The following is a 72,089-nucleotide window of genomic DNA, read 5'->3' as shown; positions in this document are numbered from 1 at the left end:
TCTTTGTACCACTTTGCCTCTTAGCTATTGGAGAACGTGAGAAGAACCCTAGAGGTTCCTCTTCAAGCCAAGGTTGATCCCAAGCATCCGTGAGAGATTCCTCTATTGAATCTTTTTCTACAAGGTTAGTATTCACTTCTATTCTCTCTAGATCTACTCTCTCTACTGTTTTAACCCATTCTTGTGATTATGAGGAAGGTCCCACTTTAATGACCTAATCTCTGATCCTCATAGTCTTACACTGAATTCCCACTCACTCTATTCTTTTTGTGGACAACACGGGGTGATTTTGGTATTAAACCTAGTATAGTCTTCATGATCTTAATTCTACTTGTGTTGTTTGACCCCTAACCTATGCTAGATCTATTCTTAAGTGAATTTTTGACCATAATCTACTGTTTTCTTATCTTTAGAATGAATCCCCATTCATTCTAGTCTATCAGTGAAATCTACGGATTGATTCCAGATTAAGCCTATTATGTGATCCGATAGATACCTACTCCAATGACCATGTTAGATGCTTAGATAATGTTAGATAGTCTTAATATACTATTGTAGAAAATTTCTATTAATTTCGGAGTGTTCCGAACTCGAAGTTTTTGACCAAAATTGGAGTTTGTTGTCTGTACACAGCATGCTTAGGCACCTGCTTTGGTCGCGCCAAGCGACCAAGGAGGTCTGTGACAACAACTTTTCCTTGTTTTGCCTCCGTTTCGTCTGCTATCATTAGGGTTTGATCATTATGTTCTATACTTGTTTGTTTAGGGTTATTTTGGAGATTTTGGACTTACCCTTTGACCTCTTTCTTCAGAGATTACGAATCAAATATAAGGTGAGTATGTTCACTCACAATTAACACGATTACATACTTGATATGTTAGAATTTGTACACAAGTGTTAGCTATTGTAATTATAGTTTCTCTATAATGTTATACTTCTGTAATTCTATAATATGTTTCATTATGTAAATTGCGTACTTGTATGAATGTGATTGATTCAATTGTGAGTTGGACTTTGTTATGATATTTATGGAATCATGATGTGATTGTGATTGCAGTGGTTGTGGATTGAGGAATGCCCTCTTGGCATTTTTGTCTTGGGATATCAGTGAAGGTGGTATGGGACGATTTCTTATGTTGCCCCTTGGCGCTTTTTGCAACTACTGGATGTCATACTTAGGACTTGTCTAGATGAATACAGCTAGGAAACCCTATCATATCTTACCCCATTGGCAAGGGTATTGAAGCCGAGTGACATGTGACAACAATGGGGATTGTGGGCGCTCAAGACAAGTAACCAACCTGTGAGAGGACACAATCACATTGTGAGGGCTATTCATTGGTAGGGTTGTGCATAATAAGCTTGGGCTCATGGGCGCTCAAGACCAACAACCTCTTTGCGATTTTGAACTTCTCTCACTCCCCTGTCACCACGGGACGACCCAACTCGACTTGTCAGTGACCAAAGTGGCCAAAGTAAAGCTCCTAAGCCTTAGGTGATCTGAAGTAGTCTAGATGTACTGGATCATGGGAGTCACCACAACCACGTCCATGACCTCGGCCGCAAATGGGAACTCTCCTACCTCCGTGGGCAGCCATCTATGTGAAAATCTGGTTTTTGTGAGAGAAAAGAGAAAATGAGAGTTAGATTTTGTCTATGAGATGTCCATGAATGTCAAAATGCATAGTGAATAGTAGATCTAGGCCTAGACATCTTTTCTAAAAGAAAAAAAAAAAAGGTGCTTTTGCACCAAAGAAAACCTAGAAAAGTGAAGCATTGGTGAATCTTTCATCTAAACCATGAAAAAGAGGGTTTTGGCGAGATGATTACTTGTCGGGTGCAAATGGAAGGCATAGAGGGCGGATTTGTAGCCAACGGAAGTCCCCAGAAATTCTCTTTTGACCTAAGACCGAAGTTCCCCAGTGCCCAAACTATTTTGTGAACTGTAGAATGAAAATGAGAGGCCGAACCCCAATTTATTCACATTTTTCGTCCTGGATGCTTGGGCGGTCGCTTATATCGGTGGATTGACCACTCGACCTCCATAAGCGACTGGCCAGCTTGTTGTTGCCTAGTTTTGTGGATTTTGGCCTTATTTTGGAAATTTTGAGTTTTATGCTAAATATAACCTTTGTATGCTGATGTTTGTAATAAATTGTAGTATGTTTAGCATAAAGAATCTTTTACTGGACATAACATTGTAGTATTTGTCAATTTTGGAAATTTGTAGAATGGTTCAGTTAAGGAATTGCAGTGTACTAAATGGCCAAAATGAAGAAAGAAATGGTGTGAATGACCATGCCAATGTTGATAACACTGCTGAGAATGTGAATGCCGGGAATTCAGGAACTAGAGAGCCTCCTGCTGGTGGAAACCCTAATCCATTGAACCCACCTATTGTAGTCTCTATTCAGGATGTGATGAACATTCTGGGAAACATGATGCATCAGCAATAGAATCAGTTCAACAACATGATGTAGGGTTTTACGACTATGCAACAGGTCAAGCAAGCAACTCGTAATCCTCTTGGGACTGGTACTGCTGTAGCTGCTGCCAATGTTGATGGTTTTTCTCCTGGACCACATTCGAAGTTGATGGAGCATTTCATGAAGCTTCAAGTCCATGCTTTCTCTAGAATTACCAAGGATGTTATTTTTCTAAACAAGTGGATTAGAGAGAGGGAGAAATCTTTTCGTAACCTTCATTGTAATGAAACTTAGAAGATCCTGTGTGCTGAACATAAACTGCAACATAAGGTGGATGCTGCTGCCAATGTAGGTTTTATGACTATGCAACAGGTCGGGCAAGCAACTTGTAATCCTCTTGGGACTGGTACTGCTGTAGCTGCTGCCAATGTTGATGGTTTTTCTCCTGGACCACATTCGAAGTTGATGGAGCATTTCATGAAGCTTCAAGTCCATGCTTTCTCTAGAATTACCAAGGATGTTATTTTTCTAAACAAGTGGATTAGAGAGAGGGAGAAATCTTTTCGTAACCTTCACTGTAATGAAACTTAGAAGATCCTGTGTGCTGAACATAAACTGCAGCATAAGGCGGATGCTTGGTGGAATTCTACTTGGCCGATTTTGGAAGCTTTGCATCAGAACATTACTTGGGAGATTTTCAAAGAGGCCTTCTGCAAGAACTACTTTACTGAATCTGTGAGAGATGCTAAGGAGTCCGACTTTATGGTTGTTATTCAGGGATCTAGTACAATCTTGGAGTATCAGCAGAAATTTGAAGAGCTTTTCTTCTTTGCCCCCAAAGCTATAAGGATTGATTGAGAGAAGGCAAAGAAATTCTTCAAGACCTCTTGCTATTCAGCCAGTGGAAGGTTATGCTTAGATGGTGCAGAATGCCAAGAAGGTGAAAGAGAATGAGAGAGAGCACTATTAGTTATAGAGATCTTATTCGAACAGGAATAATCTGGTGGATCGTAATAGGAGATTCTCTAGGCTTGCTACTGCATTTTAGCCTAGAGGTGCTAGCTCTAGTTTGAGTTATGGATCTAGCAGTGGACTGGTACATCTAGCTGTGGGAAGTCAAGCTACTAGAACAGTGTATGTCAATCCTCGTCCAGTGGCGCAGGTTCCTACCTCAGCAGCTCTTGCTAGCGCTAGAGATGTTACTTGCTTCAACTGTGGAAAGACTGGCACTTTCTTGCGATTGTACTCAGAGACCTAATCCTCAGGTGTAAGCTATGACAAAGCCAACACAGAATCTTCTAGTAGGGAAAGTTTTTAAAAACATAGATTTTTCTCCTTTTTCTCACTTTGAAACCCTACCGATGCATTCTGTCCGTCATCTCACGATCACTTCCCTCTTCCTTCATCCCTTGGGATCGAACTACAACTCATGCTCTTGTTTCTCTCTCTGCATTCCCTCGTCCATGGCTAATGGTAACTCACAGATACGTCTCTCCCCCTGCTTTTCCTCTTCTATGGCTCGCTAGTGGCAAAGATGATGTTGATCTAGAATAAATCAAACACAAAGATCAACCAGAGTAGACTGTATTTTCAAAAGACTTTGTTGGGAACTACCAAGAGTTTGCTCCTCTGTGGAAGTTGCTAATGAAGATAAGAGGAAAAGGAGCAGCAACCACCGTTGATGATTCACCCCAAACAACATGTGACCATGGGGATGATAGATTCCTTCGATGGATTTGTTGAGAAATATTTTGGCATTTCCTAGATAAGAAGATGAACGAGGTGAGTGATTACGCAAAGCAACATAATCTGCAGTTGTAGTCATCAAAAACCATTAATTGACTATTTCTCCATTTTAATCACCCAAGTTATTATACAAGTTGCAGTTGTAACTTATTAATTATTCCATAATTTATTCTCTACAGTAGTTGTCACATCCACCCAGCCAGTACCCCATCGGGCATATCCAAGTATGTGATCCACAGTCCCGAAGATCAAGTATCGAGCAACCATGCCTCCCACATACGCGATAACACAATCATGAATGATAATAATCATGGTTTAAGCATATAATAAAGAATCATGAATAAGATAAAATAGAAAATCAGAGTGCAAAATAAAGATGATACCAATATATATAGAATCCAAAAAGGTAAGAAAGAGAGTGATCAAAAGTCACTCCTCACACGGCAGTGGAAAGTAGCAAATTTAAGTTAAATTTACAAAACCAAAATCTAAGGAGTATATCAAGAAAGTTAAGTTACAGATCTGGTCTTAATAAGAATTCCAAATACAACATTAAATAAATGTTTCATCAGTCACATAAAATACATCCTCAAAAGTATAGATATCCGAAGTCCAGTATAGCTGCTCCAACACCAGTGTCGGGCTAATCCTAGTGTGCAACATAGTCCTCTTCAGTACCCTCACAATAATCTTCATAGTAGCCACTACCCTGAGGGTAGTGTGGCTCATCATAGGGTGCTTGTGTGGCTCATCATAGGGTGCTTGGAAGGACGTGCCATCGGACTCTTCAAAACCTGTAGAATAGGCTAACAAAGCAAATGCACAGAAAGGAATGAGTTCAAAGGAACTCAGCAAGGTAGTTAATCCATAATACATAAACAATACGAGACAGATGATGCAAATATGATTCTAACTCTACATATGCTAGTCTCTATGGTAGACATGCTTTAAGTCATAACACCATACTCCTTTGGGTAGGTCTCAAATCACTCTTCCCTCAACCATCCAAGTATCTTGGGTTCTCCGGTATGAATTGGTTCCTGCATCCATCTCGGATAATTCCATGGCTGGGGTTTAGGTCACCACTCTCTCAAATCACCATTGGTATAAGTATTGGTGCATGTCACGGTAAAGCATAGCCCAATGCAAGTCATCTACTTAGTCATACCATGTCAGATCCAGATACGTCCATTCCTCGCCCCTGGCGATCCTTTCCGATATCCTTCACACTAGAGTCACGAATATTACTCACCGGACTCATCAACCCCATTGGTTATCCACAAATAGTAGACAAGAAACTCTCACGTCCCCTCACGGATATGACTCACCGATCTTCGAGCGCCCGTGAGCCCAAGTTTGACTATTTGCAACCCTACCAACAATGGCCCCTTTTGGGTATCTATAATATGATCTATGTCCTCTCAGGGTTGGTTACCAGTCTTGAGCGCCCATCGAACCATACTACTACCACGGGTCATTCGGTCTCAATACCCTTCCGATTCAGGTCTGATATGACAAGGACATCCTAGCCATACACCTAGACAAGTCCTATATATGTCATCCAATAATCCGGTAAAGCATCGATGGACACCTTCAGAGAACATCCCATACTATTCCCTTCGATGTCCAAGGACAGAAATGTCAATAGGACATTCCTCAATCCCAAATTATACTTATCTCACATTCTCAATTCATCATATCACACATACATGATACATCATCCTATTGAAAGTCATATCATAACATCGCATAATTCAAGTGTAATGTAAATAAGAATAATTAAGTAGACATGATATACAAGAGTAATTAAACATGTTACTACTGTTAAAAGACAACTACAGTAGTCATATGATGTCTAAATAGAATTGATAAGCAAAACATATCAAGTTGCCAATCATCATTGAATAAACACATAGTCCATGTCATATGGGTATAACTGTCCTTACCTTAATCGAATCAGGAATAATAGCAAATACCACTTAAAATAGTCCCCAACTTAGTGCTTGAACCCTAGACAACATATATGCAACATTAGAGAAGGAAACAATCAAATCGAAGATCAAACGAGCAAGAGTTGAGTTGTTGTTTCCTTTGGTCAACTGACAAGTCGACCAAGAGGATCAGTAACGGGCAGCATAGGGAAATTGGGCTCGAAACCGATCTTCCGGGTTTCGGATCGATCTGAAACTTGGAGGGAATGATTATAGCAATATAAGGACATTATACAATGAAAATTATCATAATCCAATGGTCCAATTAAGAATACCCAAATTGAAACCCTATGTTCTATATGCTAAACAACAAGAATTGGAATGGAATTTGTTGCAATGACAAGGAATGATGGGGAATTAGCTAAGGAAGTGATAAGAACTATACTAGAATCATAAACCAATAGTAAATCAGACCTAGCATGCATCTAAAACATCAGTTTAGATCAATAAGACAGTTCGAATGACAATAATCATAGAAATGCAATGCTATTGATTGTATTGAATGCATAGCATAGCAAGAATGAAGAGAAATTAATGGAGATGAAAGGAGAAACACATGGCTAAGTGTTTGCAAAGTTGCAGCACTTCAGCCATAGTCTCAATAGTGAGAAAGAGTGGAGGAAAGTGTAGATTAGAGAATAAGAGAGAGAAATCATACCTTGAGGATGTTAATGAAGAGGGAATGCAATGATTGAGACCAAGAATCTTCACCAACTTCAAGACTGGGCTTTGGGAAGCTCACTCCTTGAGCTCTGGAGTGCCAATGATTAGATTAGGCTTCTATTCACGAGTTCCCATAAAGTAGGGTTAAAATAATAGAGAATTTTGTGATTTTCGGATTTATTAATCTGCTGGTCGACTGGTCACTCAACCAAGCCTAGATAGCAACTTCAGTCAGGGAAATGGAAGGCCAAACTAATCCAAATTGAGTTGGGTTTTCTCCTACAAGTCAATCAACAAGTCTAGAATAGATAAATACTTTCGGAACGAGATCGGAAGTGCATCACGTACTTCAACTACGCTCCCCCCTTCTAAGTGCAGTTTCTCACTGAACACTGACAGTGTATCCAAGTAAGGGGCATCACTGTCAATATCCATAGGCTCTGAGTCATACACCGAATCTTCGACTATGAGGGCCCACAAGTCTCTTCTTCCACTACTCTGGGTCTTCAAACCTACAAACACCAATGGATCCAGGTCATGGTCAGGGTCAGGGTTTGGAAAGGGCTGGATTTCACAATAGTCACCAAACTATTTTTTATTTTTTATGAAAATAATTTATTGCACTTATTTCTTTTAAATTGGTATAATAAAGAATAAGAATTCATACCAAAAAGAGCCTAAAGTATCTTGTTTTTTCTTAATTTCCATTTTTATTCTTGGGACTTGTACTTATTGTCTATTATTGAAGACATGCTATCAACCCTGAGGTGGAAAATCTATAGTAAGCTTATTGTATTTCCATCAAAGATGTTTTTTTTCTTGGTGAATTTCTTTCAGTTTTTGTAATTATTTATGTTCTAAGATGTAAAATTAAACTGAAGTGAAAAATTGTTATTGGTAAAATCATTTTACAAGCTTGAGGAATTGAACTTTGCTGACTCTTAAACTTTTTAGCTTGCATGTGTGTGGAATGAACCAACCCCTTAGCAATTATATGGATGTCTCAAAAGCTGTTGTAACAATTGGAGGACATCCATTGGCTCTTCAAGTTATAGGTTCATCTTTAGCCTCAAGGAAATTTTCACCAGGAATGTGGAAAGGTGTATTAATAAAGTTGGAGAATATTCTCATTAATAAAGTTGTGAAAAGATTGAAAATAAGTTATGATGGAATAGAGCACGAGGAACAAAAAATGTTCCTTTTACTACTTGTTTTGTCATCAGAATGTGTTGGAATTTATTAATATAATTAATAAATTAAATGCCCAAGGGAAAATTTTGAAACTCACTATTAGAGCGGTTACAAAATAGGGTTATATATTTTGGTAACCACCACATAAGTGAGTGTGTTTACATTATGTAAAGTTTTCTAGAAACAGCGGCTCCCATCTCTCTCTCCCTCTCTCCAAGAAACGTAGGAAGGAGAAATCTAGTGGAGGTTTCCTTCCTTTGCCTAAAGTCATTCTTCCATCTTCTTTCCACACAACATTTGGGTTGTGGAAATACTTCACTTTCCTTGTGATTGTGGAATCATCCCGATAAAGATTTGGTGGTGAAACGAGAACCTGGATCCAAATTTACTTCCGCTGCGAATACTTCATAAAAGGGAAAGCGAATCCAGGTAAGGAATCTTTCCCCCATCAATTAATTGAATTGAAATATTTGGAGTATAACCAACATTGGCATCAGAGCCATTGGTTCCCACGGTTCTTTGTTCCTCCCCATTGTTTAATTTCATTGTATGGATCCAATGGGAGGATTAAGAGTTTATGGAAACCCACGGAGAATCAAGGGTTTAATATGAAACCCATGGGAGAATTGATAGGGTTTTTAGAAACCCTTATATTTTGGGTTCGGATCCGAGTGGGAGGATCCTTGTATTTTTCTCTTGTGAATTTTTGCATGAATTGAAAATTCCAAAAAAAAAAAAAAAAAAAAGAAGCCATTTTTGGTCACTATGGACCAAACGAACGTCCGTTTATTGTCAAGGTGATCACAATGACCCAGATGGAATTTCCGTTTGGGCAGACAGTCATTCGTCTGGGCAGATGACAGTCCATCTGGGCATAAAAGGCAGACGGACGACCGTCTGGGCAGACGACAGTCCGTCTGGGAGATGGATTTTTTTGGATATTGGTTTGTCTGGTTCAAAATGTGTTTCTAACTTACTGGACACCAATGGCTCGACAATCTGTGTGATGTTTGGGCATTGAGGGCCTAATTGGGCCTAGTGGGAGCTAATGAGGTAGAAGTGTTCTGTGTGAATCACCTCATAGCATTAGCATGATTGCATGTTTTATTTTAATAAAAATGTTGTTTTTAATTATGGGTCTATCAATCTTGTTTCCTGCATAGAATGAAACTAGTATATAAGTCTATGTGGGTTTGCATGAGAATTTGATTGAATGTTTGTTAGCATCTCTTTTGGTTTAAATGCTTATCCCATAGGTTGACTATGCTAGTATGATTGTTGTTGCATGAGTTGTGTTTTATGCTAGATTAATTGAACTCATTCTTGTATGTAATATCTCTAGAATAAATGGCTGCTACAAAGAGTATTGTTGCTGACCTAACTAAAGTAGATAAGCTGAATGAGAGGAATTATGACCTCTGGCACCAAAAGGTGCAATATCTCCTGGAAGAGCAGGATATGCTGGAGACCATAAACCAGACCATGAACCCACCTGAGGAAGGTATCACTGCACAGCATCGCAGGGGACCTGGAGACATACAATACTTGGAAGAGGAAAGACCGGGTAGCCAGGATTACAATTCTGAGCTCCATGAGGGATGACCTGATGCTTCGTTTCGAGAAGCATAGGACTGCAAAGTCTTTGTGGGAGGCTGTGAAGTTCAAGTATGGAGGGACTTCCACCACAAGAGGCCGCTAGCTCGGACTCACCTTTGACGGTTATAAGATGCGCCAGGGTCACACCATGAGGCAGCATATAACTATCATGTCTAACATGATTAGTGAGTTGAGCGCATGTGGGCGCCAAAAGACTGATGAGGAGCAAGTATCCGCAGTCATTAGGTCATTGCCAAAGACTTGGGAGCATATGGAGATCTTCTTGACTCATGCTGATGAGGTCAAGACTTTTGATCAAGCTGCCAAGCACCTTGAGCTTGATGAGGATCGGATGTTGGCTGATGCCCCTCAAACTGAAGTATTTGCAGCTGAAGCTAGCACTAGTAAGCGTGCAGGCTTCAAGCGCAAGAGAGAGAAAGCTCAACCTCAGCGGTCCAAGCAAAGTAACCAAGGTGGGAACAAAAACAAGAGTGGCCCCAAGTGTTAAAGGGGGACTAGTGCTGGCAAGAAGAAATCAACTTTGATTTGCTTCAAGTGCCGAAAGCCTGGTCATTTTGCTCGTGATTGCACTGAGTAAGAGGTATGTACTGTGAGTTATACCTCATCTTGTTATGTAACAAGTTCTACTATGCTTGCTGAACTAAATCCTTTGTGGATTGTTGATTCAAGTGCGACAGAACACATAACAAGGGAATGCTCGAGCTTCGTGGAATACTGTCGTATTCCAAGAGGAAGCAGAAGAATAACGATGGGGAACAACTCAAGCGTGGAGGTTCATGGCATAGGCACATGCAAGTTAGTTTTGCGAGGTGGCCAGACGTTGTTACTCCATGATGTGTTGTATGCTCCAGACATTCGGCGAAATCTTATTTCTATTATTTATCTTTTGAGACATGGTTTTAGAGTTGTATTTGAAAACAATTCTTTGGTTTTGTATCTAGGTGATACAGTTTATGGTTATGGTTTTCTTAATAATGGTTTTATTGTATTGGATACAATTGATAATTTATCTAATCCTAGTAATGCTTTTATTTGCCAAAATACTGTGTGTATTGATTCTAATTTGTGGCATAGACTAGGACATATTGGCTTAGATAGGATGAGCAGGTTGGCAAGAGGTCTCTTAGGCCAAGGTTCACTATCTAATTTGCCAACCTGTGAGTCATGTCTAGCAGGAAAAGCAACTAGAAAATCATTTAAAAAGGCTTTGAGAGCCTCTCTTCCTTTAGAACTTATCCATTCAGATGTGTGTGGACCCATAAATGTGCATTCTAGAAAAGGATAGGCTTATTTCATCACATTCATAGATGACTATACACGGTATGGTCACATTTATCTAATTTCTCATAAGTCAGAAGCTCTAGAATGCTTTAAGAAATTCATTAGTTTAGTTGAGAATTAGTTAGATAAAAGGATTAAAACTCTTGGAACGGATAGAGGTAGAGAATATCTCTCCGATATGTTCAAAGGGTTGTGTGATGAAAAGGGGATATCTAGACAACTTACTATTCCAGGGACTCCACAAAAAAATGGGGTTGCTGAGAGGAGGAATAGAACCTTGCTAGACATGGTGAGATCCATGACGGCGTAGGCAAATCTACCCATCTCTTATTAGGGAGATGCTTTGCTGACTGCTGCCTATATCCTCAACAGAGTTCCAACCAAATCGGTTCCTTCCACACCATATGAGTTGTGGACCTGAAGGAAGCCATATTTGAGTTACTTGTGCACATGGGGATGTGCAGCATATGTTCACTCTACTTCTCACCAATATGGAAAGCTTGGACCCAGAGGAAGAAAGTGTATCTTTGTGAGATATTTTGAACCCTCAAAGGGCCATGACTTCATTGGACTAGATGAGAGTGAGAGGAGAATGTAACTTGAGTCTAGGGATGCAACATTCTTGGAGAATGATTTTCCATCTCTTTCAAGAGTTAACAAAGAATCATCGGAATTCTTTGAGATATAAGATAGAGGTCTTGTCACTCCAGGGATTCAGATTCTGGATAATGAACCTGGGGTTCATCCAAAAGATCCTAGTTGGAGTGGGAGTGCAGATATGATAGCTACCTCAGATAGTGAGCAATTTGACATGCACTTGCGCCGTAGTGGGCGCGGGCAAGTTCCTCGTCGACATTTTGACATAGAGGATGAAGCCTACATGGTAACTCCTGAAGAGATTGACTGTGAGATGACTTCAGTCGATGAGCATGAACCGAAGAGCGTGCAGGAAGCTCTTGCGAGGTCAAGCTCAAAGGAATGGTTGAAAGCAATAAAGGAAGAGTTGGAGTTGACGGAAGTTAATCATGTCTGGGACTTGGTTGACTTGCCGCCGGGCCGAAAGGCAATTGGGAACAAGTGGGTTCTCAAGATCAAGAGAAAGGTGGATGGATCTATTGAGAGATTCAAGGCTCGTTTAGTGGCTAAGGGCTACACCCAACGACAGGGCGTTGATTATGAGGAAATTCTTTTCCCCTATGGTTAGGTTTGCTTCAGTTCGCCTCATTCTAGTCATTGTTGCTCAGTTGGACTTGGAGCTTTATCAGATGGATGTAAAAACTACTTTTCTCAATGGAGAACTTGAGGAAGAGATCTATATGGATCAACCTCAAGGCTTTGAAGCTAATGGACTTGAGCGCAAAGTGTGCAAGCTAAAGAAGTCTATATATGGCTTAAAGCAAGAATCTAGACAGTGGAATGTGCGCTTCCACCAAGCTATGATGGAAAATGGTTTTTCCATGCTTGAGGAAGACCATTGTGTTTACACTAAGAGATCTGATGGTAAATATGTCATTTTGACACTGTAAGTAGATGACATACTTATGGCTAGCAATAGCAAGGAGCTATTGGAAACCATTAAGAAATGGTTGTCCTCCATATTTGATATGAAGGACATGGGTGAAGCAAGCTATGTGCTTGGTGTCAAGATTGTCAGAAATAGGCAAAAGAGATTAATGGGTTTATCTCAAGAGACCTATATTGACAATGTCTTGACAAGATACCAGATGTGCAACTGCAAACCAATTGATACTCCAGTGGAGAAGGGTTTGCATTTGAGCCTTGATATGGGTCCTAAGACTCCAGAGGAGAAAACCAAGATGGAAAGAGTTTCATATTCCAGTGTAGTGGGTAGCCTTATGTACGCTATGATGTGTACTAGGCCGGATATTTGTTATGCAGTGGGTTTGGTTAGTCGGTACCAATCAAACCCAGACATAGAGCACTAGAAAGCAGTCAAGAGGATATTGAGATATCTCAGAGGAACGAGTAACTACATGTTGTGTTACCAAAGATCAGATTTGCGCTTAGTTGGTTATAGCGATGCTGACTGGGCTTGAGACATTGAAAAGTGCAAATCAACCTCTGGATATGCTTTCTTACTGAATGGCGGGGCCATTTCGTGGTGTAGCAAGAAGCAGGCCTGTATATCCCTCTCGACCATGGAAGCAGAGTATGTGGCATGCTCAGCTGCGGTTCAAGAGGCTGTTTGGTTGAGGAGATTCCTTCGACATACTTGGATTGTGATGACATCCAAAGAGGCTGCCCTTGTCTACTGTGATAGTACGACATCTCTTAGCTACGTCAAGGGCCCCAAGTATCATGGGAAGACCAAACATTTACAGTTGAGATATCACTTTGTTAGAGACATTACATCAAGGAAGAAAGTTGTACTTAAGCAGATATCTACTGGTCAAATGGTAGCTGACCCTCTTACCAAACCTATAGCCAAGGATGTTTTTGTTTCTCATGTAAAATCCTTGGGCTTGCGTAGATTGTGACTTACTTTTGTACTGAAACTTTCATATTATTGAGTAATATGAGTTCATTCCAACATTTATTTTTATTCACTTTCTATGTGATTGTGTTTCTTCTAGCATAAAACAAGATATGTCAATAGGCAAGAGAATGGCTCACTCACACGAGCATTCGCCTCTAGCACCTTGGAGGCGAGCAGAGATGAGACGGATTGTGAATGACTTTGTGTTGGTCAATGCATAATCATAATGTCGCCTTGATTTGGAATCAAGATGAGTTTCTCTATTGTGAAGAGAATCGACATGAATGTTCCCACTATTCATGTTGCCTATAAGAGCCAGATGTGAGTACTTTATATGGCGCCAAGGGGGCGACAATAAAGAAACTCGGGTTAGGCGCAAGAGGTTGCGACTAGACTAAGACCTGTATGGTGTTGAGATGGACATACGTTCTATTGTATATAGAATGCTCCACCATAGCATGTATATTATACTATGTGTGCTTAGCGAGCATTGGAAATGAGAGGATGGATCCCTGCTCCTCTTATTGTGTGAGTCCTGGACCTTATGGTCCATTAGTGTTCTTAGTGACTTTTGACGACATCATGAAACGAAGGATTGATGTGGCTACTTTGGGGTGTTACCTATGGTGATGATAGATTCGACCTAAAGGGGCACTACCGAAAAAGAGTCAATCTTAAGTGTAGTGATGGTCTGGGGCGAAAGGAAAGGTTTGATTCAACTGCACCTGAAAAGTGTTTGCTAGCGCCAACTGTATGTGTTACAGTAGTGAACATTTTAAAGACAAGAAGGTGATCTCTTAGAAGGATCGAGATACCTTTAGTCTGGTGAGTTTGAGTAAACCTAGGACACTGTGTCATACTAATGCTTATTTGATATGTTTCTTTGAGTGATGTGCCATTCTGGCCTTCTGGGAAGGTTTCTAGTTTGGGGCTCACGCATGCAGGTATATCACTGGTCGCACAACCCATTTTGCCAGTATGACTTGTGGATATTAGTGTCTGGGACATAGGTGGTCTATATATCTGGGATACATAGCGAAGAGATCAATATATATATATATATATATATATATATATATATATATATATATATATATATATATATATATATATATATATATATATACATGTGTGTCTGGGACACATTGAAAGATTAACACTTGGTTGTGCAAGTGGGAGCTGTTGGAATTTATTAATATAATTAATAAATTAAATGCCCAAGGGCAAATTTGGAAACTCACTATTAGAGCGGTTACAAAATAGGGTTATATATTTTGGTAACCACCGCATAAGTGAGTGTGTTTACATTACGTAAAGTTCTCCAGAAACAGCGGCTCCCATCTCTCTCTCCCTCTCTCCAAGAAACGCAGGAAGGAGAAACCTAGTGGAGGTTTCCTTCCTTTGCCTAAGATCATTCTTTTATCTTCTTTCCACATGGTATTTGGGTTGTGGAAATACTTCACTTTCCTTGTGATTGTGGAATCATCTCGGTAGAGATTTGGTGGTGAACGAGAACGTGGATCCAGATTTACTTCCGCTGTGAATACTTCATAAAAGGGAAATCGAATCCAGGTAAGGAATCTTTCCCCCGTCAATTAATTGAATTGAAATATTTGGAGTATAACCAACAGAATGGATAAAGACAGTGCTTGTCACATATGTGAATGGTGTAATTTTTATTCTCAAGTAGGACTTGAAGTTCTTTGTTTAAAGTATTTGGTAAACATTGGAGAAGATGCTAAGTTAGCGATGCATGATGGTTTGGGATCTTGGAAGAATTATTGAGCTATTTAGGTAAGGAAGCTAGGGAAGCGTAGTCGTATATGGTCTCTAAAGGATTTCTTGTTTGTACGAATGCACATTTGTGGGATTTTGTTTTCTTTTTTAATTTTTGGATATGAATTTTTCTTGGGTTATTAGAACAAACTTGATTTGGTATTTATTGAAGCCCTCCATTTTGTAGGGAACAGGTTATTGTAAAGGACTCGGTATTGACTTCAACTGCCTCAATGCTATATCGTAGATGGAGGAGCCAATGTTTGATGGTTGTAGGATTCACTCAATTGATAGGACTGAGGTTATTCCAAGTGGATTGCACAATCTTTATGGAAACTTCACCAATTCATTTTCAAAACTGAGATGGCTTTCTTGGAGGGATGCCTTGGCTGATATGAAGTATGAATAACCAAATTTTGTCCCCGGAAACTAAAAACTGTCTTTGATCTATCAGACAGTGAGATTACAAAAAAATGGATGGGTTGGAGTAACACTAAGGTCTTGCGGATCCTCTTTTTTTCTTTTCTTTTTTAAATAATTTACAAAAGGTCGCGAAAAGTTTTGAAGATTTTCTTTTAGTCCTAATCTAATTAGATAAGTTACCGTTTATTTTATTTTGCAGAAGGGTGAAGGTCTGAACATTCTAAAACTTACTGCTTGACATTAGATACGTAGAACTCTCGAGTTGTTAGAAAACCAAAAACTGGACGTATTGATTCTACTGTCAAAGGTTGGTTTCTGTTGATGCGTCCTTTGGTGATATCAAGAATTAATCACATTAAATATGAGTGGCTGTGAGAGGTTAGTATATCTCCCCATTTAAATTTGTTTGTTGATCTCACTTGATTTAAGATGGTGCTGGTGTATAATCTGTTGAAGTCAAACACCGACTTGGAAGATCGGCAAAAAATTCAGAAACATCGTAAAAGCTTGAGGAAAAATTAGAGGCAGCAGAAGATAGAGTCGGTTCAGTTCAAACACAGACTGTTGAAGAAGATTTCAAAATCCTGCAGAATTTTCAAGAGGACTGTAGAAGAGGCAGAGGCGGCTGAGCAACAAAGTCAGTTAACAATCTGTATAAATAGAATAGGCCTGGTAATATGAAACAAAATATAGAAAAAGAAAGAGAAAAGAGAGAAGTAGAATGGAGAGAGACTTAGTGGAAGATTGTAAGTGAACTGAGGAGAGTGGTGTTGCAACACCAATTGTGAATCCGTGAGTGTGTTTTTGTTTTCTGTCATTTAGTGAGGTAATTGTTTAAGCAATTACTTATTTTGAGTGCATTCTAGAGTGGTACATATATATATTATCCATCACACCGCTGCACCAACACTTGGTATCAGAGCCCTGTTCGATTCTAGTTGATTGGAAGCATCAACTTGTTACGGGATGGCGAACATGATCCAGCCTCGAATTCCTAAATTAACGAAGTCCAATTATGATAATTAGAGCATTCAGATGAACGTACTGCTCGGATCTCAAGATCTGTGGGAGATTGTCGATGAAGGCTATACAGAACCAGCTGCAAAAGTAGTCATGTCCGATGCATAGAAAAGTACGTTGAAGGATTTAAGAAGGAAAGATAAGAAAGCTCTTTTTCTCATTTATCAAGGTGTTGATGAATCAATGTTTGAGAAATTTCAAACGCCAAATCAGCAAAGCAAGCATGGGATATTCTGCAGAAATCCTATCAAGGCGTGGATAAAGCAAAAAAGGTACGCTTTCAAGCTCTAAGAGCTGAATTTGAAACTCTTAGAATGAGTACATCTGAGTTTATTTCTGATTACTTTAGTCGAGTTCAAACTATTAGTAATCAAATGAAGAGAAATGGAGAAATATTAGATGATGTCCGGATTATGGAAAAGATCCTTAGATCCCTTGTTCCAAAATTTCAACATATTGTGGTGGCTATTGAGGAATCTAAGGATCTATCCACAATCTCTATTGATGAGCTTATGGATTCTCTCCAAGCTCACGAGCAAAGGATAAATAGAAATAAAAATCCTGGTGAAAGTCTAGATCAAGCTCTACAGAGTAAATTATCCATGAAAGATGAAGGTTCAAGTAGCAAAAGTCAAGGACGAGGACGAGGAAATCGTGGATGAAGCAGTCACAGACTGATATGGAGAGATTATGATCAGACCGGGTTCATACCTGGTCCGACCCTCGACCCCGGTCGAGACTGAGAGATCCGACTCGCTCCCGAGCGAACCGGATCCGGAAGATGGCTTGCTGAAGAAGAAAGCTTATTCGGTTGCAAGCGTGCCCTAATCCTACTTATGGATTAGGGTAATCACCCTAATGATGGCAGACTCGAATTGACGGCTGCGGATAATCATTATCGAAGGGATAATCATCGCATAACCTAAAGGTTATCTCAGGAGTCCTCTACTAGCCCAAACTAGTAGAAGTTTATTGCTCAACGGATCTAACTGATAAGATCCAACGACTACCCGAAGAAGGCTCAAGTGCATCCAACGAAGGAGATTCGAAGGTACACTCTATATAAACCTCACTACCATACAAGGTGAGGGGATCGAAAAAAGAATACCATCTGAGACTCAGGTTCGGATACATGCTGATAGACCTAAACTATCGGTGATCTGCGCTATCTAGATCACCCTTCCCGGTTCTTCATTCCTTAAGCTCTGCGCTTCTAGCGAGCCGTTTGTGATTAAGTTCATCAACGACTTAGCCTTCGGAGGTGGACTCCCCACCACAGGGTCGGGCCACATCCGACGCTTTCGTTTTGCGGGACATCACGAGGAGATCTAAGGGCTGAGCAGATTTTGGACGCATCAATTGGCGCCGTCGTGGGAAACAACTTGAAAAGCCATGGTGACTAGATCAGCAGCCGCACCAGCTCTTGCACACAACGCAATTCCGGTGTTCGGATCCCCGGAGTGAATAATCCGGATATTCCCCGGAAAGCCAAAATCCTATCGAGGTAGATGGTGGCCAGGGAGGACGTAATCCTCCTCCCGATACAATCCAAGATCAATTGGATCAGGTAAAGATTCAACTCTTGGAGGTGAGCCAAGCACTCCGCATGCTCACCGGACGAGTGGTTTTACCACAAGAGCCCGATCGGTCGCGATTCGGGGAGACGTGCATTGCCACGTGACCGAGAGATTGGCTGAAGACCGGAATATCGATCAGAATTTTCGTGAAGGAGACCGAGGACTTAGGAGGATCGATGATCAACCGAGGCGAGACGATCGGTTCGACGATCGCAAGAGAGTACAACTGATTCAAACACAAGGTTGGATACGGGGTAAGAACTCACTCACCCTAGTCGGACGAAGAACCGTTCGTGATGATCGAGCGATTCGCGACGAGAGGAATGCTCGGGAAGGACGGGCTGTTCGTGATGATCGAGTAGCACGGGATGATCGTGTTAATCGAGGTCGTGATCATATTGCTGAAGATCACCCGACCCGGAGTTGGTCGGGAATTGGCCAACATCAATGAGAAATTAGGGCGGTTGGCTAAGGGAAGAATAACCGAGGATATTTACTCAGTCATTCGGAAGACTCCCTTTGCCGAGCCAATTGCGGGATATCAGTTTCCCCGTAACTTTCGTTTTCCTACCTTTTCAACATTCGATGGCTCCGGAGATCCAACAGCTCACATCGGCTATTACCAACAAACCATGGCAGTTTCAGGTAATTCTGATGAAATTTTATGCAGGGTTTTTGGTTCATCACTTACTGGAGCAGCACAAAAGTGGTTTTCGAACCTTCCCTCTGGGAGGATCATAAACTTTGATGAATTGGCGCGCCAATTCATAGAGCGATTCCATAGTGGAATACAGGTGAAGAAAACGGAAGAAACCTTGTTTACTGTCAAACAAGGAAAGAGCGAATCAATCAGAGAGTTTCTGAAAAGATTCAACAAAGTGACGATGGAGATAGAAAATTTGGATGAACAAGTAGCCAAAACGGCTCTATTCACGGGACTCACTAATCGGAAACTCCTGGAGTTATTACTACGGGATATGCCTGACGACTTATGCTTGAGTTGGTACAGAGATGCCGGAAGCGGGCTGAAGTCATGGAGATTCTAGATGCGCGCCAAGGAGATAATAAAGTCTCCAATAAGGAACAGAAGGCTCCCTGAGCGAAGCAGAAGCCAAAGAAAAATGTTCGTGTTCGAGTTGGAAAATCTCAGCCTTGGCGCCAAAGGTCCCCCGGTAAAAGTGAGTACACTCCATTGAATGCTCCTCGGGCTGATATTTTAAATATCCTCAAAAGAAAAAATATTTTAAAGTGGCCGCCTAAAATTCTTTTGAAACCCGGAGAGTAGCAGGATCGAGAAAAGTATTGCCGATTCCACAAGGACTATGGTCATTATACTAATGACTGTCGTCATTTGAAGGCAGATATTGAGAGATTGATATCTCAGGGACATCTGTCCAGTTTCGTTAGCAGAAGAAGGGAGGAGCCACGTGAGCCACGTGCGGCTGCTCCTAAAAGGGATCGTTCGGTTAGTTCGGAATGATCAAGGGAGGCCCCGAAGTCTAAGAAAGGCAAGGAGGTGATTGAAGCTACTCGGTCACCGATCCTTACCATCTTCGGGGGACCAGAGCCCGAATCACTCCGGAGTCTGAAAACAAAATCCAAATTTGTTGGAACCGGAGAGACGCAGAAGCGGAAGAAGCTGAATGGTGAAGATTCTATCACCTTTAGCGAGGAAGACGAAAGAGATGTTTGTTTACCTCATGATGATGCTATAGTCATCAAGGTAGAGATTGCACGATGGGAAGTGCATAGAGTTTTGATTGATACAGGGTCTGCAGCTGACCTAATTTCCTACGAAGTGTATCAAAAATTGAAGGTGGATCAAGACTTGATGAAACCTTCATCCACACATCTATATGGTTTTGTAGGGTCATCTGCAGTGGCGGAAGGATCGGTCTAGTTGGATTTATCCATTGGAAGTTTTCCTAAGGAAATAACTGTCCGAATCAATTTTTTGGTGGTTCAGGAACTGCATGCTTATAATATGATCCTCGGGCGACCATCTTTATCCAAGATAGGTGCTATTGTTTCGACAAAGCACCTGAAGATAAAATTCCCGACTGATATGGGAATTGGTCAAGTCTCCTTTGACCAGAAGATCTCTCGGCAGTGTTATGTTGCCTATTTAAAAGACAAGGAGGGCCCGAGGAAGGTAACTGCCCTCCCCATAGAAGTTCGAGATGATCGGGAAGAGACAGAGATGCAAAGACCCGAACCAGTGGAGAAGCTGGAACAAATCCAGCTGTGTACCGAGGATGAGAAAAAGATTACTTATATCGGGTCTGAACAGTTGGAAGAATTTAAAGATGAGTTGAAGTTTTTTCTTCAACAGAATAAAGATGTATTTGCATGGTCTGGCGAGGACATGCCCGAAATCGATCGGGCCATTGCAGAGCACAAACTCTGGATAGACCCTAAGGCGAAACCAGTGATACAGAAAAGAAGAAATTTCTCCATTGAAAAGTATGAAGCCGTTCGAAGCGAAGTTGAAAAACTTAAGAATTCTGGTTTCATAGAACCAATTGAGTGCCCAACTTGGTTGGCCAACGTGGTAATGGTAAAAAAGGCGAATGGGAAGTGGAGGATGTGTACAGACTACACAGATCTTAACAAAGCTTGCCCAAAAGATTGCTACCCGTTGCCTCGGATTGACCTCTTGATAGATGCGACTGCAGGATATGAAACTTTAAGTTTCATGGATGCCTACTCAGGGTATAATCAGATCCTTATGAATAAGGAGGATGAGAAGTATACGGCTTTCATGACTGATCGTGAGAGCTATTATTACAAGGTCATGCCTTTTGGCCTGAAGAATGCAGAAGCAACATATCAGAGGGCCGTCAACAAGATTTTCAAAGAGCTGATAGGAAAGAATGTTGAAGCTTATGTTGATGACATGCTAGTGAAAAGCTTTACAAAAGCAAATCATATTGCAGATTTGACTGAGGTATTCTCAGTACTGCGGAAACTATGACTTCAATTCTAAATCCCATTCCCTTTGCAATGTGGGGAATTGATATCATGGGAAAATTCACCAAGGCATCAGGCGGACGGGAATATCTGATAGTAGCAATTGATTACTTCACAAAATGGGTAGAAGCCGGTGCACGGCGGCAATTACGAGAAAAAAGTGGAGAAATTTGTGCTTGAATCAATCATATATCGCTTTGGGATTCCAAAGATTATTGTCACTGACCATGGTACTCAGTTCGACTGTCCACAATTTGAGCAATTCTGTGGAACATATATGATCAAGCATCGTATGTCCTCAGTGGCATACCCCCAAAGAAATGGACAGGTAGAGGTTACTAACCGAACGCTACTGGAAGGAATAAAGAGAAGACTCGAAGCTGACAAAGCTTCTTGGGTCGAAGAACTTCATAATGTACTGTGGGCTTATAGAACTACGATTCGAACACCCACAGGAGAAACTCCATTCAGGTTGGCATATGGATCCGAAGCATTGGCACCAGTGGAGATAATGGCGGGGACATTACGGGATCGTGAGTTCGAGGAAAAGAGAAATGAACAAGGGCTGCTTGATAGTCTTGATTTGTTGGACGAAGTTCGGGCAAAGGCAATAGCACGAACTCAACATTATCAAAGAAGGATAGCGTCTCATTATAATACTCGAGTGAAGAATCGTCGGTACTTAGCCGGAGATTTGGTGTTGAGAAACACCCTAGCTTCCGACCCGCGTCACCAAAGAAAATTAGACCCTTCCTGGGAAGGACCTTATATGGTTGTGAAACCGGTCGGTTCAGGAGCTTACAAGCTGAAGAACATCAACACCCAGAAAGAGTTGGATCGTTCGTGGAATGCTAGGCATCTCAAAAAGTTTTATCCTTGAGGATGATTTCAATTTTGTTCGCGATGTAATCATTTTCAACTCAATCAATGCAATTTTTGGCTTTCAACAAACTATCTTTTGATTGGGGGGCATCATACACCACATTCAAGAACAAGATCCAACTATAAGGCATCGGATGAAAATTCGTGTGGATCCTTCAACACTTATGGAAATTTTTGGACTTTCTTAAGTCGAGGCATCGGATGAAAATCCGAGTGAGTTCCTTTTGCAAGGCGTCGGTTTAAAACCCGAGTAAGTTCCTTCAAGACTTATTGAATTTTTGAATTATCCTTAAGTAAAGGCATCGGTTTAAAACCCGAGTGAGTTCCTTCTCAGACTTATCGTATTTCTCCAGAAATCCTTAAGTAAAGGCATCGGTTTAAAACCCGAGTGAGTTCCTTCTCAGACTTATTGTATTTCTCCGGAAATCCTTAAGTAAAGGCATCGGTTTAAAACCCGAGTTCCTTCCTTCTCAGACTTATTGTATTTCTCCGGAAATCCTTAAGTAAATGCATCGGTTTAAAACCCGAGTGAGTTCCTTCTCAGACTTATTGTATTTCTCCGGAAATCCTTAAGTAAAGGCATTGTTTCAAACAACTAAGACCTAATGCAACAACGATTCAAGTGGCTAGCAAAGTTCAAGATAAAGTTAATTTCTTATTTCTTCAAAAGATCCAAAGAGGCCAGTATCAAAACAATTACAAGAGCTGGATACAATCTTCGGTCAAAAAAGAAAGTCATCATAGGTGACTGTTGAGAAGTTATACAAGATCAACGCGACTTTGCTAGAACAAACATATGAGTCAACCATTGGTGGGGATTCAAGGAAAAGAAGAGAAGAAATGAGGATTACAAAAATATTTCGGTATGCATAAAATCCTCCGCAATTTCATACTCTTTGTCTAGGAGAAGCATGGTCCTCGACCAAACTCGCATTCAGGACAAGCTCGTCATAATTGCCTTCTTCCAAGGGAGAATAAACAGGAGAATCTTCCAGATAATGCATAATATCTGGATCGGAAGGTGGAGGATCAATCTTATCCTTGGTCCAATCGGGAGGAGGAATACCCGTGTCGATAAATACTTCGGGATGGCAAACAGACCTTGTAGGGAGTCGTATCAAAATGAGGATCCTTCCTTAATATTGATTCCCATACTTCGTTCTCACCATCCCGATGCCCTGTAAGTTATAAGCATTCAACATATCAACAAAAGGCTTACTTGTGTAAATACTTGAAGACGCAGCTCTGCGAACATCGGTTGGAAGGGATTCGGGCAAAGGAACGACAACTTGCCTTTCAGGTAACGTTTTAGATCCTTTGGCTCCTGACTTTCCAACTGTTAGCTCCAGTCGCCGGATCTTCTCCCTGGCATCATCCAAGTCTGACCGAAGACGACCAATCATCGAATTTTTTTCTCCTGCCACCTCCCAAGCTAGATTCCGAAGGCGAGCAATCTCAACATCTTTAGCTTCGGAGATTTCCCGAAGCCTAGAAACTTCATTGCTCAATCTACTGAGCCTAGTAACTGCTTCCACTTGGTTGTGGAAGTTACCAAAGCAAGACTCCCGCAAACAACTTCCGAGTTAACGAGGAGCAGAAAAGTAATTTTTCAGAATCAGAGGATAATGAAGAAAGACTTACATCACCAGTGACTTCGTAAAGACTTCATCTGGAAGTTTGGAAAGAACTGTACTCTCAAAAGTCATTCGAGCAGCAGTACACCATTCCAACGCTCTGTCAAACTCGTTTGACACTAATTCAGGCGAAGGATGAGAAGGATGAGCTACACCAAGAGAAGGATGAGCTGCATCACTTGTCACCCGACGGCGCTTCCTAGTGGCAAAATCCTCCAACTCGGAAGGAGAGGAGGAGGATGCCAAACAAGCACCGGAGTTGGAAATAGGAGCAGCACTGCTGCTGGGACCACACCTTCATCAGACGCCAACATAGTTGCCTCAGATGCCCGAAGAGTCTCTTTCGGGGGTGCACCAACAGTCTCACCAACAGGGGCGTCGGCAGCACCATCGGCAACGGAGTGATCAAGATCTTCCTGGGAAAGACGAGCGATCACTTCAGGCAAAGGAGGCGCAGGGATGACATCAATAGAAACTGTGGGAATCTGACTTGAAGATTCACCGGCAGCAGTCGCCTTACGCTTGGAGGATTCACTAGCTGAAACCACCGCACTGGCCCCAACCACCACCGACAGAACGATTTTCTCGCAAGATTTTGCTCTGATAAAGTTCGGGTTGATCTTGGGAGCCACTATGCAAACAAACAAGTCGTATCAAGACAGAAATAAACTACAACAACAAGAGGGAAAACCCTAGTTTTTTATTACTTCCAACAAACCCAAATAACTAAACCCCAAGTATAACTACTGTGCAGTTTACTCAGGGGGGAAGTGGGGAAAGAGATGAGTAATCAAGAAACTCACTTGTTTAGAAGTTGATAGAGCTATTGTTGGAGTACGAGGAATACGGAAGCAGGACGAAGGACGAAAGGTCGCTTTAACACTTTAGCAAATCTAACTTGCAGAAGACAGGATAGATGGAGAGTACCCACGAAGGCTTTAAATAGCCTCAAGTATTAAGACGACGGTTGAAGGCTAAGGACAACCGACGACCTAGATTGAAATGACGCTTCGAAATCCGCAGAAAGCAAGATCAACGGTCGGAGGGATGCCACATGGAAACATGTGGAAGTGAGCACCTGATGCAGAGATACCTCCAATCGTCACACCGCCATTAAAATAATGGATGTATTTCCGATTCATTGGAAACAATGAATGGTATACAAAGGCAAGAAAACGTTTGAACTTCGCGAGAAGGGAAACGTGCGGACTTTGCAATAAATGAAGTAGTGGAGAAGATTAATGCATCTTCCCGAAACGCATCTTCACAATATTTCTACAAGATTATTATTCGGCGAGGAATGTAAAGTTAAGTGATGAGTTTTATCATTATTACTTTGATATTCAAGGCAAGATTTCGGCAGTAGACGGGGAAATATAAAGGCCAACATGAGAAAGAAATGTCTATTCATTAAATAGAGGTTAAATCTGTACAAAAAGAGAACTCCCTAAGCCTTTTCTTCATTGTTGCCCGAGGGACCCTGGTCGGGAGGACTTTTCTCAGTATCATGAGAAGAGCCTTCCTCAAGAATGGCATCGGCTGAGTCCTCTACAGCAGCAACTTGAGACTCGGCTTGTGATTTCTCCTCTGGAAGTGCCGACTCGTCAGCCAGGTATGCCTCATATTGAGGGTCAGCTAGAAAAGGATCATCTTCTTCCTGAGCCCAGTCCGGGAGATCCATACCAACTTTCCCGAAGACCTCTTTGTGGCACACCTCACGAAAAGGAGCAGTGTCGAAGGCAGGGATTGATCCGAGGATTCGCTCCCAAACGTCATTCTACCCCAAGAAATAAGCTTGAAGGTTGTAGATACCTAGCAGCTCGGAGAAAGGTACGCTGTTCAGGTATTTCCGAACACACTCCTTCCGAAGCTCTGGCTTTATATGCTCGGGCTTGCTAGGGATCGCCAACTTCAGATGTTCTTCGAGTTCCCTACTTTTGAATTCAAGCCTGTCACCAAACAACGTGGCAGCTGCTTTTTGCTTCTTGGCCTCGCGCTCGGCAGCAGCGGCACGAATCTTCGACGCTTCGAGGGCCTCCTTGAGGGAGATCACTTCTTCCTCATGCTTTTTCTGCAGCTCCACGGCAGCTGCAGTCAGCTGGTCTATTTCAGAATTGGCTTTTGCCAAATTCTCTTCACATGTTTGCAGCAATGAGCTGGTGCGACCAACCCGGCTCAATGCTTCCATGTGTTGATAAAAGCTCAACACAGCATTCCTGGGAAGGTGGAAAATATCAGAAGAAGTCATAAAGAATTATGAAAAAATAACTAAGCAAGAAGACCGGTACCTTGTAGATTGACTAACAAGGGAGGTGTCATCCAGGGCTTCAAATTCCTGGCGATCAGAAGGAGCAAGACTGAGGGAGCTCCATTCTGCAGCTTTCTCGGGATCCCGAGTCACCCTGTCGGTCAGCTTCAGGGTCCACTGGGGGGTGAAGACCTCCTCACCATCCGTTGAAGCTTTGAATTTTTTATTGGAGGGAGCATCAATTGTGTCATGCCTCCTCTTGGTTCGGGCGGAGGAAGAGACATTAGACCTCTCCACCATCGGTTTCTTTCCTTTACCCGAAGCATTAGCCACGGGCTTGATATTCCTGATACCCCTATAAGAGTGGTCGGGAGAGGGAATATAAGCCTCTTGATCTACGGTCAAGGCTCTGGGCGATCGTTGCTCGGCTGTCACAACGGCCCTAGCGGCCTTCACCCGCAGGCTTTCAGGGTTCATTCTTGGAGGCACTGCAAAGAAGAAGGACAAGAGTCAGAACTAAAAACATATCACTTTAGTCAAATTAAAGGATGGTGGTTAGAAGCTCACAATGAGCCAAGCCCCAGTACTGAAGGATGGAGTTATACTCCACTTCAAGTCCATGTATCTCTTGATACCATGGAATGGATTTGATCTTCCTGATGGCCGCCTCGTCTTCTCTAGATAAGGGAAGGCCTCGGTTATTCTCGGAAGAAGAAGTACACCTCATCCAGGTGGTTAGGAAGTTAAGATCTGATGGAGGCGCTCGACAGAAAAAGTATCGTTCGCGCCATCTTTTGTGGTTAGAAGGGCAAGTTTCTTTGACAAGGATGCTGCCCCTCCAATCAAGTTCAGCCTTATTGCGTTTGGACAGAAAAACCCATCCGGGAGGATGGGAGATAGAAAGAACATGAAAATGTACAAAGAGAGAAAGAGATGGCGTAATGCCAAGTTCAAAACACAAACCCAAGAAGCCGACGATAAGACGCCAGCTATTGGGGAGGAGCATTCTGGGATAAATGTTCCAATGATTCAGAACCTCGGAGAACAAAGGATTAAAAAAGGGAAAGCGAACCCCGCTTTCCAGTGCATCTATATACAGAGAAAATTCACCCGAAAGGGATGAATCAACCCTCTCATCAGGGTGGGGAGCCCTAACTCGATATGAGGAAGGAAAATCAAAATCTTGGACAGCTGAAAGAAGGGTTTCCTCATCGTAAATGGAGGGAACGAGCCGGGTCCACCATCGGACCCGGAAGTTTGAGGCTGCCTAGAAGACTCGACAATCTTGGATGATCCAGACTCGAGAAGGACAGGAGAAGTTTCGGTTTTTCTTTCAAAACCTTTTTGAGAAACTTCAGCAAACTCGCGCCAGAGGACAGTTAGGGTTTTGTTATCACTATCCGACTGTTCGGGAGCAGGAGAAGCAAAAGCCTCACTGCTATCAACACTGGGTACCAGAGAAGCCCTATCGTCCGCCATTACTTGTTTCAGTAAACTACAAAAAGAAAAAGACCAGTAAACTTACTGATTCAGTGAGGCGGAAGCTTGAGAGCAGGAAGGCGCTAAGCAGACAACAAAGGTTCAAATTCTAGACAGGAAGAATGAAACCTACGAAGACAACGAACCGCTTTTAAAACTCCCGCACGAGTGTTCGGGAATCTGAAAGATCGAGATTGATTCAAAATCAGCGATCAAGATTGAAAGACGTTTTGAAAGTTTGAACTTATGAATCCGAAATAGGCGTTCAGAAACCGTCGCTTGGATGACGTGAGCCACGACAGATCAACTGCAAGGAGATATGTGGCCTTACACTCACAACGCTCGAGGAAAAGTGACCACCGCATTAAATGTGATATGACATTTAATGAAGCACGCAGAGATTATCACCTGACGACGAACCCAGTTAAAAACCAAGCCCTCGGGATCAACCGAACGCTTGGTCTGGGGGGCTCGTGATATGGAGAGATTATGATTAGACCGGGTTCATACCTTGTCCGACCCTCGACCCCGGTCGAGACGGAGAGATCCGACTCGCTCCCGAGCAAACCGGATCCGGAAGATGGCTTGCTGAAGAAGAAAGCTTATTCGGCTGCAAGCGTGCCCTAATCCTACTTATGGATTAGGGTAATCACCCTAATGATGGCAGCCTCGAATTGACGGCTGCGGATAATCATTATCGAAGGGATAATCATCGCATAACCTAAAGGTTATCTCAGGAGTCCTCTACTAGCCCAAACTAGTAGAAGTCTATTGCTCAATGGATCTAACTGATAAGATCCAACGACTACCCGAAGAAGGCTCAAGTGCATCCAACGAAGGAGATTCGAAGGTACACTCTATATAAACCTCACTACCATACAAGGTGAGGGGATCGAAAAAAGAATACTATCTGAGACTCAGGTTCAGATACATACTGATAGACCTAAACTATCAGCGATCTGCTATCTAGATCACCCTTCCCAGTTCTTCATTCCTTAAGCTCTGCGCTTCTAGCAGAGCCGTTTGTGATTAAGTTCATCAACTGACTTAGCCTTCGGAGGTGGACTCCCAACCCCAGCGGTCGGGCCACATCTGACGCTTTCGTTTTGCAGGACATCACGAGGAGATCTAAGGGCTGAGCAGATTTTGGACGCATCACAGACGAAAAACATTCAGAGGCAGCAACTATAGCAATTATGTTGGACGTGGAGGATGGAGAGAACAAAATAATTATGATTGAGAACGATCCAATATAAGAGGTCAAGGTTGGAGATCAAGTGGACGTAGTTCTTATTCTCAAAGAAATGAAAGATCCCAATATCAATGCTATAATTGCAAGAGGTATGGTCATCTCAGCTATTAGTGCCAGGAAAAGCTTGAACCAAAGATTGAAGAAAAGACTCACCTTGCTAAAGAAGAGGCAAACGATCAATCCACAGTGTTGCTGACCTATAGAGGAGATGGAGAATAACAAGAGTACACTTGGTTCCTTGACACCAGCGCAAGTAATCACATGTGCAGCATCAAGGAATTTTTTACAAAATTGAACGATACAGTCCAAGGAGAAGTCATGTTTGGTGATTCATCTAAGATTCCAGTCAAAGGAAATGGCAAGATAATGATCCAGGCGAAGAATGGAGACCACAAGTTTATCATAGATGTCTATTATGTTCTAGGACTACAAAGCAACATAATAAGTCTTGGACCACTCCTAGAAAAGGGGTATGATATCCATCTCTAGAATTTCACACTTACTATTATGAACAAGGTTGGAGATTTGATTGCAAAAGTAAATATGTCTAAGAATAGACTATTTACTCTAGATATCAAAGAAGAAAAGGTAAAGTGCGTAAACTCCATCATCAAGAATGACTCATGGTTATGGCATTGCGGTTTGGGCATCTTGGCTTTAGCGGCTTAAAATTACTGTGGAAGTCAAAGATGGTGAATGGTTTACCAAAGATTGATCATCCAGATCAAATTTGTGAAAGATGCATTCGAGGAAAGTCACACAGAAAAAGCTTTGAAGTTGGAAAGTCAAGAAGCGCAACAAAGCCATTGCAGCTGATTCACAGTGATATAGTTGGACCACTTGAGGTTGCATCACTTGGAGGTCACAGGTACTTTATTACTTTCATTGATGATTTTAGCCGCAGTATTTGGATATATTTCATTAAAGAAAAATCAAATGCTTTAGACAAATTTAAAGAGTTTAAAGCACTGATTGAAAAAAAAAGTGGCTATCATATCAAGACTCTCAGATCAGATAGAGGAGGCGAGTATACTTCAAGATTATTTGAAAATTTTTGCAAAGAGAATATCTTGCACCAACTTACAGCTGCTTATACTCCACAACAAAACCGAATCGCAGAATGGAAGAATCGCACAATTCTCGACATGGTGAGAAGCATCTTGAAAGGTAAGAATCTACCTAAAGTCTTTTGGACTAAAGCTGTAGCATGTGCTGTCTATCTACTCAATAGATGCCCAACTAAAAGTGTCAAGTTCAAGACACTTTTTGAAGCATGGACCGGGTACAAACCCAATGTTAGTCATTTCAAAATCTTTGGATGCATTGCATATGTACATGTGCCAGAGCAAAAAAGGAGAAAGCTAGATGATAGAGGAGAAAAACATATTTTCATAGGCTATGATGCAAGAACAAAAGTCTACAAACTCTACAACCCAATTAGCAAGAAAGTTGTAATCTCAAGAGATGTTGATTTCGATGAAGCAGATAATTGGAAGTGGACAGAAGAAGAAAATAATGTCAAAGGAACATTTTTGGAAGACAAAGAAGCTCTTCAAGAACAAGCACCGACATAGAATGAAGATCCAAATCAGACTCCTCCACCAAGTCGAGTTCCAATAACTCTAGGCAGTAACAGCTCCTCAATAGAAGCTCCTACAAGAACACGAAGGCTTAGTGATTTCTACAACACTACTGAACCAATACAAATGGCAGATGATTTTACATTGTTTTGCCTTTTAGCAGAATGTGAACCAATCACATATGAAGAAGCTGCTCGTGAAAAGAAATGGCAAAAAACCATGGATGAAGAAATAGAAGCAATCAAGAAAAATGATACGTGGGAGCTCACTGATTTGCCAAAAGGACACAAGACAATTGGAGTAAAGTGGGTGTACAAGATGAAGATAAATCAAGAAGGAAAAGTTGAGAAATATAAGGCAAGACTTGTTGCAAAAGGCTACAAGCAACAACAAGGTATTGATTATGATGAAGTGTTTGCACCAGTTGCAAGGATTGACACCATCAGACTTCTGATTGCTTTGGCAGCTCAGAACAAGTGAAGAATCTATCAGAAGGATGTAAAATCAGCTTTTCTCAATGGATACTTAGAAGAAGAAGTATACATTGAGCAACCCCAAGGATATGTGAAGAAAGGCCAAGGAGATAAGGTATACAAGCTAAAGAAAGCATTGTATGGCTTAAAGCAAGAACCAAGGGCTTAGAACATGAGGATTGATGCATATTTCCAGTAGAACGGCTTCATAAAGAGTCCATATGAACACACCTTATATAAAAAGATAAATGGAGATCGACATATCATGTTCATTTGTCTCTACGTGGATGACATGATTTTCACAGGAAATAATCCAGGTATGTTTGAAGACTTTAAGTGTAACAACCCCCATTTTTCTAACCTAGAATCCGTATTGTAGGTCCGAGAACCCGAAGGTCTAGTCGGATTAATTTTGTGGAGTGTCCAGATAGGAGTCCATGATCCATATCCAGAACCCATGGATCTGGATTCTTTTGTTGAAGAATCTGCCTTACTGGGAAGTTGGATCTCCGGTAGAAGGCATGTGGTGTTTGGAGATGTCCGGAATGAAGGTAAGACATCCCCCATGTGTTGTTTAGGGCTAGGTTGTGTTTGGATTTTAACCCCCTGAGCGAAGCACCCTTGTATAGCAATATACTTGGGGGCGGTTGCTAGTGGCGGTTGATTAAACCAAGCGACTGCTCGGTTCTGCTTGCGGGAAAATGCCCTATTTTGCCCCCTATTCGTTATAAATAGCATCCCTCGCCCTATTAACGCATTATTATGTTCGGGATCGCTATTTTGGGCAATTAGGCAGTAGTGGAAACGTGCTAGAAGGTAGGCGAAGTGCTGTTAATGATATGGAACCTTTTCTCTTCTATTCTTGGTAATTCTGGTTAAGGTAATGAATCTCCATTTGCTATTCTCTTCTTTTTAACCTCTGATTGATATGAACCCATCCCCATTTTGTTAGTGGTTACCCAATTGATTAGTTGTATCTCCCTTTTCAATGTTTTTGATAAGATCCTGTCCAGAAATGAATCCCCGCATTTGTTTAATGGATGGATCCCATCAAGGGGAATGATTTGGGTAATAAATCTTTGTTAATTTTAGGGTTTCTTGTTACCCCTTTGTTCTAGACCTATTAAGCTTGAAATTCGGACTAAGATCATCCCAAAACGGATTGAAATCGGATGATAAAAAGTCTGATTTTCGGAGTTGGAAACTGTCTGAAACAGGGGCGGTCGCTTGTGGAGGTCGCTTAACTTAAGCAACCGCCACAAGCAACCGGCTGGTTTCCAGTGATAGTGTAGGTTTGATTTTGGATTTGTTTTGACCCTTGACTCCTATACATTCTTGTAACCCTATGCCTAGGTGTTCTCTGTTTCAAATAAAAGTCTTATAATAGTTTTTGGATTGCAAGTTAGAGGACTTCTACTAAATTACAGGTAAGGACATGCATTCTTATTTATATGCAATTACATATACATGATGATTCAGCTGTTCTATTTACTATTCTTTGATCATGTAAGTTGCTGTAATTGTATAAAGCATGTGAATCTTATTGTATACTTGTTGTTAGTGGTGTTCTTTGATGTACTTCATCTGTTATGATATTGCACAACTGTTCATGGTATGATAAAGAGTGATGTAGTGTAGTTGTGATGGAGGAGGTATTCCATTGGGATATCTTGGCTGGAGATATCAGAGGGCTGTGGTATGGGACACATGCTCACTAATGCCTCTAGCACTATCATGATTACTTGATGACATACCTAGGAGAGTGTAGAATTGCATGGCTAGGTACCCCACATGCTATTACCCTTTCGGCAGGGGAATTGAAGCCGGGTGACCCGTGACAATGGTGACGTGACTATGTTTCATCCTGTAGCGGTAACCAGTCCGTCCAGAGACTCAGTGGTCCACTGTTGGTCATGAAATGGTAGGGTTGCATATGTTAGGGTTGGGTTCATGGACGTCCAAGGAATAGACCGAGTGTCGTGAGGAGTCATGAGAGCATCCGCCCCAACAATATGTAGATGACCATAGGGTTAAGGAGTGGAGTCCAACAACAGTAGCCAGTCCGTGAGGGTTCTCACTCCTAGGTTGCGAAGGATACTGAACTGAGTTGGTTGGTGCCATAGGGGAAGTATCTGGACTCCATATAGTATGTTACCATTATGACTTGCATTGGATTAGAAACCCCAACATGCGCTAGTACTCATTGCCAATGGTCGTGGTGAGAGAGTGTTGACTTAATCCCCAACCATGGTTTGAGAGCCAGGTGTGGACTTACCCCTTTGCCCAGGATCCCTACAGAGGTAACCAGTCCTTGCCGGATCAGAGAGACTAGACCTACCCAAAGGAGGGCTGGTGTATATCTTAAAGCATGGCAGCTATTAGAGACTTGCATAGTTAGATCTTAGTAGCATTCATATTTCTGCATATCATCCATATCATTTCGTATATGCATTCGTGGATTGTATTGGCATATATATGAGAATTGTCTGTTCCTTACTGAGTTCGTTAGAACTCACTCCTTTCATTGTATATATTATATGAATTATACAGATGGTGGCTCAACGTCGGAAGTTGGAGATGATTCATATGAAAGAGCCTTCTCGTATGAAGCTGATGTGAGACAGACAGTGGTACATGGACTTGCAGAGCATGGAGCCTTCTGAAGATGCTTGTGTGCATTTTTAGCAACCCATTGATGGCCGACGGAGGCAGATTCCCAGGATTTTGATAATCGTGTGAAGAAAGATTGGAGGACATCCTTACTTGCTAATTTAGAAAACTAGTTTTTAGATTTAGAAAAGAAAACCAAAGAGAAGATTATCTAGTTTATTTATTTTGCTTCCGCTGAACTCGATATTACATGTGATTCTTGATTCTTTCCTTTGGCTATTTTTTGGATATTTATTGGAGTATTTGGACTCCTGTAACCTTTTTATTAATTATTGCTCTATTCTTGCTCTTGATTACATGTATTTGTATTTGTCATTATTGATAGAGTAAAACCGTGGATCCTGTGACGGATCGCACCCACGGGTTGTGGGGCGGGTAACCGAGGCCGGCGGGCGGGGTGTGACATTAAGAATGCCATGACATGAGAATTTCAAATGCCAGATATTGGAAAGATGTCATATTTTCTTGGAATAGAGGTTACCCAAGTAGATGAAGGAATCTTCATTTCACAGAAGAAGTACTCAAGAAGTTCAAGATGGATCGTTGCAAGGCAATAGAAACACCAGTAGATGCAAATGTGAAGCTGAGACGTGATTCAGAAGAAGAACCGGTCAACCCTACCTTTTACAGAAGATTGATTGGAAGCCTAAGGTACTTAACTTTCACAAGACCAAACATCATGTATATAGTAGGTGTCGTCAGCAGATGCATGGAAGAACCAAAGCAGAGTCACTTCATCGCAGCAAAGAGGATTCTAAGGTACATAAGAGGTACAACTTCTCAAGGTCTATTCTATACTCAATCAAATAATCCAAGACTAGTTGGCTACACCGACAGTGATTATGGGGGAGACCTAAATACAAGAAAAAGCACTTCAGGGTATGTATTTCTTATTGGATCTGCAGCAGTTTCATGGTCATCAAAGAAGCAATCAACTGTGGCGCTTTCATCATGTGAAGCATAATATATTGCATCAACATTATGTATGTGCCAAGCAATATGGTTGAGGAATCTTATGCAAGAGATGCATCATCCACAAAAGGATCCTACAACCATATACATTGACAATAAGTCAGCGCTCTCTCTTGCGAAGAATCCAGTGGCCCACAATAGAACTAAGCACATTGACACAAAGTACCACTTTATACGACAGCGTGTGAAAGACAACAATGTGAAGCTGGTATACTGTCAAACTAAGAATCAAATTGCAGATATTTTTACAAAGCCGCTCAAGACCGAAGTATTCAAGAAATTAAGAGCACAACTTGGCATGACAAGTCGAGTTTGAGGGGGGAGTGTTGAAGTCAAACAATGACTTGGAAGGTCGGCAAAAAGTTCAGAAACATTGTAGAAGCTTGAGGAAAAATTAGAGGCGGCAGAAGATAGAGTCGGTTCAGTTCAAACACAGACTTTTGAAGAAGATTTCAGAATCCTGCAGAATTTTCAAGAGGACTGTAGAAGATGCAGAGGCGGCTGAGCAACAAAGTCGGTTCAAAGCAAACCGACTGTTTCATCTGAAACAGTCATTTAACAATCTGTATAAATAGAATAGGCCTGGTAATATGAAATGAAATATAGAAAAAGAAAGAGAGAAGTAGAGTGGAGAGTAAGTGAAGTGAGGAGAATGGTGTTGCAACACCAATCGTGAATCCGTGAGTGTGTTTTTGTTTAAGCAATAACTTATTTTGAGTGCATTCTAGAGTGGTACATATATATATTATCTATCACACTGCTGCACCAACATAATCTCCCTGATGGTTTCTCTTGAAACGCTCCTCTTAAATGGATTGTCAGTTCTAAAGAAGATGCACGAGAAATTGGGTGGAATGATCTCCTTGACAACACTCGATTTAACTGGCTGCATCAGTCTATAAGATCTCCCAATGGAAATTTGTGAGTTGGCTTCTCTGAAAACCCTCTACCTTAGGGGATGCAAAGGTATAAAAAATGTGCCAGAGAAATTGAGCAGTGTGGCATCATTGACAATCAATCAATTTGAGAGGATGCGGTAAACTTGTTGGGTTGCTAAGAAGTCCTCATCAATGGGAATTATGCCCACAACCTATTTTGATTCTTAAAGACTACTTGGTTGAGGTTGATGCATCTGTTGGTCTTCTCAGGAAATCAGTCATTAGGAATGAGCAGCTGAGAGAGTCTAGTGTATTCCCCAATTGAACATTGTCATCAAAAATCCGTTTGAAAAAAAAAATTTAACCATTAAAATTTCCAACACATAAATTCTCCAGTTTGAAACTCAATTGGTTTTAAACATTTTCCAACTCCTAAAATTTTTAAACCTTTGAAAAAATTCGTTACTCTCTCCATTATCTCATTGAATTTTCTATGTCCCCTTTATTTCCCAACTGCCCATCTTCCAATTAATATACTTGTAAATTTAACCATTAAAATTTCCAACAGATAAAATTCTCCAGTTTGAAACTCAATCGGTTCATTCCCCCCAAAAAAAAAAAAACTCAATCGGTTTTAACCATTTTCCAACCCCTAAAAATTTTGAACATTTGAAAAAAATCTGTTATTCTCTCCACTATCTCATTAAGTTTTATATTTCCCCCTTTATTTCCTAATTGCCAATCTTCCAATTAATATAGTTACAAATTTAATCATTTTTCAATGCATATTTTAGGACTGAATTTCAAATCAAAGTTGTGGACTCCATGATATGTATCTTCTTTGACCAGACAACATACTTAAAATTTATGGAGGATCAACAAGGTTGTACGCATTGAAGCCAGTTTGTCTATTGCATCTTTGTCAAAGAATAGAAAACATCCAAAGTAGGAGGAGAGCAATGACACAATGACTTAAAAAATAACAAAAGCAACTCAACTTATCGTGAGAACCCACAAGCTGATGACAGGTATGAAATCATTTACCCTGCAAAAGCTTGGGAATGGCATATTTGTATTTCACAGTGTAGAAATAGTAGACATATATTGTGCTGACATAATAGAACTACTGCTCTCACGCATTAGCATTGGTGCCATCACCTTCCTCACCTTTTCTATATTATATTTTCCGGAAGCTGGTTTTCTTTTTTCTTTTTTATTATTCACAACTTTTGCTTTTGCTACTACTGTTTAATTTTGAGCATTCTTCCCAATGAAAGCTAAAGACGCAATGTAAATAACAAGAAGCAATGCTAAATGAAAATTCCATTGCAGATGAGTTAGGAACGATCTTTTTGAGATCAAATTGCATGTAGAATGATATTTTTCTGGGCTAGGAATGGTAGTTGTGAAAAAGCACAACACAAGAAATGAGCAATATGCACAAGTTTTTGTTTGAACTGTGAAAAACCAAGACAGAACTGATCATACAAAATCAAAGGACAAACAGGCCTAAGAAAACCAAACAACCATCTAAAAGGACTTCTGGAGATTCAATTTTTGCAATTGCTTAAACTACATTGACTACGAATCCATGTGGGACCGTTTGTTGTTCGTACCAAACTGTATCTTCAAAGGGTGGGCGTTGGAGCAATTGTAAGGTTGCTTCATTGTCTGTTAGTGGCTACTGAAGGTTTCAAGACTGGAAAAAAACAGTCTTGGCAAAAGCAGGGTAAAGGCGGACTACATTATTGACCTCCCAGACCCTGCAGTGACTGGAGCCTCATGCACTGGGTGTATTCTTTCATCTGCAACTAATGCTTTTCCTTATTTTTTGGTGGATATCTTCAGGGAGTATTATTCATTTAAACATGAAACTTCTGAATCATTTTAGAAACAGGTTGGTTAACAGGTCTTAGTTTTTCTCATGATTGTTAATAGTTGTTCCACCAATTATTTTTCAAATTTAGTTCTACCATTTAAAGGTTGAACTGGAAATAACTCCTTGTAAGACTTGGTTTAGGTATCTTATGGGAAGGTGTTTCAGCCCAGTGGCAGGAGGATATGCAGGAAAGCAAGAGCCAGATGGGTGTACTTTTATCTCATTCCATGGGGGAGAGGGGAGAGGGGAGAGAGAGAGCCCCATATATGGTCAACTTATAGATGGGTACTTTTATCTCATTAACCCCAATACTTGCAGGATTATATAATCTCAATTGACAGTCAGATAGGTGTCTCTTATGAATTCAACCTCTTATCTGTGAGGTTTTTGCCTTGCTGGACTATGGTGCTTAGTCTTCATTCTGATAATTTTAAAGGATTTTCATTACTACATTTACACACTTTCTTCCTCTATTAATTCTTTCGTGGATTATTGGTTGCATCATGAAGTTTTATACATAATTCTTCCTGAAACATTCTAATTCTTTGGTAGATCGTGGGGGCAACAAAGGTCTTCACTATTAATAAACAATCCTTTTTGGGGAGGGTGGGAGGAGAGTTAGGGTTGGTTAACTGACTGTAGAAGACTTTGTATCTTTGGAATGATCGATTTTGAAATATTTAAGGAAGTCAAAATCAAAGGTTTCAAAGGATGATGAGCTGTGGAAGACTGGATATTCCAATTATTTGGAGTAATGAGAAGAAATCTTGAATTATTTTTTGTGCAAACACAAGTTCAGTTGGGTGAAACTGAACGGTGATGATGCTCTTTTAAAATTTATGACCGACATAGGGCAAAGTGGGATTATGGGGAAGAGTACGCCTAAGGCTTCCGCATAGATAGAGCCCCTGGGGGTAAACGGGATAAGACTATTTTTTGTTTCATGGTCATTTCTGGACTTAATTTTGAAGCAAATCTCTCAATATAATCTAAAGGATTTCCATGACCATAAATATACCAATTGAAATTTTTTTTTGATAAAATCTCATTGATCAGAGAACAAAACAAGAAGAAGTCTTTTTCCAACTAAATGAAATTGGTTAATTGAGTAGCAGTAATTTTTGAGAATATTTTCTTGTTGCAAGATTGGCGTTTCTTCTTCCAAATCCTATTTGGATTATCCAGAAAACTGCTCATTGTTATTGAGAGATCAAATCACATGTTGGCTGCTTACCAAAGATATTGGTGAACTAAACCTGACACTCCTCTTTTTTAGTAGTATTTCTTAGATTCATTAGTGATGAAATAGCTACTGATGCTTTTGTAGAACTAGACTAGAATTTTCTTTTCTAGATAGCAGTAGGGAGCTCCTGTTGATGATAATGCAAAGTTGGGAGGTGGTGTTTTGCTGGGTATGCCCAATCTAAAATCTATAGAAAAAAATTTATTCTTTTTGAACACATTCTGATGATCTTTTAGCAAAATCATGCATATGTGATAAACTATGCAATCTGAAACAGTGTAGGTATACTTACATAATCTGCATAAATAGAAACTAATGGGAATAAGCCATTTCAGTTATGGATATGGGCAATGTCTCTTCTGGCTCTTGCACATCTGAATAGGAGTCTCACGCATCTGATTATTAAACTTACACTAACAGGTAAGATTGATGTTAATAGAGTGAGTATGAATCTGAGGCGGCCTTCGGGTGAAACTGTGGAGACTGAAATAGAATAAGTAATGGCTATTGCTATCATGGAGATCTGCAACTCCAATTGCAGAGGAAATCTGCTTGTCAAGATATTGATCATGAATAGCGACAAGTAGAATCCGGCAGAATTGAAGAACATGAATATCCCAAATGTCACCTTTTGCTTTGTTCCAAAAACGGACTGCCCTGCTGTGTGGTGGGGTGGTGCATCATCCTGCCAAACACCCCCGGGAGGGTTCAACCCGACCTGGTAGGTTGCTGTTGCTAATAGCACTGCTATCACTAACAGCGAATTGCGAGCATCGCTTGGCGAATCACGGCCTCTCTTGAATTTGAAGTATTCCACCAAGCGGCCTACATTCCAAGGAGAGGATTTGGATGTTCTTGGATTATTTCTTGATAAAGGAGACCCAGATACATCTACAGCTCTTGAAGCACCTGCAAGTCGGAATATATCAGCAATTTCTCGGTCACCGGCTTCACTTGGGAACATCAATAAGACATCAAGGGGAGTCAGACCACAGTTGTTCTTAAAGTTTAATTCTATCACACCCGAAGTGATTCTGTCTTCAGCAAGCAACAGCTCCACCACCTGCTTCAGATTCTCTTTTGATCAGTTAGGTATCACAGGATGCAATGTTGATATATTTCATCTGTTAAGGTACAAATTTTGTTAAAAAAATTAGAACATTACATGGTTTTTGAGAAGTGGCTGAGCCATTCCCATAAACCTCTTTTGAATAACTAGTTTCTCATCATGTTTGACTTCCGTTTATTTATTTACTTTTCCATTATTTCCTTCTCTTGATCAGTAAACAGAAGAAATCAACTAAATATTGTTTCTCTAAAACATAAAAGAAATTGTTCTTTCTTTTGATTCAAAATTTTCAGGGTTCCAACCAAATCAGAATCCTATTAGTTGAATCAGTGGAGGGTAATTACCTCACGTTGCTTCCTGGAAGCTGCAAGATGCAAGACTGTGTTGCCTTGTTCGTCCTTCCTGTTCAGTAAACTCTCCTTCTTGAGTCTCTTCAACATCTCCACCAAGACTCCAAAGGCATTCAATTTGTTGTTTTTCACAGCAAGGTGAAGTGCAGTCTCACCTTGAATCGTCCCCTCTCCTGCAGATTCAGGACAAGCTGATACCAACTCTCTTATAACATCAATTCTTCCTTTCATGACCGCATAATGAAGAGGAACTGTTCTCTCTCTCCCTTTGAGGCAGCACAGATGGTTGCCAGTCTTCAACAGCTCCCTCACCATATCTAAATCCCCTTTAGCAGAGGCTATGTGAAGAGGGCTGAGCCCATCTTGGTTCAGTTCTTCTGCAAACTCTGGCTTTAATATAATCACTTCTCTAACAAAATTAAGGTGCCTTGCCATGGAAGCAACATGCAAAGGGTTCTCCCCAGATGTTAATGAAACAGTGTCTAAGATATGCTGTTCCTCATGGAGTAATTGCTGTAGTTGTGATATATTTCCCGTTAGAGCAGCTTCGTACAATCTCATATCCATTCTGATCTGAAGAGGAAGGAGAATTGGTAATGAATTCACCAAGGAATCCAGAAGTTCTGATGGTGTTTTATTCGGAGTTTCATGTTCCAAGTTTGAACACTCAGAAGTCAATAGGCATTAGTTTATCATTTATCATCTGTTTTTGTTACGAGTGTTTATTTAATTAGGTTTAATTTGTTTTCAGAAGGGCTTCTATCATTGGCCCTGGGAAACCTGGAAGTGCAAATTATTTTTCTGGTTATATTCGTGCACTGCTGCCAGTTTGTTAGTTAAGTTTGACTTTAATTAATCATATAAAAGTCATACCTTCACTCAGATAAGTTAAAACACGAAGAGTGGAATTGAATAATGCCAACCTCCCTGCCGTACTCTGCAAATTAGGTCCTGCTGTGTCTGTCTTTCTCTTTCCATTGCTTCTCACCGCATTTGTCTTCGGGAGAATTGTATGTTCCCCTAATGCTGTTGAACTACAGAATAGGGGTTGGATCCACAAGAGATCCACTAAAATCTTACTTAAATTTTTTTTTTTCCCCAATATTTTGCAGGTGGGCTCTTCAAGTGCATGTGGTTAAAAAATGGCGAGCTGATCGAGACTCATCACCATCGATTTACTGCACACAAGCAATGTGTCTATCATGCCGACTACAAAAAAGTATTGAATGGCAGTGAACAGTTTTTGGTGTTCTTTCATTTTTAGAATGTCAATTTTGGTAAAATTGGTCATTCTTTTGTTTTTAAAAAATAAAGTGGTTCAATTTTTGTGTCTGGAAATGTTTTTTGCAAAACAATTTTAATTTTTTTTGCTATTCTAAAAAATAAAAAGCACGTCTCAAAATTACACACAAAGAGGGACATTCAGACTCAAAGTTCATTCACAAACAACTTCTAACTTCTTCCCGCCTTCATAAGAAAAAAAAAGCTAGAAAATGATTCTCAAGCATTCTCAGTAGAAATTTTATCAAACGATTAAAATTGTGCCTTGACTACCCCTTTTTTTTTTTATCAAAACGTTAGAAGACGATTCTCAAAAAGAACGCCTTCTCAGGTAAAACCGTCGTCAAAGACGCCCTAGTGATGCGTCTAGAAATTGTTAAGCCTCAAGATCTCTTGGCAATGGCCTGCAAAATAGGGTTAGACGTGGTTCGACGGCTGGGGTCGGGAGGCCACCTCTGAAGCTTAAGTCGCTTGCTGAACTGATTACAAAAGGCTTTGGCTAATTGCAAAGCATAAACTTGAATGATAATAGTAGGGAAATGATTCAGTTACCTCTTGCGTGAACCAATCACCTGTTTATATAGGATTTATCCTTGATTCTTGATCGTCGGATGAATTAATGATATTTGTCCGATTGTAGGGTTTTTCCCTGAATATTCGGAAGTGATAACAGTTACTGAACTTCTCACGATTCCCTCACCGTCCTGATGATAGTTGCTTTGTACTAGGAAGCTTCATCAACCGCCAAATTTGGGAGGAAGTTCACGGCCGGTAACTTCCAAAGTGGCGCTCTCTTGATTGTTTAGATTAGGTTAGAATGGCCCCTGATTATGGTCTAATCAGAGCGAAAAATGTGAACCCGGTGCAGATGGGTTCGATGCAATTTTCTTCTTATCACCTAGAAATACCTAGAAATACCAATCTTTTTCCTTATGGGAAGATTGACATCTTCTGTTAATGCTAGAATGCTAGGATTTTTGTCTTTAGAACATAGGACCTCAATTTGGGGGTTTTCATTTGGACCATTGGATTGTGATAATACTTGCTAGGTAGTGTTCTTACATTGTTATTAATCATCCCTCCAAGTTTCGGATTGATCCGAGCCCCGGAAGACCAATTTTGGACCAAAATCCCCAAAACCCACTATTTTGTCTGGAAGACATTTTGGTCGATCCTCTTTGGTCGATGCCATTGACCAAACATGCTACTGTCAGCAACCTTTCTCCGTTTGACCTGTTCGACCTCCGATCTTTCCGATTTCTTCTCTAACCTCTTAGTTATGTTTGTTTAGGGTCTTAACACTACTTTTGGGATCTTTCCTTGGTAACTCTTGATTCGTCATCAACTCAACCTAAGGTAAGGATGGTTATCTCCATAAACACATAGGTTATGTACTTATGTTTTGGTGCTTTTACTTAGTGAACATAGTCTCCTAAGTGCTTTTGAATATCATAGGACTGCTATACATATTTTAGAACAGTAGTATTGTGATTTCATATACTTTTGTCATAATGATTTATTATTCTTGTTACTTGTATTCATGATGGATCATTTCGATGTTATGATTTAGCATTTATCATGATGATGTATTAAATGTATGAGATATGATGGACTTGAGTATGCGATTGCTTAGGTATAACTTGGGATTGGGAAGTGCCCTATTGACACTTCTATCCTTGGGCATCGGAGGGAATAGTATGGGATGTTCTCCGAAGATGCTTACCGACACTTTCCCGAGTTATTGGATGACATACATAGGATTGTCTAGTTGTTTGGCTAAGACGTCCCTGTCGTATCAGACCTGAATTGGAAGGGCATTGAGTCCGAATGACCCGTGGTAGCAGTGGGGATTTGTGGGCACTCAAGACCGGTAACCAACCCGTGAGAGGTCATAAATCTCATTGTGGGAGACATTTATTGGTAGGGTTGCAAATGGATAGACTTGGGCTCACGAGCACTCAAGACGGTAACCAACCTGTGAGAGGACGTGAGAGCTTCCCGTTTACTATATGTGGATGACCAATAGGGTTGATGTAAAACCCAGCCCTAACCTTGACCCGGAAACCTTGTTATTTGTAGGTCCAGTGACCCGAAGTAAAGTAAGAAGTCAGCTTTGGGCCATCCCAGTGGAGGACTTGGTGTCTGGCTTTGAATCCATGAGAGTTGATGATGAAGTTCTATTTATGGAAACTGAATCTTGATGAAGATCGGATTAGTTGATGGACTTGGAGTGCTCTCTATCATGGTTTGAAGGCATTTCTACCTATTAGGTAAGTCACTTGATATGTGTGCAAAACCCCTTTAGGATTGGATTTGATCTGGGTCTTCAATTCCCTGTTTTGGAATTGTTTGTCTCGCATTGGTCGACCGATTGGTCGATCGGACCAGTCGACCAATCCACTCGACCAATGGGTGCTTGTCTTTGGCAATTAGGTCTTGCTTGCTCTATTTAAGTCCAATCTCGAGTCTACTTCGTATTTGCTGCCTCCAAACTCTTTGGAACGAACCAAAGACCTCTGCAAGTCATCTCCCTTGCATCCTTGGTGATTTTCTTGACGGATCTTCGTCAAAACTCTTCCTTTTTGCATAAAAGGTATGTCTACACTCTCTTCTTCTCCTCCATCTCTGTTTTTCTTTCCTTTTTGAGTTGAGACAGTAGAGGAGATGCTGCATTCTCTGTTGCAAACATCTCTGGACTTGTCTCTCATGATCTTCCTAAGGATTAATGGCTAAAACAATGATCTTAACCATGATCATTGCAAGCTTTTGAAGGAATCATGATCAAACCATGATCTAGTCTTTGTTTAACTTTTGATTTGAATTCTGATCTCCTTGGATCTTCTAGATTGATCATGTTAGTAGTCAATTGCTGTGTTTTCTTTTCATGATCCATGATCTATCAATCTCTAGTTGTTTCTCTTCTACCATACCATGTTTTCTTCATGAATCATGATAGTTACATATATGGTAGGTTTTGTTTCCTTATTTAGATTTATGCTCTTAGGCCTATTTTCTTGAAGATCTAAGTATGCTTTTCATGATAGCTTTACCTGAATCAATGATTCATTCTCCTATTGTTCTTGTCCTTGATTTCTATCTTGAATTCTTCAAGAACCATGATTGATCTAATTATGGTAACTTTTTGTTTCCTAATTTGGATCTTGATGGCTTGATTCGATTAGTGTTTTGAGGTCCCCTATATGTTAGGATACTACTGATGTAGTTTACCCCTTGATTAGTACCCTTTTGAACCACCAAATTCGGATTTTATATCTCAAAACTCTGATTTTATAGGCTATTGTCTGCATTGGTCGATTGAACCAATCGACCAATCCACTCGACCAATGAGTACAGCAACTCCAGAATTAATCTGTTTTGGATGTTTTGATATCTTTTCTGTTAGGGATCTTTCCTAATATGTTGTATACACTTGTTTAGGACCTTCTTCTCAAGTTTGTCAAGATCTTACTTGATTTCTTAGGATTCCTTTGCGAGTTATAAAAGGTAAGGATGGTTACTCCTTTAACAACATCAATTGCATATCTTAGTTTCTATATTTGAATATCATTGATTTGTTTCCTTAATTAGATTCTTACAATGATATATTACTGTTGCATAATCTTGATAACAGTAGCATTACTTATTCATATTGAATTGACTCATGTATGATTTACTTACCAATTATATACAAAGTGATTGTAATTATTGATTTCTTTCCATATATGAAGTTACCATATATGTGATGATATGAATTGATGCATGTTTATGCTTCAGTATGGTTTGGAAAGGAGAGGTGTCCTTTTGACACTTCTGTCCTTGGACTACTACGGGAATATTATGGGATGTTTCCGGAGATGCCCTCTGGACACCTTCCTAAACTGTTGGATGACATATCTAGGACTGTCTAGTAGTGTTTGGCTAGGATGTCCCGTTATGTCAGACCCTAATCGGAGGGGTATTGAGACCGAACGACCCGTGGTAGCAATGGGGATTCATGGGCGCTCAAGACCGGTAACCAACCCGTGAGAGGACAGGAATCACATTGTGGGGGCCATTTATTGGTAGGGTTGCATATGGATAGACTTGGGCTCACGGGCGCTTAAGAGCGGTAACCAACCCGTGAGAGGACGTGAGAGCTTCCCGTTTACCATATGTGGATGATCAATAGGGTCGATGAGTCCGTAGTCAGGGACTATGAGGACTCTAGTGTGAAGGATACCGGAAAGGATCGTCAGGGACGAGGAATGGACGTATCTGGATCTGACTTGATGTAACTAAGTAAAAGACTTGCATTTGGCTAGGCTTAACCCTGACATGCGCCGGTACTTAGACCAATGGTGATGTGAGAGAGTGGTGACCTATACCCATTACCAACTGATGATGAGTGATTGAGACCTTCCTAAAGAAGTACGGTGCTATGACTTAAAGCATGTCTGCCAATAGAGACCAGCATATGTAGAGTTAGATTCATTCATTCATTGCTTGTCTCATACCATATTGCATTTATGTTTGTTCTGAAATCCTGCCATTTATGTTATTATGGATTTAACTGCCTTACTGAGTTTCTTTGAAACTCATTCCTTTATTGTACAATGTTTGTTAGACTATTCTGCAGGTACTGAATATTATGACGGCCCCTATGAAGAAGTGCAAGGAGAAGAGGCATATCTCCAGGAAGGTGATTGCGGTTACAACAATTACACTGAAGATCTCGCGAGTGGTTATGCTCCGTACGATGCTTAGTCCGACCATTGAGTGGAAGCGCCCTTGTGCTGTTTATGAGATTTATACTTATAGGGATGTTGTCTATAAAGTTGAGAACAATTTAGTTACCCATTGTACCTGCTACTGGGATTAGATTTTGTCTTGCTTATTCTCTTTTAGAACTACTTTTCCGCTGGTTGTAGAGTGGGATTTTGCCTCACTTTACTTATCTGTTTTAGACACTCTGATTATATCTAGTACTCTGATTTATATATGATTCATTCTTTCCTTATTTGGATCTATGGTTTATCTTTCGCACTTTTATTATTATTGTTCATGATTATGTTATTGTTTATGTGGGAGGTTGATTACTCGATACCTGATCTTCGGGCTGTGGATCACACTCTTGGGTATGCCAGATAGGGTACCGGCTGGGAGGATGTGACAGATTGGTATCAGAGCCCAAGGTTCGAGGAAATCCTAACCACAAAAGACAATAACTGAACATTCCTGAGTCATTGATTTGAAATGACTCTTATACTCTTAGAAGTGAATAATAGAACACTTGGATTAGAAACTTAACCTATGAAGCATAACAGAACATTTCCGAATAACATACCATAATTATACTTAAACAAATGTCACTAATGCAAAGAAAAGAAAGGTGCATAATATACAATAATTAAGTGAAACAAAATGAACTTCATTAATTTCAAAAGCTTTTACAACGATTACATCTGAAATGCATAAATGAAAATCCTAGGGTACAATCTATCTAGGTGATCTTCTCCGATCTCTCGTATGCTCCGAACTCCTCCGCTAGCCGAGTCACCCGATGCTCTATCCTATCCCGTCGTGACTCCATCCTCTCGTACATCTGCTCCTGTCCGACCTCCATCCTCTCTAGCATGGAAGTCATCGATCTCATCCGTGCCCCAAGATCCGAAGTCTCCGGAACCGCATGTGAAGGGCCACCAGCCTCGAAGTGTGATGAAGGAAACTCGTGATGCACCGGCTCAGCCTCGTGCATATCTCAGTATCATCTCCGGCCTGATCATCACTATCGGGACCGATATCCTCTCCTCCATCCTCCGACTCCTGATCCTCATCCTTTGACTCCTCATCATCCTCACCCTCCGGACCAGGAGATCTCTCGATCGCTGCAGCTTCATCCGACGAATGGTCCGAGTCCCGATAGAGTATCCCCGTGAACCAGTGTCCACCGGTGTATCCTCAAAACTCACCCCGAAATGCCCGAAGATCAAGGTCCGTAGCCTCCCATAGCAAAGGTTCCGCATGCTAGGCCGCAGAACCAAGTCCAAAGCATGACCTCGCTGAATGATGTAGGAGAGATCGATCTCGAAGCCCATGTAGATGCGGTAGATGACTAAGGCCTCCATCACCGTGACCCGATGGTGATGTCCAGCCTTCGGCATAATGTTTCGGCCGACTATGCGACCGATAATCCGTGCAGAATCCGTCATCCGTCCGTTGGTCCACGGAGTGAAGCATCGACGACTATCCCATAGCGTAGAGCATATCTCGCGAAGCTCGTACGGCATCGATGGCTGTCCAGATCTGCTCCGCAGGTATCCACACACACCGCCGTGGATAGTAAGGAACCCGCAAGATCTCAGCCAAGTGCTCGGGTGGAAAAGCGAATCCGAGTCCGGAAGACCCTACTCCTTAGGACAAGTCTAAGTGGATGTCCTTGACCTCGAGCCTCCTCTCGTGTAGGTAAGGTTGCTGAAGAACAACCTCACTAGCTCCGGTATACCGGCAGATCCTCGGTGAAGAGATGAGTCCACCGCAACGTGTCGAATCTCTGCCGAATCCTAAAGACTTTGAGCTGGCGTAGGTGAAGTAGACGTCCCATCTCGATGTTACAGTAACTGAAATAGGCCTCGTACAAGAACTCGGCCTGAGGTGTGTCGAACATGTTTGGTCTCCGAACCTCCTGTCTAGGCTCTGAAGGAACCCGACCTCCGCCCCCTGAGTGCCCCTACAATGCGACCACGACCTCTACCTCGTCCTCGCCCTCCCCTCTGCATAGTTTGTATCTGTGAAAGAGACAAGAGACAATTCCAGTTAGTGCTACTTTAAGATTTGAGCCAAAAGGGTATTTTCGTAATTTTTCGGAAAATTTCAAATTTGGGGGAAATTTGATTTGAACATACTAGCATGTGCGCAATACTTGGAATTTCATGTCTATGAAGTTTGTTTGAAGACAACCGATCGAAAACTTGGATTAAAGTGAAAAATTCAGCAAGAAGGAAATTTGGGGATTTTGCAATTTAGGTCAAAATTGGATTTTTGAAAAGTTGAAATTGGTTAAATCAAATTTTATGGACCTATCTACAATATCATCTTGAGCATGTAGCATTTGATTTCGTGCGAAAATTTCAAGCGGTTTGAGAGAAAACGAAATTTTTCTAAAGATAACGATTTCGGTATGAAAACGTTGCGAGATGAACACCAATATGTTAGAACTTGTTGTCTATGCATGGCATTGTGTTTAAAACCTAGGGAATATATTTCTACGCATTCCTAAGCATGATTTCTAGCATTGGATACAAGCAAAGCATGGTTTTGATTGAAATGCAAGCATGAGAAGATGAAAATGGAAGAAAGAATGAGAGATTTACCTTGTTTGTGATGGTTGTGTGCTGTTTTGTTGTTGTTGAAGCACCAAAACACCTCAAGAACACTTGTGAGAACTTTTGGAGACTTTCCCTAGAGCTCTCTCACCTTTGAAAGAAGATAAAATGAAGTTGTCTAGTTGTTTATTGATTAGTACACCTACTGGTCCTGTTGTGAAACTAGATAAGGGGTTATCTAAATGTCCTGTGTTGATTGGTGAGAAGAACTTGGAAGCCAATTTTGTAATTCTTGATATGAAGGACTTCGATGTTATTTTGGGAATTGATTGGTTAACAGCCCACAAAGCTGTGTTCCTTTGTTCCTCAAAGAAGATTCAGTTCCATAGTTGTGGAAGTCCGGTCTTAGAATTTCAGGGTGAAAAGAGAAGGGTTTGTAAGAAGGTGCTGTCTGCACTGATGCAAGTCTATGCCCTAGTGGATGATGCTTCAATTGAAGGCAAGGGTAAAGTGGAGAAAAGAGTCGATGAAGTCAGGGTTGTCTGCGACTTTGTTGATGTCTTCCCTGATGATCTATCGGGAGTGCCTCCAGACAGGGATGTCGAGTTTTCTATTGATCTCGTCCCTGGTGCCGCTCCGGTATCTAATAGGATGGCTCCTACTGAGTTGAAAGAGTTGCAAAATCAGTTGAATGAGCTCATTGATAGAGGTTTCGTACAGCCTAGTGTGTCACCTTGGGGAGCTCCGGTCTTGTTTGTCAAGAAGAAAGATGGTAGTATGCGCCTGTGCATCGACTACCGTGAGTTGAATAAGCTGACTATCAAGAATAGATACCCGCTGCCCAGAATAGATGATCTCTTCGATCAGTTGAAGGGTGTAGTTGTGTTCTCAAGGATTGACTTAAGGTCCGGATATCACCAATTGAAAGTGAAGTCTAGTGATATCTTCAAGACAGCTTTCCGAACTTGGTATGGTCACTACGAGTTTAGAGTCATGCCCTTCGGATTGACCAATGCTCCTGCGGTGTTCATGGACCTCATGAACCGAGTATTTCACGATGTTCTTGATAAGTTTGTGATTGTTTTCATCGACGACATCTTGATCTATTCGAAGAGCGAAGAAGAGCATGCGAGCCATCTAAGTTTCACTTTGCAAAGGTTGCGAGAAAAGAAGTTGTACGCTAAGTTTAGCAAGTGTGATTTCTGGCTTAAGAGAGTAGTATTCCTTGGACATGTGGTTTCAGCCGAAGGTATTCGTGTCGATCCTGAAAAGGTTCAAGCTGTGGCTGATTGGGAAAGACCGAAGTCGGTAACGGAAATAAGAAGTTTTCTTGGATTGGCGGGTTACTACAGAAGGTTTATTGAGAATTTTTCTCGGTTGGCTGCTCCTATGACTAAGTTGACCAGGAAAGAAGAAAAGTTTGTTTGGTCTGACGCCTGTGAGAAGAATTTCCAAGAGTTGAAAGATAGATTGACAAGTGCCCCGGTTTTGACTATACCTGATAGTTCCGGTGGTATGACAGTTTATACCGATGCGTCAAAGATTGGATTGGGTTGCGTCTGATGCAACATGGCAAGGTCGTAGCCTATGCTTCTCGGCAATTGAAAGATTATGAGCGGAATTACCCCACTCACGATCTAGAACTTGCCGCTGTTGTCTTTGCTTTGAAGATTTGGAGACATTACCTCTACGATGAGAAGATTGCCATTTTCACGGATCATAAGAGTTTGAAATACTTCTTCACCCAAAAGGAGTTGAACATGAGACAAAGGAGATGGTTGGAACTAGTCTCCGATTATGATTGTGATATTCAAGATCACCCCCGGGAAGGCAAACGTTGTTGCTGATGCTCTTAGTAGGAAGAACCAGAAGAAGACTTTGGATTTGAATGCTTTGAGTTTACCATTGTGGTCTTCTATTGAGAGTTTTGATTTGGAAATTATCCCTGAGAATTCTGATTTTATTCTTTCTGCCATGACGGCAAGATCTGGTCTTAGAGATAAGATTGTTGCTCAGCAGAGTTCCGATCAAGAGCTTTTGATCAAAGTTGAGAAGATTTCTTCGAATCCTGAGTCAGACCCCGACTTTGGTATATCCATGGATGGTGCTTTATTGTTTAGAGGAAGATTGTGCATGCCTGCAAACGAAGAAATTAAGAAAGAAATATTGAAGGAAGCACACCAGTCAGTCTTTACTATACACCCGGGAAGCACCAAGATGTACAAGGACTTGAAGGAACATTTTTGGTGGATTGGTCTGAAGGCTGATGTTGATGATTTTGTTGCCAAGTGTGAGACTTGCCAACGTGTGAAAGCCGTTCGACAACCCCCATCTGGATTACTTCAACCTCTTCCTATTCCTAGTTGGAAGTGGGAGGATATCTGTAAAATCCAGCTTTTACCTAACCTTGACCCGACCCGGTCATTGTTATGTTTGTAGGTCCAAAGACCCGAAGTCGTGGTAGGAGGGACTTATGGGCCCTACTGGTTGATGACGTAATGTCGGGATTCCAGTTTATGGACATTGATGATGCTGCTCCTTCCTTGAGCACGTTACCAGTGCTAAGTTAGAATCTGCGCACTGATGAAGAGCGAGACAGTTGAAATAGCAAACGGACTCCTGTGCATAATCTGAAGGTACTCCCTGAAACTAGACCTCTTGAGTGAACTGTAGGAGAAAACCCCATGCAATTTGACCTTGTATAGCCCTCCAAGTCTGCACCTAAAGTTGCTGAACTATTCTGTAAAATTTCTGCAGAGATTGTTTTGGTCGATACTATTGGTCGATACCATCGACCAAAGGTATCGACCAACAAGTCTGCTGAGCCCAGATTTAAAGATTCTTGGAATATTCTTTTCTATTTATTTATTCCTCGAGACTAGAGCCCTATTCTCTCGTTTTTAACATCTGGGAACGTGAGAGAGCCTCCCAAGAACTCCTCCTTGGTAGTGGTGAAGCATCTTCTTCATCAATCATTGCCAACCACTCATTCCTACTTTCTTGTTCCACTTTAAAGGTATGACTCTCTCTCCTAATCACTTTCTCACTCATCTTTTCTCTATTTTACTGTTGGGACCATGGCCAAGGTGCTGCAACCTTGCATACACCTTGCCATGAACCTTCTAAACCCCATACAATGATGTTTTCACCGATATGACTATGATTGATTCACCTCATGATCATTGACTACACATTTCCATGATTTATTGCTTACCAACTTGCTTTATTTACCAAAACTGAGATGAAGCTCATGATTAACCTAATCTATACCTTGCATATGTGCTCCATGTTACTTCTAAACGATTCCCTACCTAATCCCCCATGTTTTCCCCTAATTTGCATTGAGATATAGCCAATGCCATGATCTACAACTCTTAACCTTAATATGTCAATTTGGGGATTTCCAAATGGACCATTGGATTATGAAAGTTTCTTGATAATTAGTGTCCCCATGTTGTGCTTAGACTATCCTCCAAGTTTCATGTCAATCCGAGACCCGGAAGACCAAATCTGGGCAAGAATCCGAAAAGCCAGCTTGCTGTCTCGGAATTGATTTGGTCGATACTATTGGTCGATACTATCGACCAAATGTATCGACCAATAGAGTTCTTGTCGACAACTTTTGCCCAGTTCCGATTCGTTTGATCTCCGATTGTTCCGATTTTTTCTCTAACCTTTCATATATGCTTGTTTAGGACTTTAAGACTATTTGGGCCATTGCTTGTGATCTTGGACCATTCTCTTCTCCGATTCAAGGTAAGGATAGTTATCGATGTAATTACCTAGGATATGGAAATCTTGACTTGGTATTCCTAACCTAGTAAATATAGTTTCTATTTCATATTCTTATCGTGTTAGACTTGCTACATATGTCTTTTAACAGTAGCTTTGTGTTTACATTATATTACTTCAATGTTTTATCATGTTTATCAATTTCAATATATGATGACTTATGTCAATGTCATGAATTGAATGTTTATTATGACGTTGTATCTTGTGAACTGATATGATGAACTTGGGCATGTGATTGCTTAAGTATAACTTGGGATTGAGGGGTACCCTACTGGTGCTTCTGTCCTTGGACATTGGAGGGAATAGTATGGGATGTTCTCCGAAGGTGTCCATTGACGCTTTCCCGGGTTATTGAATGACATGCATAGGATTTGTCTAGATGTATGGCTAGGATGTCCCTATCATATCAGACCCGATGCGGAAGGGCATTGAGACCGAACAACCCGTGGTAGTAGTGTGGATTTGTGGGCGCTCAAGACCGGTATCCACTCCGTGAGAGGACATAAATTGCATTACGGTTACCCGAAAGGGGCCATTTATTGGTAGGGTTACAAATGGCTAGACTTGGGCTCACGGGCACTCAAGACCGGTGAAATGATCCGTGAGAGGGACATGAGAGCTTCCCGTTTACCATTTGTGGATGACCAATAGGGTTGATGAGTCCGGTGAGTAATATCCGTGACTCTAGTGTGAAGGATACCGGAAAGGATCCCGAGAGGGGAGGAATGGAAGTATCTGGAACTGGCATGATATGATTAAGTAGATGACTTGCATTGGGCTAGGCTATACCCTGACATGCGCCAATACTTAGACCAAACGGTGATGTGAGAGAGCGGTGACCGAAACCCCAACCATGGATTTGTCCGAGAGGGATGCAGGACCCAATTCCCCCCGGTGATGAGTGACTGAGACTACCTAAAGAAGTATGGTGCTATGACTTAAAGCATGTCTACCATATATGACCAACATACTTAGAATAAAGTCATATTGCATTATATGCCTCATATCATCTGCATCATTTTATGATTATCTTGTGGTTTATGTGTGGTGGGATAACTTCCTTGCTGAATTCTTTTGAACTCATTCCTTTTCTGTTGCAATATTTTGTTAGGCTATTCTACAGGTGATTACTCTGATGGCACCCTCCCTGAGGCGGACCCAGATACCTCATACTACCATCCGGAGGCTGGCTACGTTGAAGACTTCGGTGACCATACCGAAGAAGATTACCAGGCGTACCAGGGTTAGCCTCGGAGTTGTATGAGAGCAGTCATGTTGGGTCTCCATGGTCCTCAACTTTGAAGAAGATATATTTATTATGGAGGAGACTTATGAGTAGTTACCCCTTCTTTTGTGACAGTATACTTAGAAGAATTGTAATAACTTTAACTTACCTTTATAACTTGAGACTTGTACTTAACTAAATTTTGACCTCACTTCCGTTTGGTGAAGGAGTGGATTCCGCCCACTGCCTTCTTAATTTATCTGATTTGATATTTATTTCCGCACTCTGATTATGTCTGACACCTTATTTCTGAATTCCATGATCATTCATTGTTAGTTTATGATTATTATCTGTTCATGATTGTATTATCGTCGATGTGGATTATGTGGTCCCTGAACTATGGATCTTCGGGGCTGTGGATCACATCCCGGGTATGCCAGATAGGGTACCGGTTGGGTGGATGTGACATCACCATTGGTCTAAGTATTGGTGCATGTTAGGGTAAAGCCTAGCCCAATGCAAGTCTTCTACTTAATTACATCAACTCAGATCCAGATACGTCCATTCCTCGCCCCTGGCAATCCTTTCCAGTATCCTTCACACTAGAGTCAGCATAGTCCCAGACTACGGACTCATCAACCCTATAGGTCATCCACAAATAGTAAACGGGAAGCTCTCATGTCTTCTTACGGGTTGGTTACCGGTCTTAAACGCCCATGAGCCCAAGTCTATCCATATGCAACTCTACCCGTACATGGCCCCCACAATGTGATTCATGTCCCCTCACGGGTTGGTTACCGGTCTTGAGCACCCATAAATCCCCATTGCTACCATAGGTCGTTTGGTCTCAATACCCTTCCAAATCGGGTCTGATATAATAGGGAATATCCTAGCCAAACACTGCTAGACAAGTCCTAGGTATGAAAACCAATAATCCGGGAAAGTGTCAAAGGGCAACATTGGAAATATCCCATACTACTCCCAATGAGGTCCAAGGACAGAAATGTCTAAAAGACATTCCCCAATCCCAAATCATACCTAAACAATCACAATCATAATTCAGTCATATCATCCACGACAGATACCTCATCATATGGAAGAGTATAATAAGACAAGATTAAATAAATATGCAACATACATGAATAAGTATTCATACATGATCTAAGAACATAAAGTAAATAAGGAAATAAGATCCTAATGTACTTGCAGCATTCATATCATAATAGAAACTAACATATCAGTAGAAAATCTAAGTAGTTCCCAAATTAGAAACTAAATCTATGCAATCTATGTTAATATGGTAACAACTTTCCTTACCTTAAATATATTCCGGACAGACAAGAGGATGAATCCAAAGTTAGCAAACAGTCCCTAGAATAGCATCACACAACCATTAGGAAGTAGTCCTAAAAGAATAAGCATCAATCGAATCGAATCGGACGAAAAAATCAGATTCTGTTCGTGCGGGTTGATTGGCTGGGTTGACTGAGCCAGTCGACCCAGGCAGTCTGCCCAAGAGCAAATCCAAAAATAAAAAGAGAATCTTGATCCGAAACCTATGCTACAAAGTCCGTAATGTGACGAAACTTGGAGAGAATATCTAACACAGTAGTCTAAGACTAAAAAGCATAATTTGGACATCAAACAACCATTAAAACCATTACTTACTAATTTGAAATCATAGTTTATGTTTTGGTAAAAATCATGGTTTTCATTGGAAACATGCTATGAACGAAAGACATGATCTAGACATGATAAGATCTCATTCTAGTACAAGAACACAGTAGATCAGAGGTATGATTAATCATAGAGAAGCATCTACAATGCTAGAATAAATCAAAATAGGAATATGATCATAGTTTAAGAAGAAATCATAAAAATCATGTTAAGAATGAATGAGATGATCATGGCATAAGAGAATGAAAAGAGATTGTAAAGATATGACTACAAGGTTGCAGCATCTTCATCATAATCTCAGTTCAGAGAAGAATATGTCCTCTAACATTGCTATAGAGTTTGCTGCAGCAGTATGGAGCAGAATATTCTTAGATCCAATTCAAATGGAAATGACTAGAAGGGGCTAACTTAAGAGGACATTACTCTTGTAAATGCATGATTGTTCTCAGCCCTTGATCTGAGGAGGAAAGTTCTAATCCTAGGGCCAGATTCTAACCTAATGATTAAATGCATTTATGGAAGAAAGAGAAGAGAGGCAAGAAGGGAAGGGACATTACAATATACACGGCTAAGGAAAAGAGAGGACATGGCTGAGAGGAGAGGAGAGGCAGAACTGACTCGTGCGGAAGCAAGGGAAGGCTTCTGGAGAAGAAGGCTAGAGCTCTTGTGGAAGCATTGAAGCTTTAGTTTCTTTTCATTTTTATAACTTTTATCTTCTCATCTTCTAGCTTAATGTTAACTATAACTACTGCTGTGTTTTTTATTTCTGTAATGGGCTAAACTTGTGATGTGTTGGGATGATAGTAGTAGCTAAACCTGAATTTTGAGATGTAACTATCATGTTTTCTTTAGTTTTACTGCAATACAACTTGTTGTCAATGAATTCAACATGATATATATTGATTAATTTCGGTTCTTGATGAATCTTTCATGAACGATTGTTATGGTTGAGGTAATTGGAAAGTTAATGCAGTCTAGATGCTTGTTGAATTGTGTGAGTTAGCATAATCTTTAATTAGTTTGTGTTAATTATTAGGTTGAGTAGGACTATCCAATTACCTCACATTGCCATGATTGGGATTGGGTTTAAATTGCATTCATATTTCAATTCTTCATAGGAATATGTAGATGTTGAATTAGGATGCCAAGCATATGTGTATTGAAAAATACTTTGTGCCATTTCATTCCAGGTTCTTGACATATTTTGGGCTGTAGTATTACTTTAATATTGCATTATAATATTCAGGGGAAGGGAAACTTGACTTCCAACACTCGTTTCACTCATTAAGTTCCTTCTATTGCTCAATCTCCATTTTAGTTCTTTAGTTTAATTACCTGTCATTTGGTCATTTAGTTAGTCAATCACAAATAAATCTTGTTAATTTTGTTTAAATCAATTTTACTTTTACATTGAAAGTTAAGGATGGAATTCTCCATAGGATCGATACTCTACTTATCATTTATTACTTGATTGCGATACGTACACTTGCGTAATATCTTGAGATACAAGCAACACACACCAGCATCATTCATGGACTTGATGAACTGAGTATTTCAGGATGTCTTGGACAATTTCATTATAGTATTCATCAATGACATTCTAATTTACTCAACGAATGAGAAAGATCATGTTGAGCATTTGAGGTTTGCCTTACAGTGCCTAATAAAAGAGTTGTATGCCAAATTCAACAAATGTGACTTTTGGTTGTCCAAGGTTGTCTTTTTGGGTTATATTATGTCAGCTGAAGGAATTGAAGTTGACCCTGCTAAGGTGAAAAGTATGGCAGATTGGGATAGACCTAAGTTAGTCATTGAGATGAGAAGTTTTTTGGGTATTGCTGGTTACTATAGGCGCTTCATTGAGAATTTCTCTAGACATCGGCTCCTATGACGAAGCTTACCAGGAAGGGAACCAAGTTTGAGTGGAGTGAAGCCTATGAAGAGAGTTCTCAAGAACTCAAGAAGAGGTTGACTAATGCTCCTGTGTTGATTATACTAGATGACTCTGGAGGTTTGACAGTGTATACTGATGCCTCTAAAGTTGGTCTGGGTTGTGTTCTAATGCAACACAGTAAGGTAGTGGCTTACGCATCAAGACAGTTGAAGAATTATGAGCATAACTACCCTACTCATGATTTAGAATTAGCTGCATTGGTTTTTGCTTTGAAGATCTGGCGTCACTATTTGTATGGTGATAGGATAGCAATTTTCACTAACCACAAGAGTCTCAAATATTTCTTCACTCAGAAGGAACTGAATATGAGACAGTGCAGATGGCTAGAACTAGTGAAAGATTACTACTGTGATATACAGTATCATCTAGGGAAAGCTAATGTGGTTGCCAATGCCTTGAGTAGAAAGAGCAACTGGCAAGGTGTAAATTTGGCTTCTCTGAGTAAGCCCTTGTTGTTCTCCATCATTGAACTTGGACTTGAAATTGTTCTAGAAGGTTTCGAAGCTATCTTAGAAGCTATACTGGTCCGACCTAGTCTGAGGGACAGAATCATTGCTTTACAACCGACTGATCCAAAACTAAAGAAGAAGATTGATTTGATTTCTTTGAAGTCTAAGGAAGTGACGGATTTCTCCCCAGCCTTCGATGGTGCTCTTGTTTGTAGGGAAAGAATTTGTGTTACAGCAGTGGAAGACCTCAGGACAAATATTTTGACTGATGCCCATTAGTCCATCTTCACCATCCATCTAGGTAGTGTAAAGATGTATGAAGCTATGAAAGGATACTTTTGATGGTCTGGTATGAAGAATGATGTGGAAGATTTCATTGCCAAGTGTGAAACTTGTCAGTGGGTGAAAGCTGTCAGGCAACCTTCATGTAGTCTCTTGCAACCTCTTCCTGTACCTAGTTGGAAATGGAAGGACATTGTCATGGATTTTTGTTACAGGTCTACCCCAATCTAGCAAAGGGAATGACTCAGCGTGGGTCATGGTGGACTGACTGACTAAGTCGGCACACTTCATTCTGATGAAGATCACCTATACTATGGACAAGTTGGCAAGATTGTATGTTGATAATGGGGTGAGATTCTATGGTGTACCAGTTAGCATTGTGTCGATAGAGATCCAAGGTTCACCTCTCATTTTTGGAACAGTTTGTAGAAAGCCCGGGAAACTCAACTGAATTTGAGCACTGCTCATCATCCTTAGACTGATGGACAGTCAGAAAGGATTCATATACTAGAAGACATGTTGTAGGCATGTGTTATTAATATGAGTGGTAATTGGGATGACCACCTAGCCATGGTGGATTTTGCATATAATAACAGTTACCAGTCAACAACTGGAATGGCCCCATTTAAAGCTTTGTATGGAAGAACTTGCAAGACTCCCATTTATTAGGATGAAGTTGGGGAAAGGCGTATTCTTGGCCCTGATCTAATTAAGACCATAGGTACTATGGTGGATATGATTAGAGAAAGAATCAAGGCTCCTCAGTCTCGACAGAAGTCCCATGTGGATAGGAGATGGTCAGACTTGGAATTTCAGGTTGGAGAGTGGGCATTCTTGAAGGTCTCACCTTTGAAGGGTGTTATGAGATTTAATATCAAAGGGAAACTCAATCCTAGATATATTAGACCCTTCGAGATTACTGAGAAGGATGGACCAGTTGCTTACAAGTTGGCCCTTCCTCCATCTCTAGCTGGTGTGCATGAAGTATTCCATGTTTCGATGCGACGACAATGCTTAGCAAGTCCAAAACAGTTGCTCTAGCAAGTACCTGAAGGCTTAAGTGAGGATTTGACTTATGATGAAGAACTCGTGGAAATTTTGGACCGAAAGGACAAACAGCTGAGGAATCGAATCATACCCCTGGTGAAGATAAGATGGAAGAATCATTCATTTGAGGAAGCATCTTCGGAAAAAGAAGATGAGATGGAACCAAATATCCCCATCTTTTATAACATACAGGTACACTGTAAATTTTGGGGACGAAATTTCTTACAGGGGAGAGAAAGTAATAACCCCCATATTTCTAACTCGGGATCCGTATTGCAAGTTCGAGTACCCGAAGAACCAATCGGAATAAATTGTGGAGTATCCAGATTGAAACGCATGATCCATACTTTGAGCCCATGGATTTGGATTCCACCGATGAAGAACCTGCCTTACTGAAATCCGGAGGAGAACCCGTAGAAACTTTGATGGATTGGGAAAGAGGACCACTAGTCGGAGACAAGATGTTATTGAAAATGTCCGGAATCAAGTAAGAACACCTCCACATGTTATTTAGGGTTTGGTTAGAGTTGGGGAACAACCGAATGAGCAAAGCACCCGAGTATGGGAAAATAATAGGGGGTGGTTGATTGATCAACCAATCGCCCCAAGCGACTCCCTAGGTTGGCTTGCAAGATTTAAAACCTATTTTGCTCTTGTCCATTTTAAATAGGCAACCTCGACCTTTTTACTCATTACTATATTCGAGATTGCTGCTGAGGACGATTAGGAGGTAGAAAGCACGTGTTGGGAGCTGAGAAAAGCATGAATTGTGAAGAAGATCCAATCCCTAGTCAGTTTAGCAAATCAATCAAAGGTAAGTTGATGTCACACCCTTTATATCAATTCCTAATCTCTTTAAATGGTGTGAATCCATCCTCCATGATTTGGTGGTAAGTTATTTGTAATGGTTCTATCCTCCCATCAGTGATCTTGATTGGATCTTGTCCAAAAATGGATCCTTGCATCCGAATAAAGGATTCATCTGATTAAAGGAGATGATGTGGTTATTGAATTATTGGAATTTTAGGGTTTTGGTTTGTGCTTGCAATGTAGGCTCCTTAAAGATGAAATTTGGATCTAGATCATCCCAAAATCGAATTAAAATTGGGAGATCAAAAGTCAAAATTTCAGACTTAGAAGTTGTCTGGAACTGAGGAGGTCGCTTGACCAACCAACTGCTCCAAGCAACCGGCTAGATCACAGTAGCTAAGTCAATCTATTTGTTGTTCTGTTTTGACTCCTGTCTTTAATGTATTTTTACAACCCTATTCTAGGTAGCCTCTGAAGTTCTCTGGACTTTGTAATTGAGAGGTTCAATTGCAATTACAAAAGTATTTATGCTTCTACAAGTAAGGACACATTCTTATATATATGTAGTGATATGAAATATGATAAACTATTTGATTTTTTGTGTGCATCATTGTTCTTATAACTTGCTATAGCAGTATGATTTTTAATGATTCATGGTTGAATATATACTGTGAATAATTCAATTACTTTATGATGTTGAATGACTAATTAGGTAATGATGAGTTATGATGTGTTGTAACTGAGATGGAGGGTATCTTGATGGGTATCCATTGCTTGGGATATCAGGGGTTGTGGTATGGGACACTGCCTACCGATGTCTCCAGTACTATTATGGTTGTTGGATGACATACCTAGGAAGTCTAGCCTGCATGGCTAGGAACCCATACATGCTACTACCCTTTCGGTAGGGGTATTAAAGCCAAATGACCCATGATGGCGGTGATGTGACTCTGTCTCATCCTACAACGGTAGCTAGTCCATGTAGAGAGTCAGTGGTCCACTGTTAATCATGCATTGGTAGGGTTGCATATGTTAGGGTTTGGCTCATGGGCATCCATGAAGCGGCTGGGAGTCAAGAGGGGACATGAGAGCATCCGCCCCAACAATATGTGGATGACCATGGGGTTAGGGAATGGAGTCCATCAAAGGTAGCCAGTCCGTGAGGATTCTCATTCCTAGGTAAAGAAGGATACCGAACCGAGTTGGTTGGTGCCATAGGGGAAGTATCTAGACTACATGTAATATGTCACTATATGACCTTGCATTTGGATTAGAAACTCTAACATGCGCCAGTACTTATGCCAATGGTCGTGGTGAGAGAGTGTGTGTGAAATCCCACCTAATCCTAACATTGCTGCTGTGCCAAATGCATACCTACCATATAAATTGTTCAATTTATTCTCTATCATATGAGTTGCCTGATTTTGTTTAGTAGAAGTTTACCTCGAAGCTAATCTTTTCTCCCTTCTATTTCTTCTTGTGCCTTCTATTTTCCCTTTGATGAGAGGGTGATCTTAAGACATTCCCATGATTGATTCTTCTATACCTGCTGTTCTAAAGTGGATCTCCATATAGTCTATAACCTTGTAAATTCTCCACGTGATGATTTGAAAGAGAAATCAAGTGTGATCTTTATGATTTGTTATTCCTTCTAATTGTTTCAGGACTTCAAGCTTTTCATCTTCTGTTCTTCAATCAAAGATTAGTAAATCTCCCATACGTTGTATTGATCAACTCTTACTACGTTTTATTCTTTGTGATTGAGACTATGAAGAAGATGCTGCATCCTTGCAACCATCTCTTCTACTATCCCCTTTCATTCTTAAGGTTTTATGATCTTCATATTGGTCTTCGCCATGATCCTTGTGAAGTCTTCATGAAGCCAGGATCATACTCTCGATTTGATTTCAAAGCAAGTTAGATTTATTCCTTGTTTTCTTACAAAAGACTTATTGTTATTTGTTTTTTTCCGTTTATTTTGGGAGAAGAAAGTCAAGGTAAAATCGATGTATCTCCATCTCTTTCGAAAGCCTAGTACTCTCCCAATTTCGAGGACAAAATTATTTTAAGGGAGGGAGAATGTGAAATCCAGCCCAAACCTAGCCCGGGGCACCCTATTTATTTTTGGTGAAGAAAGACTTGTTTAATATTAGACCTTGATGTTAGACCGTGATTTCTGTGTTTTTATCTTTGAAAGCCTTAGGAGGTTATGTCCGACCTTTTCCTTAGTGTAGATCCATGTCCCGAACTGATGGAAGTTATCCTTGTGGGCCCTCTTTATGGAAGACATGGTGTTTGACCCGAAGTGGGGGAAATAGAGACTTGTGGACCCTTTTGATTAATGATTTGGTGTCGGCGCCCAAGCCCTTGGACATTGTCGATGATGCCCCTCACTTGAGAGCATTGTCAGTTTTAGTTTTGAATCTGCAGCCTGAAGAAGGTGAGCTTAGTTGGTGGACCTAATGAACTCCCGTGCTTGATCCAAAGGTAATTCCCAAAACTATACTTCTTGATGGACTTTTAGAAGAAAATCCCACTCAATTTGACCTTGTATAGCCTTCCGAATCCCTGTCCGAAGTTGCTGAACTATGTCTAACCAATCCTGCCTGCGCATCAAAGAAGATTGAATTATTTGAAGCAACTAATGAGCTCCAATGCTTGATACAAAGGTATTTCTGGAAACTAGACTTATTGATTGACTTGTAGGAGAAAACCTCACTCAATTTGACCCAGTATAGCCCTCCGAATCCCTGTCCGAAGTTGCTGTTCATGTCTTGGTCGACTGCTTGGTCGACTGACAGTCAACCAGCCAGTCGACCAAGAGTAATGGAATTCTAATATTCACTAAATCACTTCCCATTTTGCCCCTACCTTTTTGGAACTCGTGAATGTGGACCTAAACTAAACTTTGGCACTCCAGAGAACGAGGTTGGACACTCTCTTGGGCTTTTCTTGGTGTCTTTGAAGATCTTTGACTCCAATCATTTGTGTTGCACCTTAATCATCAACTCAAGGTATGATTTCTTCTATTCTTCTTCTAATCTATTCATTTTTTCTATCAATTAATGATCTTGAAACCATGGCTGAAGTGCTGCAACCTTGCAAACACTTAACTATGAGTTTCCCCCTTTCAATTCCTTGATCCTTCCCCACTCATGCTATGTTATGATTCAATTGAGATTAATTGCACTCCATCACTTTGATTCTCTTCAATTTAACCTATTTTGATTCAAATCTGATATGTAGATGCATGTTAAGCTTAGACTATAATGAAATTAAGATTCTAACTTGATTCTTAACATTCATTTGATTGATTCCCATCATCCTTTACAATTTCTATCAATTCCAATTTAATTCTTGATAAGTAACATATAGAACTTAAGATTTCGAATTGGGAATTTCTGATTGGACCGTTGGATCATCATGAAAATTAGTGTGTAGTATCCTCTTACTGTTATAAACATGCCCTCCAAATTTTGTGTCGATCGGAGCACCAGAAGGTCAGTTTCGGACCAAGTTTCAATTCTGCCCTGAGGATAACAAGTCTTGGTCGACTGACAGTCGACCAGCCAGTCAACCAAGACATGAGATCACCCCTGTACTCAGCCGAATTGATCCGTTTGACCCCCGATTCGATTGCTTTCTTCTTTGATGTTACTTGTGTGTTGTCTAGGGTACAAACACTGACTTTTGGGCTATTCTAAGTGATCTTTGGGATTAGTTTCGACTCGATTAAGGTAAGGATGGTTATCGCCATAAATACATAGGCTATGTCCTTAAGCCTTGACTGTCATAACTTAGTGAACATGGTATCTTTATTACTTTTGAATATCATAGGACTGTTATACATGCTTTAGAATAGTAGCAATGTGATTTCATATACTCTTGTTATAATGATTGATTATATTTGCCACTTATACTGATGATATCATTTGAATATTATGACTGAACTTCTATTATGATGATGTATCAAATGTATGTGAGATGTTGGACTTGAGTATGTGGTTGCTTAGGTATAACTTGGGATTGGGGAGTGTTCTATTGACGCTTCTGTCCTTGGGCATCGGAGGGAATAGTATGGGATGTTCTCCAAAGGTGCCCATCGAAACTTTCCCGGGTTATTGGATGACATACATAGGATTGTCTAGTTGTATGGCTAGGATTATCCTTGTCATATCAGACCCGAATCGGAAGGGCATTGAGACCGAACGACCCGTGGTAGGGTATGGTTTGATGGGCGCTCAAGACCGGTAACCACCCCGTGAGAGGACATAAACCATATTGCAGATACCTGAAAAGGGCCATTTATTGGTAGGGTTGCAAATAGCTAGACTTGGGCTCACGGGCGCTCAAGACCGGTAACCAACCCATGAGAGGACGTGAGAGCTTCCCGTTTACTATTTGTGGATGACCAATAGGGTTGATGAGTCCGTAATCTGGGATTACGCTGACTCTAGTGTGAAGGATACCCGAAAGGATCGCCGGGGGCGAGGAATGGATGTATCTGGATTTGACATGACATGACTGAGTAGATGACTTGCATTGGGCTAGGCTTTACCTTGACATGCGCCAATACTTAGACCAAATGGTGATGTGAGAGAGCGGTGACAGAAACCCCAGCCAAGGTTGTCCGGAAGGTTTCAGGACCCAATTCCCACCGGCTTGAGTGATTGAGACCTAACCAAAGAAGTATGGTGCTATGACTTAAAGCATGTCTACCTTAGAGACCAGCATTCATAGAGTTAGAACCATACTTGCATCATGTGTTTCATATCATATTGCATCATGTTATGGCTTGTATCATATGGCTTATGTTTTATGGAATGACTACCTTGCTGAGTTCTTTTGAACTCACTCCTTTTTGCAACATATTTTGTTAGACTTTTCTGCAGGTACTACTACTGTTGACTGTGACAATCAACACTCTGAAGACCAAGTTGGTGACTTGTACCACACTGGTGGCGGTGAATACGTTGATAAAGATTAGTAGTCCAAGACTGATTTTTGTCATTAGCAAATGTGGCTTGGCTTAGTTTCTTATAATTTTGTTATTTAGGAAATATTGTATAAGGTAGAAGAATCTGTAATTTAGTTGTTTATCTTTCCTTTTCCTTCTTTTAAGAACTGGTTGTAACCTACACCTTATCTCGATCTACCTTCCGTTGTTATTGTAGAATGGGTTTCTGCCTCATTTCAATTTTGATTAATTATTTTATTAGTATCTTTCTGCACTCTGATGCTCTTTGTGATTCTTCTGAGATTCTTCCTTGACTTTTATTATTAAGTTATTTGAAAATTTTGATTTGTTCCTGCTTTTGATTAAATTATTGTGCTAAATGGATATGATCGTTCCTAAACTTGATCTTGTGGGCTGTGGATCGCTCCACCGGGTAATCCAGATAGGGTACCCTTAGGGTGGATGTGACAGTGTGGACCTAAACCTCAGCCATGGTTGATTGACGAGGACTGAACCCCTTTTCCAGGATTTCAACAGAGGTAACCAGTCCGTGAGGGATCAGAGTGGCTAGACCTACCCAGAGGAGGGTTGGTTTTATATCTTAAAATATGTCTGCCATATTAGACACTAGCATAGTTAGATTATAGCTGCACCCATATACTTGCATATCATTCTTTATATATGTGTTTACCCTGATACACTATTGATATATATCTGAGATGTGTTTTCCTTATTGAGTTCATCAAAGCTCATTCTTTTTGTGTGTTGAATTATATTATACAGGAGGGTATATTGGATCAGGAGAAATTCCGTGTGACTAGAATGATTCCTATGAAGAAGCTATGGCGACATGAATGGGAGATGGAGATGCATGTCATGAAGCCACTTGAGGATTCCTAGAGTGTGCTTATAGCACCCATTGATGGCGGAGGGGAGACAGATCGCTCGGCATTTTGAGAAGTTAGCGGAGGAAAGCTAGATGGCTCCCTTCATTGCAAAATTAGAAGAAAAGACCCTTCCCCACAAGAGAGCACAAAGAAACAACTAGAATTAATTTGACCTTTGCTTTTGCTAAACTCTTTCAATTTTGGAACATATTACATTATTCCTTTTCTTTGATTCGTTGGTTTGGAGTATTTGGACTCTTGTAATTCCTTTCATTTAATTATTTGAATTTATTCTTGCGCTTGATTATTATTTCGTGCATTTATTATCATTGATGGATAAACTATGGATCCTGTGATAGATTGTACCCACAGGTTGTCGGGCGGGACCGATACTGGTGGGTGAGGTGTGACAGTTTAAGTCAGACAACAGTCTGTCTATGCTAAAATTTGCTTGTTTTCTATCCGTTGGGGATTGGGCTAAGGCACTTGAAGGCCATCTATATAACCAAAATTCACCCCATTTGAGAGCCTTAACCTTGCCAATTGATCAACTGCTCCCCAAGTACTCTCAAGCTCTCAAATTACTATTAATCACTTGTTTTTCTTCTCACCCTTACTCCACCCTTGAAGAACATACAAAGACTTTTAAGCAAGATCATTGGAGCAAAGTTTGAGGTGATTGAAGGATTTTGATGGAATGTCATTGGTGGTACAAATCATATCATTTGGGTATAAAACTCTCATTGCATCACACTCACACAAGGGGTAAAGTGTCACACCCTTTGTTAGGTAATCTCTAACCATCTATTGTATTTGTTTGTTTTCAATTATAAGTCTAGGTAGACTAGAATTGGTTTTGGGTGCTATTGCCCTTCAACAAAAATTGTAAAAGGGTGCTCTTGCCCCGTGACAAAGATTGTAAGGGTTTGATTTTCTACGCGCCATATTGAAAGAGAATCGCAAATGGAAATCTCATTTGAGGCCAAGAGAGGAGTGGACATAGACTTGTCAAGCCAAACCACTATAAAATCCATGTGGGTTGGATTGTGTGTTTGCAAATTTGTTTAAGTTTAATTTCTATTGCTTACTTTCATTCAATTCACATTTTATCTTGTATTTGCAATCAAACCGAAAAATTGGGCAATTCCACTAATTGCAACCTATTACCCCCCCCCTCTAGGTTGCTTTAACAACCATGATGTCAAACTCAGGTTTAAGTAGTGGCTTTTGGGGTGAAGCATCGCTAATAGCATGCCATATCTTAAATAGAGTTCTTTTTAAACATAGCTCTAAGACCTCATATGAACTTTGGAAGAAACGAAAACCAAATCCAGCATACCTTAGGGTTTGGGGCTATAGAGCCATTATAAGAGTTCCAGAACCTAAAACAAAGAAACTAGGTGAAAGAGGTGTTGAGTGCATCTTTCTAGGATATGCTCTTCATACTAATTCATATAGGTTCATGGGGTTGAACCCCAATGTTCAGTAAAGTTAAACAATATTATTGAGTCGAACCACAAATTTCATAACCATAAGGGACATGGATGAACATACTCAAACATCTAGTGCATAATCTAGGAAGAGCAAAAGAAAAAGGACTGAGAAGACCTTTGGCTTAGATTTCTTTATGTACTCATTGAAGGTACTAGAGAAAACCAAAGTAGTCAAAGTTTACTTGCTTTGAATGTAGAAACATATCCTAAAACATATGAGGAAGCCATAAAGTCTCAGGATGCTGCCTTCTAGAAGAGGCCATCAATGATAAGATGGATTTCATCATGGTAAACAAAACCTGGAAATTGGTTACTTTATCCCCTGGTTGTAAAACCATAGAAACCATAGGGTGTAAATGGATCTTCAAAAGAAAATTGAAGTTTGATGGAATCATTGATAAGTTCAAGGCAAGGTTAGTAGCAAAAGGTTTCACACAAAATGAAGGAACAGACTATTTCTATACTTATGCTTCACTAGCTAGGATTACTACTATTAGGGTGTTGATTGTATTGAGTTCAATATACAAATTTGTCGTTCATCAAATGTTGTTTTAATATCCCATTTCTATATGTTGAATTGGATGAAGAGATTTCTATGCAACAACCTGAAGGGTCTGTCATGAAAGGACAAGAGCATAAAGTTTGCAAGCTGGTGAAGTCCTTGTATGGACTCAATCATGTATAGTGGCATGAGAAGTTTGATAAAGTAGTTTTGTCAAATGGTTTTAAAATTCATGTATCAGATAAGTGTGTATATAGTAAGTTTTCTAAAGGAAAGGGTGTGGTAATATGTTTATATATTGATGACATGCTTATATTTGGTACTGATTTAGAACTAGCAGAAATTACTAAGAAGTATTTGTTTACTAGTTTTGATATGAAAGACATGGGTGAACCTAATGTCATTTTAGGCATTAGAAGAGCTAGAAATGGGGATACTTTAATGTTAACACAATCTCATTATATTAAGAAAGTATTAAAGAAATTTAGCCATTGGGATTCTTCACCTGTGAGTACACCTTTTCACTCTGACATCAATTTAGTACCAAATGATGGAAGAGCAATGTCACAGACATAGTATGCAAGTGCTATAGGTTGACTCATGTATGCCATAACATGTACAAGACCAGACATAGCATTTGTTGTAGGGAAACTTAGTAGGTATACAAGCAACCTTAGTAATTTACATTGGAAAGCTGTTTTTAGGGTTTTGAGATACCTTAAGGCTGTGTTTGTTTATAAAGGTGGGGTAGGAAAAAAGGGACGGGAAAAAAAAATGTGGACCCCATATGTAATGGGGTGAGGGAGAAGGAAAGGAAATGAAGGAATTTTGTAGAAAAGTGTTAAATGTGAGTCCCATATTGTTGTTTGCCACACTTTCCCACAAAATCTCACCTATTTGTGGGGTTTTGAAAATGCATGAAGTGGAAAAGTTAGCATGCCACCTCACCAGACAATCTTTTGTCTGCCAACTTTCCCACCCCATGAACCAAACAAACCACACTTTTGGGATTTCATAGAAAAGTCAGATTTTTCAAACTTTTTTCCACCCCACCTTTATCCTAACAAACAACAGTGCCTAAGGAAATAGTGAACTATGGCATATGTTATAATGGTTATCCTATTGTTCTAGAGGGCTTCATAGATGCTAGTTGGATAACAAAAACCGAGGACCACTCATCCACAAGTGGTTGGATATTCACTCTTGGAGGGGGTGCAATATCTTGGGGTTCTAAGAAACAAACTTGCATTGATGATTCCACTATGGCAACAGAGTTTGTAGCCTTGGCTTTTGGTGGTAAAGAAGCTGAATGGCTTAGGAATTTGTTAACAGAAATTTCAAAATGGCCAAAACCGATGTCAACGATATCTATACACTCTGACAGTGAAACAACATTGGCTAGAGCATATAGTCAAATCTATAATGGTAGACATATTGGACTAAGACACAATTATGATAGTTGATTATTGATAGAGTGATTACCATTAGTTTTGTAATATCGAGCCAAAGCGGATCCACTAACAAAATGTCTTGCCAAGAATTTGGTGAACAATACAGCAAGAGGGATGGGTTTTAAGCCCATGTCCTAAGATAACCAATAGGGGAAACCTGTCCCAATATTTGATACATGAGATTGGGTTCAACGAGTAAAGTACCTTATATGGAGTGATCTACAAGCACTAGATATTGTACCATCCCAAGGGCAAGTGCTTGATACCTGTAAAATATTGAGGTGGAGGGTGAGTTGCTAATCTTAATAGACTAATAACAATTTTTGTTGAGCTGTTGTGTTACAGGGTATCTCTAATAAGTCTATCTAAGTGAGTGCATGAAGTGAGGCTGCTTCTATTGAACTTTGGGCTTGAGCTTTAACGCGCTCATGATGCCGAGATATAGATACACAGCCTTTATATGCATCGGCTTAGTAGAGTATTTGTTGATAAGAAGTCAAATGTATGGGATGTATCTGGCTTATCAGTAATGGATAATCAGTTCAAGGATTTATCTATTGTGTAATTTCGATTGGCTTTGATGAGTTTCAATAAGTGGAGGTTCAAGTTGATAGAAACCTTTCATTTATGCAGTTGATTTCCAAAGTTGTTTTGTGAGTTTTATTATATTCAAAATGGTTTTAACCAAAAAAATATATATTCAAAATGGTGGGGGAATGTATCTGTATCCAAGTAGATCCAATGGTTAATTAGCATGAGTTATCTAGCCAAATAAAGAGATTCCTCAGAGTGATTGTGATAAGATAAAAAAATGATCATATTAGAGTTGGTCTGGGAGTTGCTCCCATAAGTGATAAGCTTCAAGAAAGTTGTTTGTGGTGGCACCGCCACGTTCAACGGAGACCTATAAATGCCCCTGTACGGAGAAGTGATATAATCCATATTGAAGGAACTAGAAGAGCTAGGGGTAGACCTAAGATAACCTTAGAAAAAATGGTGAGAAAGGATATATATATAGCTTAGGCCTTGTATCTAGCATGGCCTCGAACAGAGCTAATTGGAGGGCAAGAATCCATGTAGCCGACCCCATTTAGTTGGGACAAGGCTTATTGTTGTTGTTGTATCTAGCCATAATAAAGGAATATTGAAGTTGATACCTTTGATCAATTTGAACTATCGGATCGTGTGGCCGAATAATTTGATGGCTCAGATTTGACCATATATGGATGTGTTTATATAAAGAGGTATATGTATGTATAGAGTCATGAACTTGCAGAATAAGTGCCTCTCTGCTAATAGGTACCCCCTTTGAATAGGTACCTCTCTTCTAATGGGTACCCCCCCCCCCCAGAATAGGTACCTCTCTCCTAAAAGGTACCTCCTCATTACGAAAGGAGCCCCTTTTTTTTTTTTTTTCCCTATAAATACTTAGTGTTCAAATCAGTTAGTGCATAACAAAAATATGAAGAACAACTTTTGTTGGGGGCTTTCTTGTATCCTAGGAGACTATTTGCTGCAAACCTCTTGTACACAATGGTGGGGGCGAATTAGGTCTTAAGCAAAGTGACGTTGTAATGTGCCTGAAAGCATCCAATCTCCATTTGCACTTGTGTTATTTCAGACCCCTATTTTTCTAACACTGACACACTCTGATATCGGCAACATATTTGCAATATAAAATGAAATTTGATTTCTAAGAGAAAGATTCGTTTATTAAGATGATTCCTTGGCTATGTAAGTTTTCTTACTCCACAGGAAAAGCATTTTGCTTCATGTTTTAGTATTTACAATAAACTCACCATCCAAGTTAGAGTGCATGTACCAAACGTTTATCCTCTTCCAGAAACTAATGCTATGAGGAAAGTTCCCAGTAACCAAATTTGGTTCTTACATCAAACTTATGCTCACAGGAAGTTGGGAATTTATTGTACCAAGCTCACTTCACTGGGTTACATTCATGTCCCTCTCCGAAAATTGTTGGGAAGCAGATCATGGCCAACCATGTGCTCGTGAAAACTCAATTTCTTTCTTCTACTCCCAAAGTTAGAGATAGCTCGAATTCATATGAATTCATTAGTTCACAGCCATGAACATTACTGCTAAAAATCCATGGAACCATTCTTTCTTTCTTTTTTTCTTTTTTTTTTTTTTTTTTTTTTTTGGGACAAAACTATGGAATGATGTCCACCAAGGAAGGCACATGGACAACACCATTTCCAGCTGGTGAAGCTAAGACTCCAAAGGAATTATGAAGGTCTTCTACAAAGGGTTGCACTCCACTGCGTCTGCGGGACAAATAGATCCAAGAAAACCAACCATCTAAAAGACTTCTAAAGATCTAATGGAATTCTGGAAATCAATTTCTGCAACTGCTAAACTATGTTGGCTACATATCCATGTGGGACCTTTCATTGTACGTACCAACTGTATCTTCAAAGGGTGGGCCTTCAAAGATCTCTAGAGATTATGTTGGGGATAATATGACTGTTGGAGATCTTTGGAGATTATGGTGGTGATGCATCCAAAATCTGCTCAGCCCTTAGATCTCCTTAGAATGACCTGCAAAACGAAAGCGTCAGATGTGGCCCGACCGCTGGGGTCGGGAGTCCACCTTCGAAGGCTAAGTCAGTCGATGAACTTAATCACAAACGGCTCTGCTAGAAGCACAGAGCTAAGGAATGAATAACTAGAAAGCGATTTAGATCATAAGTATCTGAGTGTTTACATCCAAATGTGTGTGTATGGATTTGGATCTCCCTTTACCTTGTAGGTAAGTGGTGTTTATATAATGTGTACCTTCGAATCTTCTTCGTTGGATGTAATTGAGCCTTCTTCGGATAGTCGTTGGATTCTAATAGTTAGATCCGTTGAGCGATAGACTTCTACTAGTTTGAACTAGTAGAGGACTCCTGAGATAACCTCATGGTTATCTGATGATTATCCCTTCAACAGCGATAAGTGACAGCCGCCAAGTTGTGTCTGCCATCATTAACCTAATCCATAAGTTGGATTAGGGCGTGCTTGTTGCTGATTTAGTTTTCTTCTTCAGCAAGCTACCTCCTGGGACCCGGCTCGCTCGGAGCGAGTCGATTCCTTTCGTCTCGATCGGAGTTGAAGGTCAAACAAAGTATGAACCAGGTTCGATCATATTTTCTTCACATCAGGTGGATTGAATTTCAAGTTGGTAGTGACCG

The 72,089-nt window shown here is 40.5% G+C and overlaps 1 protein-coding gene and 1 pseudogene across 1 annotated transcript; one reads left to right on the top strand and one right to left on the bottom strand.

The window, feature by feature from the left end:
- Nucleotides 1-30,379: 30,379 nt before the first annotated feature.
- LOC149029210 (uncharacterized) lies at nt 30,380-57,745 on the top strand (annotated as a pseudogene).
- LOC149029211 (ankyrin repeat-containing protein BDA1-like) lies at nt 38,529-40,439 on the bottom strand. Its single transcript, XM_089150170.1, has 2 exons — nt 39,782-40,439; nt 38,529-39,434 (listed from the first exon to the last, which is right to left on the bottom strand). The coding sequence occupies exons 1-2, from the start codon at nt 40,352-40,354 to the stop codon at nt 38,700-38,702; spliced, it is 1,308 nt and encodes a 435-aa protein (XP_089006296.1). The 5' UTR covers nt 40,355-40,439; the 3' UTR covers nt 38,529-38,699.
- Nucleotides 57,746-72,089: the final 14,344 nt, after the last annotated feature.

Source organism: Hakea prostrata, chromosome 1 (assembly GCF_041222555.1).
Source record: "Hakea prostrata isolate BN-2017 chromosome 1, UWA_Hpros_2, whole genome shotgun sequence".
In the NCBI taxonomy this organism is placed as follows: domain Eukaryota; kingdom Viridiplantae; phylum Streptophyta; class Magnoliopsida; order Proteales; family Proteaceae; genus Hakea; species Hakea prostrata.
Note: the sequence above shows the minus strand (reverse complement) of the source record. Positions and strands in the feature narration are given on the sequence as shown.

Bases quoted from the DNA above. Each gene is read 5' to 3' on its own strand.
- LOC149029211 (XM_089150170.1), bottom strand. From the start codon at position 40,354: ATGGATATGAGATTGTACGAAGCTGCTCTAACGGGAAATATATCACAA. The intron at 39,435-39,781 runs GTAATTACCCTC...GAGAATCTGAAG, and splicing joins CTTCCAGGAAGCAACGTGAG to CAGGTGGTGGAGCTGTTGCT.